The 59,383-nt window shown below is 37.9% G+C and overlaps 6 protein-coding genes, 1 long non-coding RNA gene and 2 other non-coding genes across 9 annotated transcripts; 2 read left to right on the plus strand and 7 right to left on the minus strand.

Moving 5' to 3' along the window:
- Nucleotides 1–220: 220 nt before the first annotated feature.
- Nucleotides 221–3,275, minus strand: LOC121256550 (ABC transporter G family member 1-like). The gene has a single exon (XM_041157393.1). The coding sequence runs from the start codon at nt 2,867–2,869 to the stop codon at nt 605–607; it is 2,265 nt and encodes a 754-aa protein (XP_041013327.1). The 5' UTR covers nt 2,870–3,275; the 3' UTR covers nt 221–604.
- Nucleotides 3,276–7,083: 3,808 nt separating this feature from the next.
- Nucleotides 7,084–12,124, minus strand: LOC121256540 (protein RDM16-like). The gene is given in 7 exon segments (XM_041157383.1): nt 7,084–8,107; nt 8,664–8,824; nt 8,910–9,104; nt 9,190–9,536; nt 9,539–9,653; nt 9,866–10,150; nt 11,294–12,124. Coding segments are annotated over 7 exon segments (2,715 nt in total). The 5' UTR covers nt 12,035–12,124; the 3' UTR covers nt 7,084–7,236.
- Nucleotides 10,985–11,441, plus strand: LOC121256568. The gene is made up of 2 exons (XR_005939024.1): nt 10,985–11,223; nt 11,262–11,441. It is a non-coding gene; the product is annotated as an uncharacterized LOC121256568 (long non-coding RNA).
- Nucleotides 12,125–13,927: 1,803 nt separating the features above from the next.
- Nucleotides 13,928–17,119, minus strand: LOC121256132 (receptor-like protein kinase HERK 1). The gene has a single exon (XM_041156786.1). It carries the CDS (start codon nt 16,639–16,641, stop codon nt 14,173–14,175), a length of 2,469 nt encoding a protein of 822 aa, XP_041012720.1. The 5' UTR covers nt 16,642–17,119; the 3' UTR covers nt 13,928–14,172.
- A 6,601-nt stretch (nt 17,120–23,720) lies between these two features.
- LOC121237241 (chalcone--flavonone isomerase) lies at nt 23,721–26,718 on the minus strand. The gene is made up of 5 exons (XM_041133881.1): nt 26,479–26,718; nt 26,231–26,389; nt 24,471–24,694; nt 23,860–24,254; nt 23,721–23,812 (listed from the first exon to the last, which is right to left on the minus strand). The coding sequence occupies exons 1-4, from the start codon at nt 26,582–26,584 to the stop codon at nt 23,940–23,942; spliced, it is 804 nt and encodes a 267-aa protein (XP_040989815.1). The 5' UTR covers nt 26,585–26,718; the 3' UTR covers nt 23,721–23,812; nt 23,860–23,939.
- A 6,999-nt stretch (nt 26,719–33,717) lies between these two features.
- On the plus strand, nt 33,718–35,178 carry LOC121250752 (probable membrane-associated kinase regulator 4). Its single transcript, XM_041149961.1, has one exon. The coding sequence runs from the start codon at nt 33,821–33,823 to the stop codon at nt 34,901–34,903; it is 1,083 nt and encodes a 360-aa protein (XP_041005895.1). The 5' UTR covers nt 33,718–33,820; the 3' UTR covers nt 34,904–35,178.
- Nucleotides 35,179–37,998: 2,820 nt separating this feature from the next.
- LOC121266563 (ankyrin repeat-containing protein ITN1-like) lies at nt 37,999–42,671 on the minus strand. Its single transcript, XM_041170434.1, has 4 exons — nt 41,787–42,671; nt 40,985–41,491; nt 39,753–40,162; nt 37,999–38,966 (listed from the first exon to the last, which is right to left on the minus strand). The coding sequence occupies exons 1-4, from the start codon at nt 41,806–41,808 to the stop codon at nt 38,136–38,138; spliced, it is 1,770 nt and encodes a 589-aa protein (XP_041026368.1). The 5' UTR covers nt 41,809–42,671; the 3' UTR covers nt 37,999–38,135.
- A 295-nt stretch (nt 42,672–42,966) lies between these two features.
- LOC121243685 lies at nt 42,967–43,086 on the minus strand. Its single transcript, XR_005936227.1, has one exon. It is a non-coding gene; the product is annotated as a U5 spliceosomal RNA (small nuclear RNA).
- Nucleotides 43,087–44,466: 1,380 nt separating this feature from the next.
- On the minus strand, nt 44,467–44,582 carry LOC121243674. The gene has a single exon (XR_005936225.1). It is a non-coding gene; the product is annotated as a U5 spliceosomal RNA (small nuclear RNA).
- Nucleotides 44,583–59,383: the final 14,801 nt, after the last annotated feature.

Below are 59,383 nucleotides of genomic sequence, written 5' to 3' on the forward strand. Positions count from 1 at the left end.
TTTGATGTGAAGGATAATTGGCACAAAATTGGACAAATCCACCAGAAGATTTCTTATAAATTCCGGTTTCAGATACTAATCCATGCATGCTGCAGAATGAATCTTCAGAATTAAGCAGATATATACCATGCATGCAATTTCATGCACGAGTAAGGATCGAGAATGATCGTAATCCCAGATCTGATTACATGCATCCGTGATCAGTAACGTACAAATTAAGAGATCGAAGATGATCAGGATATGTTAAATTATAATTTAAACTTAATACAAATTAAACGAACGAACGAGTTTGAATATGCATGAAAATAACATTGAAAAGATTGATATATGCAACAGTTCTGTATATACCAAGAACCGCGAAGCTCATGATGATCTAAAACATTAACGATCAAATTCATTCCAAAACATAATTAAGAAGCAGCTTACACAAAACAAATTAAAGAGTACCCATGCACTACTCCCTCCTGGCCTTTATCCCTCCGAAGAGATCCCCTGCAGGCTAGGCTAGGCCAACATGACCATGACATCTCCACCTCTGCTGCCCCGTGCATGCTTGTCATTCAGCACCAATCTATCCAGACCTATAGCCTTAAATATTGATGGATCACCTCCTCTTGTTCTTGCTACCCAGCAACAAACAGAAGTAAAACACTATCCTGAAAAAGAAACCCCAAGCCACCGTGATCCACAAACAGTTCCACTTGCTCAAGTCAGTGATTCCTTGCTGCCGCAATAAATCCGAGCCCGTGGTCAAGCACGTGGTGCTCGTTATCTGCACCCCCAGTGTGTCGCTCATGCTTTCCAAAAGCTTCAATTTCAGCGATGTGGGAACGGTACCGAGCGGCGTGTTATCAAAAATCTGAACTCCCTTTACGAAGCACCTGGTTGGATTACTGAACTCGTTTTGCAAAACGGCTTCGTAGGGATATTTCACGAGGGAGATGTAATGGAACCAGATCCAGTAGGACGGGATGCGGTCACGGTTTATGAAGAAGCCGCTGAAGAGAAGGAAGTATGCCAATATAGCTACGACTATGGTGTATCCAAGCATTACGTGAGGAACCACGCCGGAGAGAAACGTTACGAAGGAGTTTCCGGCCCAGAACGACGCCAAGATGATCAAGAAGTAGAACAAGAATCCGGAAAACCCTCCGTCTAGGCCGACCGCCCAAAATGTCGTTGCGGCGAACGCTAAGGAGAAAAAAATCAATGAAGGCAAAGACACGAGCGAATGAGAGAGAACGTAGGACGACCGCCGATATGCATTGTAAGCGGTTTCCCTCATGAAGATGTAACGCTCTTGGAGAAAGACCGGGAGGGCATCGGCGCAGGTGTAGTACGTGGTGGACATGGCAAACGCAAAGAACCCTAATCGTTCTTGAACGCCTTTGGGAGAGTTATCGAGCTGCCAGAACATGGTGGCCAAGATAAAGCCTGTCACCATGACCGCACCCAACCGAATCCCGAAAAGCTCTGGCATTCGGCGCGAGTTCTTCATAGACCGCTTCGCCAGCACGGCCATTTCTGTCCACATCGGGTTCGAGAATCTTGGGACCATTGACGACGGGCTCACGTCGTTGGGGGCGCCGGAGACTAGTTTCCCTCTGGAAATGCTGGCGCTGATGGCTTCTTTGAGTGACAAACACTGCCGGTCAGTCTCGGAGGAGGAATTCCGAGTGCTGCTGTCGTGCTTCTTCATGTTCTGCCACGACTTGTTGAACTCCACCAAGCTCTTCGTCCCACCGGGCGAACCCTCCAGCCCGCGGATTAGGTCAAGAGCGAACTCCGTTCGGTTTTCGCTGTCCGGGATGGGGTGCCCGAACTCCGCGAAGAATTGAGGAAGGTTCGTAGGTGAACCGCTGTAAACAGTTTGTCCGCGCGATAAGAAAATCAAGCGGTCCAGTAGCCCGAGAATTCGGTAACTCGGCTGGTGAACGGACATGATCACTATGCTTCCACTCTGAGCAATTCTCTGTAAAACCTTCACCACCATGAATGCACTCGTCGAGTCGAGCCCCGACGTCGGTTCGTCGAGGAACAAGATAATCGGGTCGTGAATGATGTCGATTCCGATCGAGACTCGCCGACGCTCGCCTCCGGAGACCCCGCGGTGGCCTTCGTCTCCAATAATAGTGTTGGCGGCGTTTCGGAGCCCTAATTGGTCGATTAGTGCTTGGACTCGCATCTTCTTCTTGGACTTGGAGAGCGTCCTCGGCAACCGGAACTCCGCCGAGAACATTAAGGTTTCTTCCACAGTTAGCATGGGAAACAACAGGTCGTCTTGCATTACGTAAGCCGAAATCACTTTCAGAAGCCTGGACTCAAAGGCCTCGCCGTTCAAAGTCACCGTTCCTTTCAGGCTTCCCTTCGCAATCCTATTCGCCAGCGCATCTATCAGTGTGGATTTTCCCGACCCGCTGGCGCCGAGCACCGCCATAATCTCCCCGTCGCGAGCTTCACCCGAAATGTCGTTCAGGAGAGTCTTTGTTCTCGTGAAAAGTCTCTCTCCGGAAACCGGATCCGCCTCTGTGGCGGCACCGAGCCTGTTTCGTCGCCTGGGAAAAAGAGCCCGAAAGGTCATCTTGCGGGTGACCTTGACGCTGTAGGTCAAACTGCTGAAAGAGAGGACGAAGGGCAAGGGCCGAGGCTCGAGGGTCGTGTCGGTGAGATCAAGAGCCTGGTGCACGGGGGTCTCGTTGCCGTCTCCGGTGGCTTCCTTCCTGGCATCCCCAACACGCTTCAGAAGCTGGCCTAGCGTGGGAGACGCGCTGGTGTTGGCGTGAGGGAGGTCATGGAGCTCCATCACGTGACTGACAGTAGGCAAAGTATGTCTAGCCGGCGAAAGATTTTCGGCAGCGATACGAAACATTGTTTTGTGAAGGAGTGGGGAGAGTATTTATTTATAGGGGATCGGAATTTCGGATAGATAAATAGGTAGAGACCAGGGAGAAGAGGGTGAGGTTAACGGCGTGTTTGGCGTGGGGTTTGGCTGGCACGTACAATTCACAAACAAGATGATGCGTAACGGCGCATACATGCATGTATCTATATTTAGAAGGTAAGGGAAGCCATGAGAGTTAACGAGCGTTAGGAAGAGCCTGATGTCCACGAGTGGTGGTAGTACTAGGGCTGATGTTGAGAGTAGTGGTGCCAGAGATATCAGGAAGCTTAAGGGGGTGGGGATCCGAAAACTTTCCTTTCCTTTCCTTTCTTTATTGCATGCGCGCAGTATTACTTAATGGTCGGGGGGTTGGGTTTTGTGTTTTTATAAGATGCATGCATGCATATATAAATATGGGGGATCATGTGGGTTTAAGACGACTGCAATCTACAGGTTTTTTTTTTTTATTTGACTTTTTTTTAGTAATATTGTCAATTATTTGACGGCTTTGATTGAGGGATGGGGAGGTGAGAGAAAGGTCACCTACATCGCCTAATCAGTTTGCCCGTACGTTTTCTTTCTTCTTAATTTTGACGAGAGCTAGGCTGATACTCTGACACGTGGCGTTGTGGTTTTTTAAGGTGGTCAAGGTTCGGGTTTTTAATTTGGTTGCTTGCATAAATAAATAAATAAATAGAAGGGGAGTATGGAGAAATTAGGTTGGGGGTTGATCTACTGTGGCAGTGTGGCGTTGATTAATGCGATTCGTGGGGAGCTTAATTCGTGGGTCTGTAGTAGTACTGCTACTGCAGCTCAACTGTTTGCAAGCCGATCCAGCTAAATTTGTACCAAGTGATCTGCTTAATTTCTGCATGGTTAATTTAGCTAAGTATTATGATAATTAATAAGGTTATTGATTATAGGATAATTTCGGAGTAAAGTTTGAGCTTATATTTTTTAATAAATAATCTATAATTTTTTTTTAAAATATTTTTTAATTATGAATACTAAGCACTTTAAAGCTGATCATGAACTTATAATTTTAATTAAGAAAAAATATATTTAAAAAAATTAGAGGACTCAAATTTAGTTAATGTACTTAAATCTGATCTCTGATCATGGAGAATAGGAAGAAGCTGCAAGTAGCTAGCTAGCTAGACGGCTGATCAAGCGCGCGGCTTCTCTCTCTCTCTCTCTAATTTCTCTCTCTATATAAATGATCATGTACGCATGTATATGTAGCAAGCCATGCACGTAGGTATGGCGCCTATTTACCAAACATACTATTAGTATTTGAGCAAAGTAAGGCAGCCGGCAGAACTTAATGTGTTAGGTTTATTAACAAATGTCGATACAAAAAATTAATTAACGACCCTTTTTTTATTTTTTTTGTAAATTGTGGGCCGTAATGATCATGTAATAATATAAAAAAGTATATATATATATCATGTATATATCTGATCTATTGATTGCATATATCGATCAATCATGGAGAATATTGTGTCGTTTGCTTCTATTTAATTGGGGGATAGATTGATCTGTCTGATTTTCCATTTTCAGACTTGCAACGTAAGTACTTTGCAAATGCTGTACGTATAATTTGTTGGTATCCGGTTATAAGAATTAATGGCTTTCGTAACTGCGAAGTAAACCAGCATGCAGGTGGCATGCCTTGTAAACAACATTTGATTAGAAAATTGTGATAGCCCGTACGTACAAAATTAAAGATTTTAAATCCATAAATTACCAAGAAATAATATTGGACGTTCTGGAAGCTAGCCAGCTGATTACATGAGGAACAAGAGGAGCAAATATATAATATTATTTGTATGTATGTATGTATATTATCGAATTTTATTGTTTTACAGACCAATATATACATAAATATGTGTATGTATGTATGTATGTATGTATGTATGTATGTGAGATCATTAGGTTTGTATAGTACTTATAATTTTTGCTTTTCAATTGTTTGGTGAACAAGAGGGTAAATTAAAGGGATATAGTTGGAATGGAAGGATGGTCCTGATCATGTCTTGCCAAAACATTATTTAATCTTCACTAATCAACATATATATATATATATATATAGAGAGAGAGAGAGAGAGAGAGAGAGAGAGAGAGAGCTATGTCCAGCAAGAAGATTTTCAAAACTTTGACAAGGGTTTTTTTATTAAAAAAATACAAATAATAAAGTTCCCAACTTGCCTTCCTGGCCAAAAGGGTGACTTAAAGATAGTAAATAAAAAGATGATCAGGAGTAAAACTAGAAGAAGAAAGCACATGATGATAGTTTTGGTACGTATAAGAAGAATGGTAGTTAGTGTAGATAGGCCACCCTCCCTTACCGAACTGCAAGCTAACTCATACCTATAAACGAGGCTGGCTGTGAAAGAGCCCCAACTCCCAAGTCAAAGCAGAAAATGGGCAACAACATGGGTACTGCATGAGCAACAGCATGGGGCATATGGCAGGCGCGGCCTTTTGACTCAATACTAACAAACGAACTCGTCACTGGTCAAAATTTATTATTCTACAACCTCTTTCAAAAAGGTAGCATTTTCGTCGTGACCAGTCATTGACGTCCCTACATTTCTTTAATTTGCGTAGGAATTGGTTATTAATTTTGAGGTGGGCGGGCATGATAAAGGATCCCATCTTCAGCCACATATATACGTTTGGTTACAGTACCAATCACAGCTAGAGTACGTACGTAGCTTCATTTTTTCTTTCGCTCTAGAAATGACCCATAAAAAATGAATTTAATTTGTTGAAAGTAATGAGTACTTAAGGCTGTGAGATTGAGGGAAGTTCATGCTCATGTCCCAGTGACCTGGGGTTCTTCAACGTTCTCTAGGTGCCCGCCCATCACAGCTTGTGACAATACTTCCTGCATGCGCGTCGAATGTGTGCCATTGTAGCGCTCTTGAATTGATGCGAGCGAACCCACTTGAGAAGTTGGGTTGAACAGAAATACTAACCAGAAAAACTATATATCCAGTGAATTTTCGTAAAATACATGGAGTGAAGCGTAAGATCAAGATTAGTGAGAATTCGATAAATTCAAATGATAGAGAAATAGATATACAAAAAGGATTGAACAAAATACAGCATTTAATACCATCCGAACGATATAATTAATACAATATATGTCGGCCAGGAGAGCCCAACTTGAGTACACGCGCTTTCGGCTTCTTGACAACGACAAGCCCATAAATATAACGCATGATTTTATGTAGCTGGGTTCAACCATTCAAAGCGAAAATATTTCTATGTTAGCTCTAAAGTTCAAACTTCCAACCATGCGGTCGAACCACCACCTCGCCTCTTTCAGTGACAAGTGCACAGACATTAATTTGGGCTAGCACTTGGACGTGCATGCCATGTGTGCTTCCACAACAAACACGACTTATTTTCTCGTCCTCTGTTATCCATTTCACAGAGAAACGGGACCCCCATCCTCTAGCTCACGTTTTTTTCCTCTCCTTAATTCTTTTTCATTTTCTGAGTACTTGCGACTATGCTACACTTATATATCTATTTATTCTTCATCAATATTGTAGGACCCAACTCTTTCATTATGTCTTGAGTTTAAATCCAAAAATTTGGAAACATTCAAGGAATCGTGATCCAAAATGGTACGTCTCACCGTATGGTACTCATAATCTGTACGTTCATGACTATTCGCTATACCAAACGAAGGCAATCAAATACAGCATGATTCTCGGTCCAACAACGTACGTACTTTGGAAGAGTGGCGAAAATTGTAACGAGTGATTCGACCAAACCATGAAGTTACTCATCCCCCAATTAAGAAAACAAATCGGATTCAACCTGTGCGAGGATTTAGAAGTAATCAAGCCTACATTATCCATCTAGAACAAGCTTTCAACACCTTTTTTTCCCCCCTAAAAGAGGCTGGCCCAGAGCCCAGTGTTATATAATGCATATTATAATAGAAGATAATAATTATTACTTCTATAGATCTCAAGGTTGAAGCCTTGTACCTAAACCCGAGCCCGAAATATGGATTCATCTGGCACATGTACAGGTCGAGACCCATATACAACGAAGTCGTCTTCTCCGCCGGCCTCTGTGATCTTAACCAAGGCATTCATCAGAGTCTTAATGGTCGGTACGACTACAGCAACTTGCATATAAAGTTCACCCAACTTGTGCAACTTCGTACTACACTCCAAGCGTATGAAAGGTCTAGATAAATGGGCATGTCAATTTCAAGAAATCTGCTGAGTAATACATCCAGTTGAAACACGCACCAAACAACTCTATACCTCACAACTTACTAAGATGTCCAAAGACAACGCAGCTCAAGCTGAACAATAACAATCCAATGCTTATGTTTGATCATCTGAAAAGTTAACCGCAAGATCCCAGTAATGAGCAACACCAGCATCTGCGAAAATCTTCCGGGCAGCAGCTTCAGTCATGCACTCGTGAACAGTGAACCTATTGAAGCTCGATTTTGCAACACTTCCTTGCCATACTAAGACACACTTGTTAGCAGGTTTATCATCACTTTCCTCTTCATCCTCATCTTCGTCTTTTACAGCAGCAGCCCAGTTTATGCGCTTAAGCATGAGCTTTCCATACCTCTTTATGGACTTGTTACCACCTTCAACAGCCACAACAGTAATGCCATCAGAAATCACAGCACATCCAGTCAGACGGTTTTCTTGGGCATTGACATCAACTTTGAAGCGGGTCTGCGGGTGTGACAGGTCATTGATCCGGTAAACCGATATGATGGTCTCCAGTGTACTTGGCTCGTCAAAAAGCTTCCGTTCTTTCTTTTCACGGCGCTCAGCAGGAGTGAGTTTGCGAGCAATATTCCTGTCAATATGAGCTTGCTCCCGTTCAGCAGCTGCACTCCTGATTTCCTTTTCAAGCCTTGTTGGATCTTGGGTTGCTTCGGAACCAAGAACTTTCATCAGGTTGCTCATTTTAACTTTAGGCTTTGGAGGCTCAATTAGGCCTTGTCTAATCATCTCCTGCTTATCTTTCTCTCTAGCCAGACGTCGCTGGGTCCGAAGTTTCTTCTGCTCCTTCTTGGTTAGCTTCAAGGGTTGAGGCGGTGGAGGAGCTGGCTCAGCAGGGGGCTCAATTGGACGAGGGTGTTCCACATAAAAAGTGATCTTCTCCATCTTTAGTTTATCTTCAGCCATGGTTATATCACCATAAGCACCAGAGTGCAAAACAGGCAGATCCCTGACAATCCCATTAAATGTAATAAGATAGAACATACAAGAGGAAAAAATGTGTCTAAGCTATAGTCTTAATACTGTACATATAAGATAGAAAGTAAAAATGGGAAATAAAGAAATAAATTGCTTCATCGGGTGCAGTAAGACAAATGGGGAGGAGAAATTTATCCCCAAGAGAGGACTGTGGCACTAACAAACTCCAATAATCAGTCATATTCCAACCTTCACTTGTTTCAAATATTCAGGAAACAGATAAATCAATCATGCTTTTTTGAGAATTTCGGGGTATCCACAGTGTCAAATAATCTTAGCAAGAATCTAGAAAAACTGCCTTCTGTGCAATTAAATAGAGTCCCTACCAGGAATCCCAACCCAGATGTGGTTTTCCAGTCCTTGGGGGAGGGAGAAAAACTGAATAGATTTGATATTACCAACATAGCACGTGTATTATACAACTTCCCCATGGGCATGCCAAGTAAACAAAGCAAACACCAATAAAATGCCTAAACAAAGGGAAATGATTCTACATACTGCCTAATAGAAACTCAAAATCCACTTACCACCACTCAATTTCAGGAATTGGGTCCTTAGGCTTTTCTTTGGTGATGACTCTCTCTGCTACCTCTATCAAATTTGGATTAATATCAGGTGCCGCCTTTGCCTTAGCCAACTGGGCCTGTTTTGCCTTCTGCTCTTTTGCTTGTGCTTCTCCAAATTTACTCTAAAACAACAAAAAGCCAACACCTATTAAAACAGGTCCTGAATTGGCAGAAGCAATCAAGAGAAAATAAGGCAAGTATAAATACCTTCAACTTAATATGCTCCGCCTCTTTCGACCACTTGCCTTCTTCAACAAACTGAAAAGCCATCCTCTTCGGCCTCAACAGCTTAGTCTTGTTGATACCCATCCTTCCATCAAAATGAGGATTTGATTCTGGATCAACATCCAATTCAGGTTTAAGAATCTGAAATGCGTCCTTCTTTTGTTTGTTAATATTGACCTGGAAAGTTTACAAGATAATATTAGAGCACTTTGAAAAATTTTACTCTTTGATACCTGTCCGAACAAATTAAAATATTACAAACCTTTAGAGTGCTGAGGTTGCTTGGTTTTGTCACATTCACCACATTTCCATGTTCATCTATCTCCCTACCAAGTGCATCGAGACGAAGAACAGGGGCCTTGGATGGCTTCTGCGGGACAGTAACATCTGTTGCAGACTGACCTGGAAACAAGTTTATAAGAGGAGCAAACTCTGGGTCCTGACGAAACCCCATCCTGGCAGCAAGTTCCTGTGCACGTTTCACAGCCTCAATGTTGGGTATAGTTGTCAGGCCTGCTGGTGCACTAGGACCGGTGGCAGGTGACATCACAGAAGCTGCAGTAGGTAAGCTTGATGAACTCGATGCTACCCCCATTGAAAGTGCTGTGGGGCCGTAGAAAGAATTGGCCCTTGTCCTGTTCCAGTAGTAATAGATGGTGCTTTCAGCCCCTCCTTCAATTCCAAGTGTGGGCTACCATCTGGAGTTGAACTAGCACCCTTGTTCAGCTACATGATCAATATAATAGTTAATGCATGCTGAAGAACACATATAAGCATGCCCCCCGACTCCCCCCACCCATTCCCCCCCCCCCCCCCCCCCCCCCCCAAAAAAAAAAAAAAAAAGAAAGAAAAGAAAAGCAGACAACTTTAATCACGAGAGAAATAGATAGCTAATAGATACATAAGATAGGGAAGTATCCTGGAGGTGAACAACTTACGAGAGGAATCTTCTTCAGCTTCTCAGACAATTCTTTTTGCATTTGTAAAGCTTTCTTTGCTTTAGCTAAAGCATCAAGAGATAGGCTCCCACTTTTTCCAGCAGCTGAAGATGTCCCATCTGTACTAGATTTTCCAGGAACCTCATGAGATCTGGTAATACTAACTCCCTTATTTTCATTTGTGGTATAAATTGAAGATACCTTTGTGGGAAACGGATGGCTAGGGGCAAAAGAGGTATCAGGCACACTCCTAGATTCCATGGTGAGTGATTCCAGAGCAGCACCCTGTGTGAAAAAAATAAACTTTTAAGTCAAAATACTAGCCCATAAGGAATGTGCTTTTCTGAATCTTGAGAAACAAGAATGGAAATTAGCAAGAAAAGCATAAGGGAATGTGCAGAAATGTCGTCAACCAATGGAAAGAATGCCAACAACAACAGCAGCAAAACATCAAGGACAGTAGTCATTCACAATTTTTTTTTTTTTTTATAAGAAGAGTTTATTAATCCACATAATTAGGCAAGGCCTAAGTACACAGGAAGTATGCAAGAGATGAACCTAATTACAAGCTAAGTGCGGTGAAAAACAGCATAAAATTCATCAAAGCTAATCCCATTCAATACAATAGCCGAAGCCCAAAGTAACAATGTATGAAAGAAAAAGTCTCTGACCCCTCCCATTGAGCGCTTCCTATCTTCAAAATAGCGATCATTCCTCTCATTCCAAGTACACCATATTAAATATAGAGGCACCACCTTCCAAACGGCCGTGATTTGACAATTGCTCCAAATTCCTCTCCAACATAACAATAGATCGACCACCCTCCTAGGCATTACCCATGTAATACAGGCCAGTTTGGATCCTAAATTCATCTCAACTCATCATTACAACTTTTTCAAATTCCAACACAAAATATAATAAACAATTTATAACTTTTTCAAATCTCAAAATAATAATAATATTAAAAACTAATATTCTAACGATATTTTATTTAACTTTCAACTTTCATCTCAACTCAACTCAACTCAGTTTAACATTGAAATCTAACGTTCACAAAAATGACCATAGTTTTCTGCCCATTATATTTTAATCGTTAAAAGAGCTATATTGATGAACACTACTTGGAAAACCCAGCATTTCATAATGATGATTAAAAATTTATTCAGTCCACCACACAAATCATGATCGGAATAGTAGAATTTGAAGATGTGAAACTTTCGAGCAAGAAACCCATAAATAAGTGTAGTCGTCCACAGAGAGATGACCACAACCTGGTCCCCGTTTACATTAAAAGAACTACTGATTGAATAAATACTTGAAGCGTAAATAAATTTGCCTATGCTACTCCCACTAACATTGTACAAAGAAGGGAAAAATGCTTCTTTTTTTTTTATAGGTACAAAGAAGAGAAAAATGTGAACAACTTACATTCCCCACTGGACCACTTGCATTCACCGTGGTGGTGCTCTGGTAGTTACCGAGATGCTCACCATCACTCACCTCTTCCTTGACCTGAACCTTAACCTCACACATATTCACCCGTTTCCCGTCTTCCAGACCCCCTTCATTATCTTCCTCCTCCTCCTCCTCTTTCTTTTTCACACTATCATCAAACCTCCTCCTCTCCTTTCTCTTCTCCTTCCTCTTTTCTCCACTTGCTTCCTTCCCATCCTCAAACCGCCTTCTCTCCAAAACCCTAGCCTTCTTCTCACTACCATCACTCCTTTCCTCGCTCCCTCTCTCCTTCCTCTTGTGCGATTGCGAGGAATGCCGCCTCTCCACCGAACCGTCTCTCTCGTGCGGTCTCTCGTAATGATCCTCATCATCTTCATCCAACGGGTCGCGTTTCGCTTCCCGATGCTTAGCCCGGTCTCTCTCTCTGCTCCCCTCCCTATCGCTCAACGGTTGATAAGACCTCTCGAGCCGATCTATGCTCCCATCTCTCTCCCTCTCGTCCTCGTTGGACCTATTGCGCTTGGAATCTCGATCTCTACCACCCTCGAGTTCTTCCCGGGAGCGAGCTCGCCGAGATCGGTGACGGTGGTGGTGATCGGAGGAGTCCCGGTGCTTTTCGTCCCTGGAGGATCGGTGCTTGTGGTCTCGACCTCGGTGGTCTCGATCCTCTCGGGTGCGCTTGCTTGGTCTCTCCCTCTCCGAGAGGCTGTCCATGCTAGGGTTTGGTTTCACAGATATCCGAGTTTCTCTCTCCCTCTCTGTGTCTTGTCTCCCACTCGATCGATCGGAAAGAATAAAGCCAAGAGATAACGGCTCAGATTTATCTTGGGGTTTCTTCGCGGCTTGCTTTTACTGAACCGGACAGACCGGTCTTATTAGGAGTGTTTGTTTTTATATATGAAATGAGATGAGATGAGATGAGATGAGATGAGTTGAGATTAAAGTTAAAAAGTTGAATAAAATATTATTAAAATATATTTTTTAATATTATTTTTGTTTTGAGATTTAAAAAAATTGAATTATTTATTTTATTTTGTATAAAAATTTGAAAAAATTATAATGATAAAATAAGGTGAAATGAGATGTTCCTGAAAACAAACGAGACCTTAATGGCTGTGAGTATGTGACATTATATTATTCTATCTAAATACTTTATTATTACTACACACTGATTTGCAAAATAACATAATTTTTTATAATTAATTTTAAGATCGAATTACTAATATTGTTATTATTATTGTTAAAAAATAATATTAATCATTCTTTTTTTTTACCATCTCATGATATGATATTAGATGATTATAAATTATTTATTATATTTTACTTATGAACATTTCATTTAATGACACATCATGAACGATGAGAGAATATGAGAAAATAGATAATAAATATATTTTTTCTATTATTTAAGCTTCATCTAGTTATTGAGATGAGATAAAAAAAAATCTATAAATAGTATTAAAATAATATGCAAATAGTAATAAAATAATTTAAGTTAAATAGTTATTTAGGAAGTGAGAGAAGAAAATTGAATACAAAAATTATAAAGTTACGAGAGAGTTAGAATATAATTTTTTTATATATTATTTTGTTTTGAGATTTTAAAAAATTAAATTGTTTTTTATATTTTGTTTAAAAGTTTAGAAAAAATATAATATTTAGATAAAAAGTTAAAATTTTAAAAATTTAAAATTAAAAAATATTTTTATTTGAATTATATTTAAACGTTGAGATGAGATAATAGTTTGAAAAGTTTGTACAATCTTTATATCGAGAAGATTCATTTTAAAATTAAGAGAATATATATTTATAATCGTGAATTATACAATTACCATGTAATCGTTTTGAAAAAAGTGAATAAAACATGAAATCTACATGAAAAAAATTAATTTTTTAATAGTAGACTTCACTCTTTTTCAAAGCGATTACGCGATATTTACGGACTTTACAATTATATATAGAATTACTCTAAAATCAATTAATAGTTCAGAATACAAACACAACTTCTCGCAGATTGAGATTTACATTGTAAAACGTAAGAATAAAAAATAAATAAGTGACTATTCGAGTATTTAAACATTTTACAGTATAACTATCCCTTTCATTTATTATTGAGCTTTCTCTCTTTGATTAGGTTTTCTAATAAATATTACTTGCATGATAATAACCATCAACCACGGCCTGATGAGCTAATTTTGTTCAAACGTTCCGGGCGATTTTTTTTTTTTTAATTGTTATTGTTTAAAGAGAAATGTTAAAAGGAAACTTTACACCACACATGTTATATTGATGTGATTTATCATTTTTACCCTTCTATTTAAACACACATATTTAAGCATTAAGATATAAGAATAAATATGATAAATCACATGTTGATTAGGTGAAAGTGTGTGGTATAAGACTTTCATATAAAATTTCTCTTATTCAAAAGTATTCACAAACAACATTACAGCAAATAGTGTTTCAAAGCAATGAGATGAGGGTCTCAAGGAGCATGGGCAAAAAACAAGGTTACTTCGTTATGGTGTGGGAGGATAGACAGCATGGGGGCAATGTATTGTGTATCTATAAGGGAGAAAGACCCTGTGCAGAAAGAGAGAAAAAAAATGATAATAGCAACAAAATCCTTGAATGAAGTAGCCACACCATAAAAAGGCAGATCATGCCATGCAAATGCCACATGTGTAGAATCTTAGGAAGGAATTTACAGATTTAATGAAACACAAAATCAAGCTAATTCATGACAAAGATGAAAAGACCTACTACGGGCACAACCACACTGTCGATATCCAGAACTCCTTTGCATTGACTGCTATCAAGTCTTTTGCTCTAGTGCATTGCTTTAACATTATCTATCTCATATCATCTTTCACCATTTGGGCAAACATAGTACTCATTGAGATACCAGCAAGGTCGCCTACGCTTCCCATACTGAACTGTGCAATAGATATATTGGTCTCCAAGTTATTGACATGATTAACTTGTGAAGATTGACCTTGGGGATCGGATTTTTCTTCGCTCCCTTGAAGTTGAAGTGCACACTCCAGATTCCATAACACATCTCCCATTGAAGGTCGATCCATACCACAGCCTGCTAAGCATTTATCAGCTATTTCTCCAAACTTCCTCAAGGAATCTGGCTTAATTTGGCCAGCAAGACAAGGGTCTACAATTTCCTCCAATTTCCCTCTCTTCTGTGAATTCATTGCCCATTCCACTAAACTTACCTTTTCCCTTGGAAGGGATGGATCAATAACCGGTCTCCCACAAAGGACTTCCAACATGACTACCCCGAAAGAGTAGACATCTGATTTTTCTGTTAGTTGCTGCCTTGTTAAATACTCTGGATCTAGATACCCAAAGCTTCCTTTCACTGCAGTACTAACATGTGTCTTATCAATCTCAGGACCTGTCTTTGAAAGCCCAAAATCAGCAACCTTGGCCATGAATTTTTCATCTAGTAGTATATTTGCAGACTTGACATCACGATGAATAATGGCTTTGGTAGAGCCAGTATGGAGATAGTGAAGTCCTCGTGCTGATCCGATGCATATCTCAAGCCTCTGTGGCCAACTTAAGCTGGGAAGATCAGAACCATACAGATGGTTCTTTAGGGTCCCATTTTCCATGTACTCATAAATTATGATCATCTCATTTTGTTCGTCACAGTAGCCAATCAGCGATACCAAATGGCGGTGACGGAACATTGATAGCATTTCAATTTCAGTCTGGAATTCTGCAAAACCCTGCTGTGAATACGAAACTCCCCTCTTCACTGCCACTTTGGTTTCATCTCTCAAAATCCCCTTGTAAACTTTCCCAAATCCACCAACACCAACAACTAAACTTTCACTGAAATAATCAGTAGCTTCTTGAATTGCAACAAAAGGGAAGCGATAACCAGTTTTTGAGCTAGAAGATATTGCAGCTCCGTTATTTGAGTATTTGGTCACCATTCCACCGGTGGCAAAATTTCCTTCCGCCTTTGAATGGTTGACATGTGCGTATTTTCTTCTTCTTCTTCTGCAGAGCACGAAGAGACTGATAGCGACAATAACAGCAGTGAATATCCCAACGGCCAAACCCACTATAACACCAACTTTCATCTTAGAACCTTTTTTCAGATCGGAATCCAAAACATCAAGGCTGCCCTTAGAATTGCTTATTTTCATGACCTCCAGGCCATTAAGAATGGCATTTGGCATAGGGTTACCAACGTTTGAAGGGCCAACACTTACATTTAACTTGGAGATATCACTTACTCTTGTGATGACATCCATAAAATAAGGGGCACCAATGATGTTTGATGTTAGATTGCTAAGATCAAGATTCCTAGAAACGAGCATGGAGTTTATATAGACATTAAAAAAGAGAATATTTGGAGAGATACTCACTATGTCACAGAAGTGAAACCGGACCAGATACTCAAACCCAGGGTCAACACTGAAACGCCATGTAACATTGGCATTTATATTAGGATCATCGCCAGAGTTCATCAACTTCGTGGCGGTCCCATAGACAATAGCGGGAGCGATATTTACCATTGCCCCGGCTATTGTTGAATTGACAGCTGTAATGTTAGACACAAACTCTGCAAGATTATTGTGTATCAGGTACATATCATCGGAGATCCAAAGACGCCACAGGGTATCATTTTGGGGAAAGACTGTTTCATCACCCATATTCACCCTCACAATTGTCTCTAACGCTTTATTTGACACACTTTGGTAACTGCCCGGTGGATCAATTGTGCGGGCACTCTCAGGGGTAAGCTCATCGGGGAGTGAAAGAACTTCCAAGGCATTTATGAAGGCGAAAGACTTGGAAGAAGGAGCAAAAGTGAGAACCAAATTGCTGGAAGTCACGTTCAAAGAGTATTCCTTAACCTGAGAACCGTTCCCTACATGGGATTCTTTGAAAAGAGTGATATTTTGAGCGGAAACAGAGAACTTCGCCGTGCTCAAGTCGTAGGATTCGAGAACAAAAGGGAAGAAATAGAGGCGAACCCAGTGCCTCCCAAGTTTCTTAATGGGAAACGTGTAAATTGAGGTTCCAGTGAGTATTCGTGCAGTTTCATACAAAGCTGAATCATTGGAAAGTGAAATAGGTTTCAGGGTTGTCTTAGCAAAAATCTCTTGTGGGGTAGAAAGAGCATTGGAATCAGAGGTATCAGCCACAAATACGCGATCGCCCACCGATGTATTGGTGGGGGATCCGCAGTCTATCATATAATGATATTGAGGAACAAATCCATAGGAACCACATATCAAACACAAAATAGATGAAACCCACATAAACAGTCGAATATTCCCAGAACTCATTATTGGTGACACTCAAATAAGAGGGAGAGACGGAGAGTGGAATTTGATAAAGCTCAGCTGAAAAACAGAAGGTTGATACAAATGTTAGAGATGATAGTAGGAACTTGTAAACAGATAGATGCCATCTATATCTTCACCACATGATGTATCAATATCCCAGATGCCAAAATAAAGAACATAAATGAATCAAACATAAGGGCCGCGTTTAAAGATCACCAAGGAATCAATGGAAAGGGAAAGCCATGTTCTTTATCACTAACCCAAGACCAAAGAATCTTCTCAAAAAAAGAAAACCCAACACGGTCACGAGCTCCTCATTCCTCGACTTGCCGCTTTCAAATTAAAGGGTTAAACTCGAAAGATAACACGGAGACCGCGTGTAGGAGAAAATAAAATTGATCGAGACAGATATCCATTTAACTAATGGGAAAGTTGGCAAAAGGCCCGAAACTTCAAATTCAAAGAACTGCACAGAAGAACACTAGGGTGCGTTTGGTTATTAAACTCATATCAATTCATCTTAATTTATCATTATAATTTTTTTAAATTCCAATACAAAATATAATAAATAATTTAATTTTTTCAAATTTTAAAATAATAATAATATTAAAAAATAATATTCTAACAATATTTTATCATCACAACTTAACTCAACTCAATTCACTTCAATATCCAAACACACTCTAAGTATTCGTTTGGTTAGGAAGATGAGTGGACGAGATATTATATTGAAAGTTAAATAAAAAATATTATTATGGTATAATTTTTAATATAATTTTTACTTTAAAATTTTAAAAATTATTTATTATATTTTATATAAAAATTTAAAAAAATTATAATAATTATATAACATAAAAGAATAATGATATGCACACAACATATTTTATAACATATTTTACAATATATATTATAAAATAAAAATATTTTAATAAAATAAAGTTAGTTTTATAAGATATTTTATAAAAATATTTTTTATTTTAAAATATTATCGTATAAAATATTATATATTTATTATTTTTTAAAATAAAATAAGATAATTAAATTTTATATTACTAAACCAGTCCTAACTCCTAAGAAGACAGCTGTACTTTGCGATGGCTTACCTTTGTGCGTGTGACGGCTAGAGTTGTTAAATGTTGTGTTCCAAGGGTTTTACTTCTTTATTTCCTTACAGATTTGTACTGTTTTGATTAATGAGAGAGAGAGAGAGAGAGAGAGACAGAGACGGAGAGAAGGTTCGTGTGATGTTCTCGGTAGTCAGAGATAATAGATTGTTGGATCAAATCAGGGGACAAGGCATGAGTATTTTGTCGTCGTCAGGTGGGAAAAACGCGTTTTCGACAACAACCGGGCATTAAATAATATTGACTACTTGTAGCCAATGTATTGGGCCACTATTGGACATTATCTCGGCCCATAGTGGCCCCATTAACCAAATCAGAAAATTTTCAATGTTTATACTGAAGCCTGAAGGACTTCAATCAATTAGCTTAAATAAATTTAAAATAAAACAAAATGTACAAATCATTTCTGACCGAAAAATAAAATAAAATCTTATGGACCGTAGGAAATGCAAACAAAGGTGATGGGTCAGTCAGTGCACAGCAGCACATGCAGTTATAACGCTTTTCTGTTACATTTTATTGATTCATTTGATTTTATTTTATTATTATAATTTTTTTAAATTTTAAAATAATAATAATATTAAAAAATAATATTTTATTTAACTTTTATCTTATCTCAACTCTCAATCCAAACGAAACCTAAATTGTAATATTTTTTTTCCAAATGAAAAAATGTTTTTTCATAATTTTATGTTTTATTGTTTTAAAATAAAATTAAAAATTATTTTGTTAATAAATTTCAAATATGGTTGTCAAAATGGGATAGTCCCTAAAACATTTTGGTATGCGGCTTATCGTCGAGTGAAAGTCTAATGCAATCTAACAAATAAAAGGGCTTTTGAAAGAATTTAAAATGAGATAAAAGGCTATTGAAACCAAATTTCAAGACATTGTACATTTGGGAATGAGAAATTGTTGGTAATTGAAAGGGAGAATGTTTTTATTTCAGGATTACATTAAGACTGTATTGGATGTTAAATTGAATTGAGTTAAATTGAATTAAGATAATAAATATTATTTTTTAATATTATTATTATTTTAAAATTTAAAAATGTTAAATTATTTATTATATTTTATATTAAAATTTAAAAAATTTATAATAATAAATTTAGATGAATTTAAGAATCAAATAAAGCCTAAAAATCGAAAGTTTAGATATTAGCATATTGATGAAAAGGTTGACATTAATATTTGGACCTAACCTTCACCCATCATCATTTTCCTTGAGTTAGGTTAACCCACCGACGGTTCACTTTTTCTGAAAACTGAGAAGTGTGCTGCCACTCTGCTTGACTTTCTTTTGGCACCCTCGTGCCGTTCAATCCATCGAAAGCTTTATGTTATAATTTTTTTTATATAAAAGAAGTAGATTTTATTAATAAAAAATAATTTTTTTTCATTTTTTTTAAATGAGGTTTATTTTTTGTAAAAATTTATATAAAATTATCTATTTAAAATTTATACAAATTATTTCTCTTTTTCTGTCTAACAATGGAAAATATTTTATTATGTGACAAGTCAAGACAAACTTCTCTGGCCCGTTTGACTGGCGACTTTTTTTTTAAGCATTTTTAAATGCTCAATTTTCTGTATTTTGTATTGAGTTTTGTAAAAATGATTACCAGGTGAATTGAAAAAATATAGATAAAAAAAAGAGTTGTCAATGTCTTTTGTATTCAATTTGTGGAAGTAATTAGGTAGAATTTAGAAGCTGTGTTGTTAAAATAAAGTTCTTCTTACATGTACTTAAAAGAAAATTTAGATTGTGTTTAAATATTGAATTGAGTTGAGTTGAGATGATAAAATTTTATTAGAATATTATTTTTTAATATTATTATTATTTTAAAATTTAAAAAAATATAATTATTTATTATATTTTGTATTAAATTTAAAAAAAATTATAATAATAAATTGAGATACGTTTAAAAATCATTCGAAGCCTTAAGTAAACGTACAGGTACAACACGTGAATACAATTGACAAATTAAATTGAAAAGTAAGAAATGGAAAGCAAACGAAAAGTAAAAATAACGGAAAATAAAAGAAATAGAAGAGTAAAAAGAGAAAAATGCTAAACATAACCACGGTTGGGGGAACTGTCGGGTAAACGTTGCCCATGTGGCATATAAGAAACACTGTCGTTTATATCACTATATATGCACCGAACTTTCTCTTCTTGCAGCCCACTCTGCGCTTAGACTCAACACCTCTTATTCATCTTCTTCTTCATTTTTGTCATCTTCCTCCCTTCGTCTTCCCACAGACCCACACAAAATTCTTTGTGTTGTTTCTTCAGCATCCTTCGAGCCTCTCTCCCAAAGTCCTTCATCTTTACATCTTCTTCTTCTTCTTCTAACTTGGATCCAGAGCTATGGAGCTAGAAAATCTCTGTTACTCACCCAAAAAATCTGCTCTTTTTTTTTTTTTTTAATTACAGAAGGAGATGGAAGTCAAATGCACGCATTGAGGTCACAGAAGCATAAACCCAATAATAGCCAGAATCCCTAGTCACCAAAATCCTCAAGAATATCCAACTAAAGAAGTTCTACGAAGTCAAAATCTGTTTGAAATGTCATGGACAAATTCGACCCCATCACAACAATATCCAGATGCCTAAATCAGTAATAAAAAAAAATAAAAAATAAAAACCCCTTAATTCCAAACACATTTAATTTAGCATGAGAATGGTTATTTATTAGAACTTACAGAGAAAATAAAGTTAATGCCAACGTCAAAAATAGAGAAAATAAAATCCAAAAGCTTTTTCATGGACACCCAAAAGTAGAAAAGCAGGTGATATGGAGATAAAATGGATGAATTTAGGATACGATATGGAGAGGAAGAGGGAGAAAAAAACAAAATGGAGAGGGAGAGGACGGAGATGGAAATGGAGGGAGGGAGGGAGGGAGGGAGAGGGCCAAATAGTTAGGAGGATGATGGACTTTTGAAAACATGAATCACCGAAACTCAAGATTGCTTTTGATTCACACGATGGCAAGCCACATGATGTTGAAGTGTCAGTCAATTGTACCATGGTTTCGCATGGGCGGTTGTACCTAGTAGGATTGGTAAAAAAAAAAATAACATACAAACAAAAACATGAAGTGTTTTGAAGAAAATGTCCTAACCCATCATCCCACCAAGCAAAGCCTCTTTAGATGAAGAAAATGGAGACAAACTTTTTGGTGAAATTCCAGATATCATAAAAAATATGATAAAAAAAAAATCAGCAAAATGAAATTTTAGATTTTTCTAATTTTCTAAATAATACTGAAACAGAATTATTAGATTTAAAACCTAAAATGAGACAAATAAATTATTCATAGACAGTAGTTTGCTGGAGATAAGTGCAGGGTTGGAGGCAATGAGTCTTGTTGATGCATGAAAAATCGTATAACAATCCAGAATGGGAGGAAGAGTCTTTCTCAGCCCATTGGGAGGATTTCGGCCTCAATTGGTGTTGTTTGGAGCCCCTGACAGTAGTCTGGTGCGGATACGGTGGTGTTGCATTCATCCATAGCGATGAATGGAAAACAAGTATAGAGAAAATAAAGAGAAATGAACACACAAATTTGTATCGTTTGGCATGTTATCTACATCCATGGGTGTTTGAAGAGGAAAAATCAACTATAATATATTTGTTTACAGTCTCTGATAACTTCTAATTTCTTACTATATAATAAGAACTATAGATCTATTTGTTGAAAAAGATGTTCTCTCTAGAGCTCTCCCTCCAAAAGTTAAAGAAGTCAAAGAAGAAACCTCATTTAAGTCATCTAGACATCCATTTTATCTTAAGAAAAAGCTCACAACCGGTCGGGTGAGTTCATCATTTTTACACCAGCCATTAAGGATTTGTCACGTAAGAGACTTAGCAAACTATACTTTACACCCACATTCACTAGATTACACTTTTGGATCTATTCTCTCTCCCTACCCCATTCCCGTTGCCTGCAAGCCCCTCTCTCTCTCTCTCTCTCTCTCTAAAATCCACTAAAAGCTCAACGTTTGCTTTCTCTTCGAGTTCAAGGCCCCGAATCCACTGTACCCTTGGAGGTGATTTCTCTCCCTTTGATTACCGCATGTTATTCTTTTGGTTTTCGAATAAATTTTTGGGATTAAAATTTTAGTTTTCTTCAGTATTTACTTTTCGTTTTTGGTAATACTGGAGTGTGCTACTCATCATGCAAAAATAGTTTCGTCGTTTCTCGTTCTTTCTTGGCAACCAAAATGTGGTTAATGTTCTTGTAACTTGTAATTCGTAGACCAAATCTTGTACATGGAACTTGATAGATATTAATTAAAATTGTAATGTCGGGTTGGCTATGGTTATTCTGAAAAGATTTGAACTTGTGTTTGCAAAGAAAATGAAACCGTGAAAGGGAAAACATGAAAGAGAAGAGGGATTGGAGAGAGAGAGAGCGAGAGGGAAAAGATATCGGAAATCAAATATAAAAATGTAATCTACTGTATGCGGGTATAAATTTGTGATTGCTGCAATACTTACGTGGTAGATCCTTATTGGCTGGTGTAAAAATGGTGAACTCACCCGACCGGCTGAGAGCTTCATTCTTTATCTTATTTTATTTCTGCATGCACACTATTAAGGGATGTCTACTTTGCATGTTTGACGTCTCCTTTTTCTATTTTCTCATGACACGCCATTTGTCTCCGACACCCCCCTTGACATACCTCCCTGCTTCCTACTTGTCTCCTAGTGGTGGCCTGGGCTGGTCTTGGACTCAGATATTTTACCCCTTGCAAGTCTGCTGTTTCTACCTTTCCTTGCTTTTCTATCATTACGTTTCTTTTTATTTTTTTACATTTATTTTCTTCACTTTTCTGTATCTTTAAATCTTGCCTTTCATTTCTTTCTTTTGTTAGCTATCACGTGTGGGGTTTTAATTATACCTTTTTGTACGTTTTCTTTGAGTACAAAAGTATTTCTCGTAAAAAAAAAATTCGGAGAAGTGTTCTTTAAGATTTATGTAAAGAAAAATGTATTTTTTAATAGAAATCTAGACAAAACACTTGAGTTGAAAGTGAAAAATATTTTTAAAAAATAAAGATTATTTTAGAATCAACATAATCCGATCTTCTAGCTATATATTCTTTGGGATTTTCCACACTTTTTTTTTTTCATTTTAATCTAAGCCATTGTTGAAAAAAAAAGAACGAAAAAAAAAAAAAAATCAACGACCGAGGTGATGTTAAGGTGAACTGGTTAAATTGTTCCCAAAGCCGAAAGTCGATGATGGGCACTTGAATTCATGTATAGTGTGTAGTCCAGGCCACACACCATATAAAGCTTAAAAAATGTGATATAAAGCTTATTTCACTAAGATTATGTATGGTATGTATTGGGATCTTGAATTCAGAATGCTCACCAGACTTCCAATTCACGTACAAAACACTCGGGTTATTGATACTGATAAAAAGTACAAATGCGCAAGATTAATACTAATGAATCATCATCTCCACTCTTTCACAGCTTTCGTTTCTACAGTAAATAAACCTTAACATCCTTCTCTCCAACTCCATTGTGTTATGAACCTGTTTGTGAATGTTGTTGTAATAAAGGAAGATGAAGGAATGTATGAAGATGGTTGTTGCAAGAAGAAGAACAGAGTGCACACTATCTGTTTGATGAAATGTAGAAGAGAAAAACCACAAGTGTATTGCTACGGGAATCTTCGAGGGTTCCAACCTCCGTACAGAGTTCTCAAGTTTCTACAAAATTTCAGATGGAATTTTACTATATACAAATAAGTTTGTATATTAATCTACATAAGAAAAATTATTATCTTCATATTTTAAATTTAAATTAGTACTATTTTTAATAAAATTTACTTTTTAACCAATCATATTGAAGGAGTGTGCATATTAGTATACAAAGTCGCTTAGGATTAGATTTTTTCTTCTCCACTTTGGACGTACATAAAAGGAATGCAGTCATAATAAACTCCTCTAATGATAATGCAACACGTGGAAAGTAAAATACAACATTTTAACCGAAGGAAATAAGCATAAAACGACTAGTGATTAATGGTAAAATGTCCCCAAACGACTGGTAGCTTCTGGCCTCCTTACTAATTTTCCAAGCGGTGCGTTTCGCATCAGGTTCCTAACACATTGATTCGTGTTCTTCAGTGACCTTTTCGGTCTCCAATTTTCTTATTTTTGGCCTTCAATCTCTGAGTTTTCAGCCTTCAATATCTTATTTTCGGTCTCCAGTTTCTGATTTTCAGCCTTCAGTTTCTGATTTTCGGTCTCCAGTTTCTGATTTTCAGCCTTCAATTTATGATTTTCGGCTTCTTTATCATTGCTCTCTTTCAACAACTCTGATACTCTTGTAGCCAAACTCTTCTTTGCGGCCGGAGAAACACCATGCTTGCCAATAATCGACTCCAGTACTGCCTCTGAAAGTAGCTTATTTTTTATCACTGCATTCCCAGATTCGGGAATGGACTCATCTTTGGAGAAGCTAATCTACACTCCACAAAAATGGGAAAAAAAATAAGAAGAATTTTAAATTTCAGAAATGCTTAAAATAGAATGATTAACATCTAGTTACCACCGCCGGCAATCGGCCAAAACCATCTGAGATTTCTAAGTGTCTTGTGAAATAAAGTTAACAAGAACTCCCCGCAGAAAGAACCAAAATGAAAGCTAAAAATTAAAACTTCCTGGTTGTGATTTACTGACCGTTAATGAGCCATTGGGGGATTGTGTGAAAAGTATAGAGGAGCCAGGTGGGAATTTCTCATCCTTGAAGACCTTAAGGAAGTCTTCAATGGCTTTGGCTTCTGCATCAGTGTAAATTCCGACAGATTTCCAATAGGCAACACAATTCTCCGAGACCTTCTCTGAGTACTGGTGACCTGTTAATGGCAAGATCATTGTCACCCGCATGAACTTCTCAAAGGGGCCTACATGTGAATGGTAAAAATGTCCTGATCAGTACAAAACTCTGGAAATTACAATAGTATTTCTCTCAGATTATCTCAAAGCCAGTAATTGACATCCCTGGAGTTACAGTACCATAATTTGAGCTTCACTTGATCAGACTAGAAAGATACGTTAGATATGTTTACAACCATTGAATCGTCAATGAATAAACCTTGAATTCGTGTTCCGACTTCCACATATCATGTAGACAGAATGAACCCACGTATTTAAAGGCCACTTCAAATGACCTAACATCCCAGCGAGGCCTGATCTCGATCCCCAGTTTTCTTTGAAAAAAACTCATACATGACAGAGGATTAATACAATGGAAACAACTTTCCGGGTTAACTCGCATGCATATACCGCCTGCTTAACATAAAATTCATTGGAACTCACACATGCCAGTCAGGACATCTATCATTTAGTAAACACACGATTTGTGTATTTCATGCATGCGTGAACCACGGTACTGATTAGTGAGACATACCTACGAGTAAGATTCACCCTACACATTAGTTTCGTGGATAACAAAACCCGCAATTGAATCGTGTCATTCACTTAGTGAGCCCATTGATGTTGTACTCTCGTAACAAGCACATTCGTCTGCTAAGTTGGGTAAAAATTGTGAAAAAATTTAAAAGGATCAAAATGTCAAACAAGCCCCGTTTGGATAAGTAGTTGGTCTTATTTCAACATCTAAACATTACTAAAAAATATATATATATATATATTTCAATTTTTCTTTCATATTTTTTTTATCTAATCATTACAATTTTTTTAAACTTTTATGTAAAACACAGATAAATAATTTAACTTCCTCAAGATCTAAAAATAAAAATTATATTTTAATAGTATTTTAACTTTATAATATTTTTATTTAATTTTTTTCTCTTCTTTTCCTAAATCCAATAAAAATCTCAACTCAAATTATTTTACTATTATTCACAAATTGTATTATTACTATTCATAAAATTTTCATTTTATCTAATTTACTAAGCTGATTTTGGTAAGCAGTCAGCTCTTTAACCTACTAAATAATGCCCGCGTAAGTTAAGCAGTCACCGATGTGTTGGATATTATGACGAAGCTAGTTTGTTAAGTGAGAGTTATCAATGGCGATGTGTATTTACCTGACAAGTAAATAGCTATGCCACTTACGGGCATTTTAGTAAATAGCTAGTTCGTAAATATGCCTACTTCAGTAAGCAGTCGGCAGTCAACGGTGAAATTAATGACAAACTGGCGCATATTTACTACTAATGCCCATATAAGAAGAGAGATTCTATTTCCAATTTCCATTTGAATACGGCATTTGGAAGCTGTTCATTAGATAGAAAAAATATATCGAATTTTTATTAAATAGAAAAAATATAAAATAAAGATATTATTATAATTTTAAGAAAATTTAAAAATAAAATAAACTAAGCTTTTGCATTTAGAAAATGTAAGTAACATTAACAACCCTGGACAAAATAGCGAAGATCCCGCGGGAATGAAAGCAGCGAGTGATCTGTTACCTGTAACGATGTCCCTGAAGAACTCGACGGATTCCGACAACTCATCCGCACTCTTTCCGCTCCACTTAATGGCGAGCGAAGGCACGGCGGTATCCTCTAAGTACACGCCAATGGCCGTGAACTTCACGAAGTTCCCTTGGATCTCCAATCCCCTCTCCCCTGCACACATTAGCGAGCACCGGGAATCAGAGAGAAAGAAAGACTAGCTTATAATGAAAACAAACTGCAGGTGCGCAGCGCGTACGAACCTGCGCCGCCCAGGAACAGGGTCTTGTCGGAGCCCGGAACCTTTGTCGTGGGCTGGAACGCCACGTTATCGACATGAACTACAGGCAGGGACGGTGCTGGAACCATTTTGACGAGGATATTAGCGGTAACTATGCGAGGAGGTGTCTGATAATTCTGGGTGCGGCACGCCCAGGCTTTATAGAGTGGTCACTTGTTTGGTTTGTAATTGTGACGTGGATCAACAGTGGCAATTAAGGGAAGGTAGAAGTTGAAGAGGTAGTTGGGTTCGCGTGCGTTGATTGGAAGGCCACGTGAACAGAGACCGTAAGACATGATACCCAATTTCTGGTTGATGTCAATGGTCATCCTCCATTAACCTTTCGGTCTTAGTCCTTCAAGCTTATAGAAAAAAAAATATATATATATATATATTGGATCCTACAAAATGATTTGTATATATAATAATATTAGGGCGGTGCGTAGTCTCTTTAAAAAGAAATAAAAAAATAAACTCACACAACAGCCTCTAGAAGGTACCCAATCCTGTAATTTATTTGATTATTGAATAATTTCCAACCTCTTTTGCCATAGACGGGAGGGAATTTAGGTGTTGTGTGTGTCGTTTAATTTACAAGTAGGATAACTACTTTTTCGTGAAGTTTTTATTAATTTTCGGCGATTTAAATGGCATTGTTGGATAGTAGTATATGAAGCTAATTACAAAGTAGAGTGTCCCCAAGAATATATTTTCCTCGAGTGATCGGGACTTCTTGGAGCATATATATATATATATATAGGCTTGACTTTTAGGATAGCTTAAACGACGGTCTTTGGTGCTTAATCTACGTGTCTCGAGAACCCAATGGGCTAAATAATTTTGTTGTCAGTTTGTTTGTGGTGGGTTTACTATTTTACTTAAGTAATGGCCTATCCTTAACATGGCCCATTTTTTGTCTAGATCTTGAAAAACCTCGGGTTTTCCTTAGCATGGCTTATTTTTGTCTTGATGAACCTTCAAGCCCAAGTGTACATTATGGGTTTTGTTAGAAAGTATTTTTTGGATGGACATACAATTATTTTTTATAATTCTTTACATAATTATGTTTTAAAATAAAAGTATTTTTATAATTTAATAATAAAAATATCATTATTTAAAAAAAAATAAATAATATTTACAGTCATGGAGTGCGCAAGCGTCACGCATTCCTTTTAAAAAAAGTAAATAAATATGAAACTCACATTAAAAAATTAATTTTTTTAATGGTGGATCCTACTCTTTTTCAAAAGGGGTACGCGACAATATTTTGAAACCTTACTAGTGATCGTTTTAGTCAAGACATTGAAACGAGATATTTCGGTACCGATACTGTTTTAGAATAGTCTATATATGAATAAATCATATATATAAATATATATAAAAATTATATTCCAAAATAAGTTTATATATGAATAAATTATATATAAATTATAAATAGTCTGGTCTAAATTAGGGGGTAAAAAATTGAGTTTGCAATTTGAAGAAATGAAAAAAAAAAAAAAAAAAGAAGAAAAAAGTAAAGGCCGACCGAAATATAGGTTGCTACAGGCCAAAATATCTGTTGGTATGGTTGTACGGGTTGAAACGGCTAAAATTCTAACCAGTACGAAACTATACTCTTCTTTGTACCGGCTACACCACAAAAATGAAATATTTCGATCATTGCGACTGGTATGGTATGGAATTCAAAATATTGGTACGCGATACTTACACAATCCATGACTGTATCTAACATTGATCTTTTAAAAAATATTCCAACTTTAAAATATAATCGTGCAAATAGTTTGTGTTTGTCGTTTTACATGTGAATAAACGTGCTAAATATCTTTTGTATCCTGTTAGGCATTTTCTTATGAGTAATGATATATATACAATACATTGCACAACAATATTCTAAAATGAGGATATTTTGTAAAATTATGTTACTTTCATAAGATGTTTTACAAAAATACCTCTCATTTAAAATATAGTTGTATAAAGTGTTGAAAAAAATGTTGTGTAAATAATTTTCCTTCTCTTATATATGAGATATTTTTTTTCCTTACTTTTGTCGTGCTTTTGCTGTTAAAAGAATTCAAACAATGAATTTTGAAGCCGGATGACCAAACTCTAGACATGCAGCTGAGTGCTAGAACTGAATTTTGGCCGAGTCTATAGAATTACTGAATGTCGATACCCTCATCAGTATTGTAAGGGTGTTTTCTCCACTTCACAAGGTCTACTGGGCCTCGGCCCAATACTCGGCCCAGAGGTCAACATGACCATACTCAGGGCAAGGTGTCAATCAGGAAATAGAGACAAATGATTGACAGGACCAATTGACCTGACATTGCTCGACTGCATTTTGAACCTGAGAATTTGTGTGGAACACAACGAGAAATACGGAAGACCCTTGATTCACTGGCACGAGAACATTAACGGCTCACAAGGGATGAAAGCAAGGTCTAGAAACCACACCGCATTAATGGCTCTACTACAGAGCTACACACCACATTGATGGTGACGTCGCAGAACCACACAGCATTAAAGGGCTCTGACAGAAGGATTAGTAAGAGGGGGATGAACTTCGTAGAGACAAGCACGATCTTGCACCTCCTCAAACTTATGATATAAATAGCAAGTTCCAGGTACAAGAAACTCTCTTTGATCTCTACACTCTTTCGTTCATTTACAAACTTTCAAGAATATTTACTAATTTTAACATCGGAGACTCTCCAACCCCAAGGCTGCCCCATCTTAGTTGCTTTATTTCTTATCTATTTGTAGGCCCGTTTCTAAATATCTGAATTGTCAGAACTTGATCTAAAAGTATGCGAAAAATGACGTTAACAAGTATAATATTTTTTCATGGAGCACCTGATAGCTTAGTGTTGAACTCTACCCTGCAACTATGTTTCTTGTACTGTTTTGTTGTTTTCCTTTTTTATTGTTTAGCATCTCGATCCAGGGATATGAGATGGAATATCCTCTCCAGTGTATGTACAGCTTGGGTTCTATACAGTACAAAGATAATTTAAATGGCTAAAAACCATTTTTTTAAAATTATGTTTCTTGTTAGAAAATGGTGTAGCAACCTCTATGAAAATTATGCTATTTTTATTTCTGTTTCGGGATAAAGCTATTGCTTAATCGGCTCTGATGGATAATTTGGTAAGATCTATGTTTAATAGGTGTTGGGAATAAAACCCAATATAATCCATCAAAGCCCACTCTAATACATCTCCTCTGTGTTTATGGAGTTCCATTTTTCTTTTTTTCATTCTTCTGTAAATTCTCAAACTTGTATTTTGACGAAGGAATGAATTAAAACAAATGAAGGAAACTTGTATGGCCTGTAAAACCTACATTTAAGGATGATTTCTGCTTGCAATATTAAGTGCAAGATTAATGGAAGTGGATCGGGTAATAGTTAATCAAAAAATACATATCTTATTATTATTATTCTGTAATGGAAAATACTAGTATGTCATCTGAGTTTATTCTCTCATTTTAACTTTTTATGTATTTAATTTTTTTTTTACTTAATAATTAAGAAAGTAACTTTTAGTATACTGATATATATTTTTTAAAATATTTAAATATGTTAAAAAATATGAGAAATAAAAAAAATAAAAATTTGTGCTAGGGGCCTAGTGGTCATTGCTGGCGGTAGCCTAGCATGACTATTTGCAATATCTTACTCCGTTCCCAAGGCTACCTACTTTTGAGGGAGGATGTGGCCACAATTGTCTCTTGTACAAGGTGGGGAAGTGACCATCTAGTGTTGAAGTGGGCATGTCGTGTTTTCTCACTTAGAAATGAAGGAAACAAGATGCAAAATGTGGGGTTTAAACTTTTAAGGTCTTTGTTAATGTTGATTTATCGAAAAGGTTTCCGGATATAGAAGTTGGGATTTGTTTTATCCTTGAAGAGCATCATGATTGTACAGGGCCTTCCATGCTTTCAGCACAAGGGTACATAAGCTAGTGGGCTGGGACCCCTTACCCATAATCCCTTCAAAAGGCAGTTTACAAATTGACTACTAAAAGACATTGCTTGGAACTGTTTATATGCTGTTGCTATTTTCTTCTTTCCTTGTTGCTGGTTGGATACCCGGCAATGGAGCCCTTATATTTGATCCAGAGAGGCTCTACTGGCTTGCTCTATCATCCAGCTTTCCTGGGTGGTGGGTCTTTCTGATGGATACATGTATGGCTGTCCTTTGTTTGTACTTTTCTCTGTAATTATCCCTGCAGAAATGCTCATCCAACATCCGATTGATCCATCTGTTGCAATGTAAAAGTTACTTTTGAAACAGGAAGATCTAGATTTTTTAGTGGGATTTCTAAGAATTTCAATCATTCTTTTTTAATTGAATGGTTCATTTTTCTTACCTCTGAACTCGATGTAACCGTTAAATATTATTGCCAACTGAACACCGCACTGGTCAACATGTTGCATGGATACAGCATAGGGCAAACAGCTTGCACATAAACCATAGACACCACGATGCCGTTGAGCACAACTGAAAAGAATGTACAAGACTTCTTCAGTGAAATGATTACATTTGCTGTGTTTTCTATAGGAACAATACAGCTATAACGAACTGTCTCGATCTTGAGAATGGAATGTTCCATATAGCATTGTTGGTGGTTGAAAATATAAATATATACCTATATAAGAAGAGGATACTAAAATGTGAGGAGTGTGTTAAAAGAAGCAAGGAAAAAAAAAAAAAGTCTCGAGCTACGCAGGCATTCCATCCAGAATTTCCCTTCTCTCCACCATGTATTGTCGGATCATTTGCTGGTCCTTTCTTAGGGAAACAAATCTCTCTCTCTCTCTCTCTCTGCTATGATTGTGTTTGTGTCAGCTTTGAGCAAGATCAGAAAAAATATAGCATTGAAACCAATGTTTTGAATACCGTACCGGACACCGTACCGGTCAAGGCACTGGAACGAAATATTTCGGTACCGGTACCGTTTCGGAGTAGCGTTTCGGGATAACATTTCGGGATAGTCGATCTATAAATAAATTATATATATAAATATATATATAAATTATATTCTAAAATAATAGTCTATATATAAATAAATTATATACAAATACATATATATATAAATTATAAATAGTCTAGTCTGAATTGAGGGTTAAAAAATAAGTTTGTAGTTTGAAAAAACGAAAAAAAAAAAAAAAAACACAGGCCGAAATATCGGCCGGTACCGGCCGAAATATAGGCCGGTACAGGCCGAAATTTAGGCCGGTATGACCGGTACCGGCCGGTACGGCCGGTATTTTGGCCGGTACGGAACAGGTATAGTACCTGTACCGGCCGGACGGCCGAAACGAAAAATTTCGGCCGTACCGGCCGGTACGGTACGAAATTTAAAACTGTGATTGAAACTATGAAAATCTAAGAAGATGAACAAAAGAAAAACTAATTGGGAAGATGCAGTATAGAGACCGAGAAAGTTGCTCGAGCAGATGCATTTATGAAGAACATAATTGTGAAGAAATTTTCTGATAGGTAAAAAAAAAAAAAAAAATAGAGTTACAAAAAGTAAAAACAACCCAGGAATCCAGTAAAGTGATAAAAGCTGGTGAAGTGTAAAGTGATTTCTTTTGTTACAAATTGTTTTTCAATTGAATGGAGGACTTTTTTCAAGCCATATTTAAAGAGTTATGGTGCACGGAGATAGAGATGAAACAAATACTATATGTTGATAGTGCAGAAAGCCATGCTTTAAGCTACAAGCTGCTGGAAATTTGAATGTGGCTGATAAGGGGGCTTGGGGACTTCTACATAAAAGCCAGAAAGATATATTAATTTTCAGTTACACCTTCTTGATCTATGATTGTTTATCTCACTAATTAAATTTGAATCAGGTATATTCTCTTAGACTTTGAATTCTTAAACCACACTCCAATATATAATTCTGTGGAGGCTTTTATCTCTTGCCTCACACAATGCACCCCATTACCCATCTCAAATATTTCCTGCGCTGCTTCCTTCTATCTCTACCTTTTCGATGAATTATGAACGTGGGATTGAAACAGAGAGATGCTCAAAAGTAAGCACAAAAAAATATTACCAAATAGCTACAATATAAAGTTACAAACAGAAAGGGAAGAGGAGGAAAAAAGATCCAAAACAGAGGGAAAATGAAATCTGCCCATTGGGTGCAGTCATCTAATCAAAATTCTTTTTGAGGAGCTTAATCTCAACCCATATAAGGAAAGCTAAATGGCACCAGTAATGGATTTGCTCTATTGAAAAGGGAAAGTCAAGTATAGTTGAAGAGCATGAAATGACCTTTAAAAAGCTACAATCTAAAAAAAAAATGAAAACAAAATATTTGGGAAATCCTTTAGGTACAAGGCATGTAGTCTGCAATCTCATTTGAATCCTTCAGGTTGATATCGCATATTGGAACATCATTTCAACTCAAAAGCTTAAGCCTGTAGTTTCAGATATATTTATGCCATATCTATCAAGCCTTCGTGAATGCTATCCTATGTAAGATTTAATCCACTTATGCCCAAATGATTATATACCTTGATAAAATCATCAAATCAGAAAAATAAGTTCATGAGAATAAATTATGGAGGAGCAAAATAGCACTAGATTCAATTTACTTCCATCTAAACAATAAATGTAGCTAAGCATGCCAATCCAAGTACCACAGTGCTAAGTGAATCCTTCAATGATCAGTTCCATTTTTCTGAATAGTTGATAAACGTATCATATCAATGGGGCCTGATTCTTTGCTCACGGGCGTGGTCTTCTGACCGTGAAGTTACCTCTTTTTGCAGTTGAGGGTGTTGAATATTTGCATATGGCCCCAACAAATAATCAAGTCCTGATGATGCCAACTATATATGTGCTTTCAAAGAGACCCGATTCATGAGAGAGAGAGAGAGAGAGAGAGAGTATAATACTGCAAAATTCACTGTCAAAAACCATACCCTACTAGTTCTGATTTCACTCCTTCAAATAAAACTTGAGCTAGAAAGAGACGGGACTCCTACCATTTATTAATTATAAGTCTAGATGAAGAAAAGTAATGAGTCACAAGAAAAGAAATGTTTAGAGATGGGTCAGTGCTTAAACTTTAGAAAAACCCCATAATGTGTTTGCATTTTATATTTGGAAGCATTGAAAGATTTATAAAAAAATCCTGACAATTTCCTACAGTTCATTTCTCTCCCCACTCATCCACGCTTTTAAAGGGTGGACTACCCCTCATCCCCCCCTCACATTGCTCAGCTCCCCCATAAGGTGATTCATAGAGAGAGAGAGAGAGATAGACAGAGAGAGAGGTCCCTCTTAAAAATACAGAGTTGTAATGGCCGTAAACCTCCAATCATGTGATCATGCAGATGATGACTACATCGACATGGAAGTCAGTTCATACTCCAACTTCCTTTGTCATTCTGTAGGCTCCCCTCCGCACACCAGAGAGTTCGAGTTCCAAATGTCTTCCAGCTCTCAAGAAAGAGAGCCTACAACTTCCCCAGCTGACGAGCTTTTCTATAAGGGAAAGCTTCTTCCTCTTCACCTCCCCCCACGTTTGCAAATGGTAGAAAAACTCCTGCAAAACTCCAGCCCTGCTTATGATACAAGAAAAGATATATTTGAAGAATTCTATAGCACCCCATTAACCACTACCGCCCCAACACCGACTTCTAGCACCCCATTTGAATCTTGCAACATCTCTCCCTCGGAATCTTGCCGGGTTAGTAGAGAGCTGAACCTAGATGAGTATATCTCCGAGTATTCAACTGAACTCAGTGGCTTTTATAGCGAAACCCAAAGAAAGTCTTGGACCAAAAAGCTCAAGCAGTCTTCACTTGGTTTAAAGTTGAAGGCTTCCAGAGCTTACCTCAAGTCTTTGTTCAGTAAATCTGGTTGCTCACATGAGTCCTGTACAGCGGCTACAAAGAATGCAGATGAAGGATCGGTTTCAAAAGCCAAGGAATGTATGAATACGTACATGAAAGAGTCTAAGAAAATCCCGTTTGGGCAAATTCAGAAGGACAAATGCTCAACGTCAACGAGTATCATGAAGAGCATTGACGAAGACAAGACTACCGAGAATGGCTTTGGCCACCATAGGAGATCATTCTCGGTGATTATCAAACGCCATTCAGCAAAGAAGTATTCACCCCCCTCATCCTCATCCAGCTCTTCTTCATCTTCAAACTCAAACGATTCAAAGGGATTCCATGAGTTGCAATTTCTCAAGAGACGCGGCAGCGCAAGTTCAGATATCGAGGTATCAATTCAAGGAGCAATTGCTCATTGCAAACAGTCTCAGCAGCTCTTCCACTCCAGAAAGACTGCAAGTGAAGTTGGGTTTTACTCATTGTCAACTTCCAGGATTGCAGTTCGTGAAGATCAAGAAGGGCCAGACCTTTGCAGAGGTTGAGAGAGAGAGAGAGAGAGAGAGAGAGAGAGAGAAAAGGCAAAGTAGGATGTTTAGTTTTTATGATCATGTGTTCTTTTCTGTTTTTCCTCTTCTCCCTTTCATAATTTTGGTAATACCCATGAATTGGTTCAAGGCTAGAACTGTGTATGGCGTTTTAGAATATTCAGAGCAGAGCATCATGTGGAAGTTTGTGAAAATACACGATAGAAGTTCTTTTTCTCAAACTTAGTTAAGACGAATAAAAGATGAACAGAGTCTCCTCATGTAGATTAAAACCCTGGATGGAATTTAACAATCTAAGTTGATTATATTTGTTGCTGCAATGATAATTCTTGATTTCACATGTGTCCTTTAGCATTAGTCATCATTTTAAAAGACATGAAATCATAACGGATAGGTCTATTCATAAGCCACTTTGGAGATTTCATAGAAACAAAATCTTCTATTGCGCACAAAGTGTTTCACTCGTTGATTTTTGAAATGGTTTCACCTAGGTAACATTTTTGCAATCTTTTAAGACATTATCATCACCGAGACTTTTCATATTCATCCTTGGGATATACAAAACAAATGAGCTTTGAGTATCATCATTTATTTCAATTAATTGAATTCTTTTACTCGTCATCTATACACCACATATTTAGCAAGAGAAAAAAAATGTGATGTATGGTATACAACGATGATGAATAAGATTTTTTAAAACAAATTATAACAAATCAAGCATCCTTGCGATACTTGCTCCTCCTAAATGATTTTAAGTAGAGTTTAGATAGTGAGGTAAGATGAGATAATTTTAAATAAAAATTAAAAATTAAATAAAATTTTGTTAAAATTTTTTTTAATATTATTATTATTTTAATATTTAAAAATTTTAAATTATTTATTATATTTTATATAAAAATTTATAAAAATTATAATGATAAAATGAAGTAATACGTATTAAAATAGTTTTGATATCCAAAGGAGCAGACAGGCGACAGTGCATCACTTTATGTTTCAGGTGTACTGCACTAATAGCAGGATTTTATATCCTTGTTTCTTCTGACATGGGAGCTATCTCAAGTGTAGGCTTTATTGATCACCTGGCTAATATCTTATTAGGAAGTGGATCAGATTTTAAATCATTTATTATATTTTATTTATTAATTTATTATTTAATATCATAAAATGACGAAATCACGAGAGAAGTTGAGAGGATAAATAAATTTTTTTTTTAATTTTTATGGGTAGAAAGAAATTAGTATCTTTTCAAATTCTTTAAGTACGGTAAAGCAAACAATCATTTTCCACAACTGACTCGTTTACTGTCATTATTAAGTGAAATATTGGAAAAGAACAACAGAACAAAAATCCTAGGTAAAAATCCATGGTGCTATAAAAGCAGTCCTGAGAGAATTCAAGATTTCTCAACATAATTGTCAAGGACTCTTCCTCATTTCACCGTTGCTTTCAAATGGTAGGCAGAAAGAAAAAGGTTTACGTTGCTTACTGGTAAATATCACCAACCATCTCTTCCATTAGCTGGCATCTTTCAAAGATGAGTATCATCATGATGTTCTAACCAATTATCAATTGACCCAAACAATCATGACTCTAATCCTAGATGCCCATCTGTCCAGTGTCCACCTCTCAAAAGCAACTAAGAGACCCCTCCCTGCCTTCATTAAATATGCTGTGGATGATTCATGATAACATAGAAAATATTCATTTGAAAAGTTTTATAAAACTGCTCAAATGTTGTCAGAGTGTTAGGATCATTTACCTAAATAGCAACGCCAACGAATCTAAGCAAAGGAAAGACAGTAAACAAAAATAATGTAAGAGGAAATCTTCAGGTGCAGACAAACAGCTTTTCAAGACATGGATGGCTCTTTTCCCTTTCTTTCCATTTACCTAGTGGGGTGTACTGAACCTTAAACTAAGTAAACATGTCAGCCAGAATTTTGACAGGGTTAAGATTTTAAGGCCTAAGGAAAGCAACATAAAGGCCAACTTGATGTTGTTGAGCACTATCTGCGAGAAGAAGGAAGGAAAAGGCAGGCCTCACATACCTACTGGCATACCTAATCACCTCCGCATGTCCTTTGTTACTTGATTTTTTAAAATAACCCCAAAAAAATTTAACCCAAAAGCTTATGGTATAACTATCCTAAGCATCTGCATCCCATAGTAATGATATAGCTACTAAAGTTTTATTACATGGGTTTTACTTTTAACCGATATATATATAAAAAAAAAAAAGGTTTTAATCGATATTTATTATATTGGTGATGTGTCACCAATCACATGGAGTTTACCATGCCGTTTATTTATTGCTTAGACGGAAATGTCAAGAAGATGAAAGAAAATGCAGGAAATTAGAGAGAAAAAAAAAAAGGTCTGAGAGTGAGAGAGAGAGAGAGAGAGAGAGAGAACTAAAATTGCAAGCATTAGTTATCTGAATCCCTCGCTACAGAGCTAGTTTTCCTATTTAATATAAGCAAAAATGGACTTAGCTAATTCCTAGCAGCCTGCTAAAATACGGCCGAAAGAAAATAACTGTTAGTAGTATTATAATCAGACATTGCATCTCATGAATGATTATCGCACTATTAAGGCAGGAGTAGTAGGCCTGATTTAGATTTGAAGATAAGTTGAGATAATTTGTAAATAGTAGAATAAAATATTATTATAATATTATTTTTTAATATTATTATTATTTTATAATTTTAAAAAAATAAATTATTTATTATATTTTATATAAAAATTTAAAAAAATTATAATAATGAGATGAGTTTTATACACTTTCATACCATAAAGTATTTTCTTATACTTTGAGGAATTCCTTAGGAAAGACCTAGATGGCCTGCAAAACAGAATCACAATCTTCACAAATCGCAACCCCAGCCCAAAAAACCAAACTACGAAACTACCCAAAACCCAAAGCCCAAAAACATTGATCTTCTCGTCTTTCAATGTGTCTACCTCTTACCTTCTGGCAGGCACTCTTGACAGTTGATATGGGGGTTCAGGGCCTCAGGCATTGGTTTACTATAGTTACCGAGTTGGAGTTTTGGACCAAAAAATAAAGTCCAAGACAGAGGTGCAAAGAAATATAACTTTGAGAAGTAATGATTCTTATAGAAGTTGAATGCTATTTTAAAATGCATTCCCAAGCAAGTTTGTACTCGAATAGTAATGCATTTTTCATACTACAATCCTACAAGCTTCCAAAGATTGCAAGTTGCCCACATCAGAGAGCATAAATCCTATCGACTTCTGAGTTTGAGAAGTCAGAGTGATGCCACGAGTTGGATAAACTCCTTCTCGAATGCTTCTCCCTCTTCCTCATTGAACGACTCCTCTTGGACCTCACCACGTAATAAGTCATGGTGCCGAGAACTCCCGCCATTATTACTCCCCCCACGGCTGTGACCAAAATCGCAGCCCATTTGTGCCTCTTGCCAACCACTATATAAGAGGATGCCATAAAAGCCACCGAAGTGCACACAGAAGCCAACCACATGAGCTTGTTAATTACCTCCACCACTCGTTTTTCTGCTTTTGTCTCTCCTCTAACCAATGTAATTTGAACAACTACAACAGCCAATGATGTAAAAAGGGCAATGGCATTAAAGATGAAGAAAATTTTGAAAGATGCACTCTTGACCACCACAGCCATCCCAGAATCAGCATCCCCACCAGGCACAGTAAAAATAGCTGCAAAGGCAACTGTAGCAAATAGCACAGCCACCACAGTCACTGAGTTGGTGGCATTGTTGATCCCTTCTCGGTGAAGTTTCCGGAGCTCTTTAGAAATATTATGAACATTTTTGTTAGTTTTCCTAGTTTGTTCAAGCTGGATATGAACATCTTTCTTAATTTGAGTCACAGTGTTCCTCAACTCATCCCTTGGTTGGTTCAGTTCATTAGCTCTGAGAGCACCACATTGAGAAAGGTAGTCCTTTATATCTGAGGATTCTTCAGAAAGGGGAAGCCCTTCTGCTATGTCAAGAGCCGTTTTGTGGTCTCTGGTCAGTGCATTAACATTGGTATCACGAAGAGATAACAACTCCTTCACTATCTGCAAGAAGAAAACAGAATGTCAATTCTAGGACCATCTTTTCCTGCGAAATCTGGGTATGCTTGAACTTTGTAAGAAGCATACAGAAGTAAGACGTAATTTTAGTCTAATGTATAGCCAATCAGTGTTATTATGAGGAAAACATTAAGAATGCATAATAATGAATCCAAATTTGGAGAAAGATAAGCATGAGATGGATATAGAAGCAACTAAAGATGCTAGTCTTCCCACGGTCAGTGCTAGTTGTCATCTTTCAGAATACAACCAATGTTTGAGATGAACAATGAAAGAAATGATGACATTGCAAGATGTGTACTTCATTTACACTGGCTGTCAAATAAGAAGCAGATATTCATCACTAAGACGAGTAAACTGCAAAGTCAGAAAAAGAAGAGCCTAGCTAGACGCATTCAGGGATCAAGTGACAGGCATTTGGATAATGAACACACTCAAAGGAAGCAGAGAGCAAGCATGCTACTGAAAAATTAGTACCGGAGAGAGAGAAACAGAGAGTAGCATGATTGGAAACAAAAAAGGTGAAAGACTCAGTAAGCCAATTTGATGTGTTCAATGAGGCAGATGAAGAAAGTTCTGCGTAAGGAAGCACAACCCTCCTCCCTCCGCCAAAAAAAAAAAAAAAAAGGAACCGTAAAACTTTATTTTTAGGCTGGTATGCTATATCAATATGAATAAAGCCATCATCTATAATTTAAAAGGTCCAACTATTACCCTTCTATAGGATACAGATTTAAACAGCGAAGTGCAGGAAACACCAAAATATAATACCTCTACTCGCTTTTTCCTCGTGCCTACATGTAATGCCGTATTACCAAATTTATCTGGAAGCATAACAATAGCAGCATCAGCCTCAAGTAGCAATTTCACCACGTCACAACTCTGGCCTTTTACGGCCATATGCAATGCAGTCTGCCCTTTTTTGTCAGTCCTTCGTGCCAGCTGTGGATCTTTGATCAGCAATGCTTTTACAATGTCAACATGGCCCTGTCGGGCAGCCAAATGCAATGCATTTTTCCCATTGGATCTAGACAGATCCAATAAGCTACAATCCTTTGACAGCAGTTGATCGACTACTTCCGTATGGCCTCTTGTAGCTGCAGATATAAGAGGCGTTGCATTTGATGGGCCGATTGTTTTGCTGAGCCCAGGGTCATGATCTAGAAGCACCTGAACAACAGCTGGAACAGAAGAACCACCATGAGTGTACTATCTTTGTATAGAAAGCAGAAACTTACCAACTGGTAGCGTATATCTTTCATGGGCAATCAGTATATCATTCAATCATTATTGCAGTGCTCATATATTTTATGAATCCAAGCAGATTAGATGGGAACTTTCATCTTGAAGTTTGAAAAAGTGATCAGGGACAAAAGCAATAGAATTAAAATTTGGAAACCAGTAGTTTAGGGGCCAGAAGGAACTGAAAAGGCCCCTTTAACTCAGCATTCCTTATTGATAAATGATAATCTCTTCTCAAATTGAATATAGATTGCAAATCCAGAACCAAAAGCCATAGATGACAACTTCAGTGACTGTTAACTTGTGTGGTGACGTGTCAACTAGGATATTTCTATCACATAAAGTTGGATTTATTTGAAATATGTGATTTATAGATTCTCAATTTTGCTATCATCTGTCCAGATACATGTATCTAAAGAATGGCGACTGCAAAGAAACACCATTTTTCGGGTAAAGAACTCTGTAGACATCTAACAGAGCTTTTCATTTCTTTTGTTTTTTTCTAAAAAATCTAACAGAGCTCAACTGTCAATACCCTGCATAATTTTGTTGTCCTATTTAGCATTCTGTGTAATGATATGTTGAAAGGAACAATAGAAATTACCTAAGCATCTACTGTTCTACATCTTTAGCAATCCAAAACCTACATGAACTTAATTTTCATCCTCTTACAATCTCTATCATATTCAAACTAAAATGGCCATACTCAAATTCTTAAAGCACAAAACGAAGACAATAATATAACGCTACTGATCCATTACCGTGGTGCCCTTGACTTGCAGCTACATGCAACGGATCAAACCCAGATCTGTTTTTCTTTGTGACAGTATCTTGACTCGAATATTTCAACAATTCCTTCACAATATCAAGGTAGCCCTTCTCGGACGCTGTATACAGAGCCGTCTCTCCCAACTCGTTGACCTCATTCACAATTGCAGCCCGCACCTCTGCAACCTCAGCATCAAAATCTGCGCCGCTCAGAGTTCCCATCATCTGCGAATTGATATCATCGAGTATCTGCTTCATGGCCGCCAGATCACCACGCTGCGCCGCCAAGTGCAGCTCAGTGTCGTTGTGCCGCCCCGTCACCTGCTTCACGTACTTTTTCTTCCCCGCCTGATCAATCCGCTTTCCGGAATTGGACAGGACTAACGCCGGAGCCGCAGCCGCAGCCGTGGAAGAAGGAGATGGCGATGGTGACGGCTCGCCGAGAGGGTTTTGACTTGGTGATAAGGTCATCAGTCTCTTCTCCAAGTCCCTCTCGCCTCCTATTCAATTAAATCAAAGTTAATCACTCATAGATGACAAACCAAAAATACCTTACTAATTTCTCTAGCTCCGTTTGTTTTGTATTCGAGAAAATAAAGAACTTAGTTTCCACAAATATTAAGTTTTATTGTGTTGAATTTACTTAATTTATGAACTAACTAGTCATTGTGGAATTCGTTCTGAGATCACAAGTGGTAACCATTGATAGGAAGATTCAAATCGAGCAAGTCTCATATGCAAAAGTAAAAATAATCGGTCCAGCGTGATAGCTGAAGAAAAGGGGAGAGAGAGTACCTTCTTCGATCAGGGATGCCATTGTTGACCTGGGAGAGAAAGTGGAAAATCTAGGCGTTCATGCAGAGAGATGTCGAGAGGAAAAATATCAATGAGTTATTGTATTGAGAGGAGATGACCAAAAAACGGGACAAAAAAGAAGAAAAGGAAAGTGCAGAGAAGGAGAGAATGCGCTGTGGGAAGAGAACCAAAAAAAATAAACACTTTTGTTTTTCCAGCATTCAACGTCGACCGGAAAACTGGTCCCACGTCCATCACACAACCATCCAATCCCCGCGGCTACCGAGAATCTACTTACTACTTTAATAATTCCTCAGTTTTACCAAGCGTGCTCTCTGACTTTTTGGGAAAAACAGGGTTTTTCCTGACATCGTTTTATTGGAAACTTTATGGATAATTTAGCGAGACATACAGCACGCTTCCATGTGCAGTTGACTCCATGTCTCCAACATGAGAAATGAACAGTATATGAAAGAGCATGGGAATGGTGTTTTTCCTGGTTCAAGTCTTCACAAAGATAGCTTCGGCGATATATTACTTCGCCGACATACCTAATGCTAGCAAAGAGGACCTAAATTGGAGAATCCTACCCACATCCGACTGGTGAACCTCCAAGATTGTGATATTTTTCTCTATAAAAAGCATTAATATTAGTGGAGCAGTTTTCCAATGTCAAAAACCTCCGGTGCTGGTATCGGCAACTACCCACAAACAGCATCAAAGTTTGCCGGAGACGTCCGACAAGAAAAAAACAAAAAAAATAAAAGGCCGATGCTTAAATTAATACTTTGTTAATAATAGGGAGTTACATATGTCAGATCCTTTTTATCTGGGTGATACTCGCCTATTATAGGCACTTTCTGCAATTTTTTTTCTCCTTTTGCGGAGGCTTCATCCCATGTTTTTTCCAACTACTTCTTCCCCACTTCCTTTGTTTATGGAATATGGGTGATCCTGCCCGTTGTATTAGTTGGGTCATGGAGAAAAACTACACATGTATCTTTGAATTCTGAGTAATGACACCTAAGCTTTTTGCATTTTTTTTTTTATATAATTATTTTTTAATATTTTAAGGTTATTATTAAGTAAATATATAATTTCAGTTGCCAGAAAATTAAAAAGAAAATAATGCTTAAGCGGGCATGAGTTAGACAATGAACTTCAACTTAGAATTGGTAGGAGCATCCATGGAGGAACGCCCCTTCAAAAATTGGCGTATGCCGCTAAAAGCAGCGGCGAGCACACGGTATTCTTTAGTAAAAGGCGAAAGAATAGTTCGCTCTGTGCTCACCGCACGGCTCCGTGATTACATGACGCTTCGTGTGCTTTGTTTTATAGCAACTCGACTCTCAGGAGCTTTTATTCTTCTTCCCTGTGGGACTCTTTTACTTTTTTTCCCTTTTCGACTGACTCCATTAACTTCTCCCATTTCCCGGCTGTTCTACTATTTCATGCTCTTCTCCTTCTTTGGCGTCAAACCATCCTATACTCTCTTTCACTGCACACAGCGGAGAATTTAGAAATGTGTGACTTATGTACGTGTGATGTGTGGGCACTCTTTGGCTCTCCTCGCTATTTTCTCCTCAGTTGAATAAATCCAATCCTAATCCTACTCTCATTCAGATAGGAGTTTCTTCTCCGTGACTTGTTTTTTTTTGTTTTTTTTCAAACGGGGTTTAATATTGCGGGTTTTCTCAGGCAGATTCTATATATTCTGGAGGTTCTTTGTAATCTTTTGAATTGACATAGTGATCAGTGAGTTTGTCTTTGCGCTAGCTTTAGGAGATGCAATTTATCAAATCTTCTCAATTAGACCTGCGTATTGCAATCTCGGCTCTCAACATGGGCTAATGCAAGTGGTCTGGGCTAGATTAAACTGGATCATGATTGTGAAGGGAGTAATTCCTTTGGGCCATATCAGGAGAAAGGCCCAAAGACAAAACCCAAATGGAAGGCCTGGGTGAGGCTAAATGGGCTAGGAAGGATTGGGTCGGATCCGTGGCTTGGACCCGGGCTGGGCCATGCACACGTCAGGAGTCCAACTAGGAGACATGAGAAATATTTAAGGAAGAAGGGATGTCGCATTCAATGCAACTCAGGAATATCTGGGACAATTCGAGACAATTTACACTATACATTAATGAAACAGAAGACACTTAAAAGTTCATCACATTCAATGCATGGAAATAAAACTTATAAAAGAAGGCACGCTGCATTAATGAGATGAGGGAAACTCAGAAGATAAAAGTATGTAGCATTCAATGCAGCATGAGCTCGGAACGCTCACGTCAAGCCTAAATGCCTTATAGCTCGGCGAGTAGGCAACATGAACACCCAATCTCCTATAGAGCAGCAATCCACTACCATGGAGACCAGGTCAGCAAGTATAAATAAACGCTTCTTGCAATCGACAAGGAGGTTAACTTCTACACTCATCTTTACAATTACTTTATCTTCATTTCCTACATTAAAACTAATTTAAATATCCGAGGTACAACGAATCCCGAAGTCCCCTTCTCCACCATGCAGGTGATAGGTGATAGTCTGAGCACTATCTGTGTAGAGTTTTGCCCAGGCTCGTAAAACACAACATCGACAATGATGATGAGCCTTCAGCTACTTAAATACAAAGAAGAATTACTATGTTACAAAAGAAGGAAATCTGAACTAGAATTGGTGGGGAAATCCAGAGAAAATCCCCTTAAAAAATTGATGTATGCCGTTGTAAACGGCGAGCACACGGTATTCTTTAGTAAAAGGCGAAAGAATAGTTCGCTTTGTGCTCACCGCACGGCTCCACGGCTTTGAGATGAGTTTGAATGCTTCACTATGTAGCAGAAGGATTGGCTGGTTCTTATTTACTTTTCTCCATGTGGGACTAAAGGCTCAATTTTCTTCTTTCATACTGAGCAACTCCCTTGTTGGTAAGCTGTGCAACCAAATCCCTCCCCCGTCTACCTCTCAATTATGATAAAAACATTAATATTTAATTATTTGATAATTAATTTTTTGGATCCAGAAAATTAACATGCAATTAGATGATTTAACTCGTTTATTAACAGTATCTAAATGATTTATATTAATAAATTCATGGATTATTTCAATAGTTGAGAATGGGCGTAAGTATTACACGGATTAAACATTCTGTCGATCCAAAACTCTACTCTTATCCATCGATTTCTTTACTTCATTTCTGTTTCTATTTCTTCCATAAAAGTCGTCAACAATCCATAGATGATAATGAAAGATGGATGGAAAACTGCCGGTCTGGTTCCCAATGGTCGTGATTTTGGTACGTAGCCTTCACGTCTTCAACAACCGAGTACCAACTCATGGGCCATGGGCGTGTGAAAGGGGGAAGGTCGACTGGACTGCAAAGTTGAATTTTGGCTCCCAATTCTAGATGGGCTTTTATTTTTTTCAAACCGCCACAGACAAAAGGATGCATGTGTCAATGTGAACACGTCAAGATGACAAAAGCATTTTGAAGTCTTTGCAACGAACACCTACAAAAAGTAGAGTTTTAGGTTGCGTTTATTTCTGAGATAAAATGAGTTCAAATTTAAATTAAAAGTTACAAAAAATTTGTTATAATATATTTTTTTAATAATTAAAGATGTTTACCTTTTAATTATTTTTTAAGAAAATGCTTGTCCTCTCGAATTTCATTTGGAATTTAAATTCATCTCAAATTATCATTATAATTTTTTTAAATTTCAATATAAAATATAATAAATAATTTAATTTTTTAAATTTTAAAATGATAATATTATTAAAATGATAATATTATTAACAACTCAACTTTGACCAGTTACTATCACGTTCTTGGAGTTTGGATAGTGAGATAGACTATAAGGCTAAGTTTTGATAGACAAACCTTCTTATCTTAATTCATCTCATCATTCTAATTTTTTCAAATTTTCATACAAAAATATAATAAATAATTTAACTTTTTCAAATCTCAAAATAAAAATAATATTAAAAAATATATTCTAACAATATTTTATTTAATTATTATTCAAACATTTCATCTGAATTGTCTATCCAAACCCAACCTTTATTAAGGGTTATTTTGGATAGTGAGATAAAATGAGATGATTTTAGATAAAAGTTTAAAGTTAAATAAAATATTTTTAAAATATTATTTTTTAATATTATTATTATTTTAAAATTTGAAAAAGTTAAATTAAAATTTAAAAAATTTATTTTATTTTATATAAAAAATTTAAAAAATTATAATTATAAAATGAGATTAGAGGAGACAATCTCTGAATCCCAATTGTCTAAAGATTTATTGAGTTTTTTAACAAAGACTGAAGATTAAAGTTATGTCAAATTCGATTTGAGAGAGAGCGCCCCACTTATTCAGTTCTCAATTGATAAGATAGCTATCAATGTTACGTCTAAATAGGAAACTCTGACTGTCCCCCCTCCCGGCTCCTACCCTTCCTTGCGTCCATAAAATAAATTAAATAAACTAATAAAATTAATAATTTTTCATTTATCTTTTATAATATTAGTTTTATTTTATAAGAAAAGTAGTTAGAAAAGTCATTTTCATGGGAGAAAATAGGAAAAAAAAAAATCTTAATACAACACATACTAATATCATTTTCCATTAACGAATAGGTGGTCAGTAGGAGGAACTACAGTTCGTTCGACAACTATCATGTGGGACAAAGTTTCTTTAATATTAATAGATATCTTTCATCCACCTATTTATTTTCCAACCACTTATTTATGGATAATATTATATACAGTCGTGGAGTGTATAAATATCGTACAATTATTTTAAAAAATAATAAAATTTATTATTAAAAAATTATTATTTTGTATCTATTCATTTTTTTCAAAATGATTGTATATAACTTACACACCCACGACTGTAACTATCATTTTTTCTTATTTATATCCTAGTGAATGTGCTATGTACCCATGCATATAGCAACTGATTAGAAGAATAAAAAAGGCGTATGTGAAATCAATTTTGGTTAGTGAAGGTGGTTTGCAGAACTGAAGAATGCTTTTTACCACATTCTGGTCCTAATCCACAATTTAGTAGTCCTCGTCATTGTCCATTTCGAGATTAATGCACAGATACAGAGAGATACAGATGAAGAATCGATGAGCCTACTTTAACTAAAGATCGATCGCTCTGTTTCGCTTTGAAAGCCGAAAAGGACGAGGACGTGACACAAATTAAAGAAGCAGCATGCCAATGTTGAATTTTCGGAACATCGATCGGTAACTGGGACGTCCCCACAGAATTCACCCGCCGCTGACGGCATTGGGCGGTTGGCACACTGCACACTTTGACTCGTTAATTTGTTTTTAAAATTCTTTTTTTTTTTCATTTTATTTTATTTAATTATTATAATTTGTTAAAATTTTTATATTAAATAAAATAAATAATTTAACTTTCTCAAACAAATAAAATAAAATAATATTAAAAAATATATTCTAATAATATTTTATTAAATTTTTAACTTTTATCTCAAATTTCATCTCATTTCATTTACAAAAACAAATGAGGCAACGAGAGAATATGATTCAATCGGTACTCACGGCACACGTTTCCACGAATTAATTTAAGTGTACAACTTACTTCAATTTACAACAAAACTAAACTATCTCATCTCATCTTATCTCATATAGTCATTATAATTTTTCTAAACTTCCAGACAAAATATAATAAACAATTTTAACTTTTCAAATTCTAAAACAAAAATAATATTAAAAAGTTATATTATAATAAAATTTTATTCAATTTTCAACAAAACATCTCATCTGAACTGCGTTGTAAGGAAATTTTCCCTCGCCCATGAAATTTTCTAGGCCCAGCATTGGGAAAACTCACTAGAAGATAAAGTTTTAGAAAAAACGAGGGACAAGAAGGGAATAGAGGCATAGGGGTGTCAGAAGGCATGAGAAAACAATGTCAAGAGAAGAAAATGAGGGATTTGACATAAAACAAGTAAAAATAAAGTGTCATGAGAGAAAATGATGGAAATGATTTAAAGCAAATGGAGGTAAGAGATAAAAGGTAAGGAGAACCTATGGATTTGGGACACTTTTTTCTTTAGGGCGACTTCGACTTCTTCAGATTTCGAGACTTCTTCTTCATCCAGAGAGCTCTAAAGAGAATTTCTCCTCCAGCAAATAGCTCTACAGTTTCTATTGTACAATAAGAAATGAGAGGCTATGTGAATCTGTAAACAAACTTATTATATTAGAATCTCTCATCTCTAAACTCCAGTAGATGTAAGCCTAGTGTAAATTATATAAATCTGTATATTTATTTTTCATATTTAAATACTGTTTATCGTTATGACGTACAAATCGATACTGTATAGTCATACAGGACCTCTGACGGGGACTTACAGAGTATCAATCGAGGCCCAACTTGGAAGATCCAAGTTGCTGAAATTTGATTACTAAATACGACGTTAACATGCGTAACCAAACGAGTGTTGCTTTCAACGTGGGACACTGCAACGCACAATCTTTTATTTCTCCTGGAACCCAGTACTGCTCAACTCAGTCGCCTATTTTCAGTTGACTTCTGCATCCTGAAGATCTATGCCTCACCCTGCCCCGATTCCTTTCCAGTAGCTTCGCGTTCCATATTTCAAGTGATATGCTAAAGGTTAAATATGTTGTGAAAAACGATGACAATAAAGTGAATATAGACACGAGAAAAACAAGCAATCACACACGACACAGTATTTACGTGGTTCGGCAAATTGCCTACGTCCACGGGAGTTGCAGAGGATTTGTATTACTTGAGGAATTACAATACAATGGTGTAGAACGGCTACTGTTCACTGTCATACTGTACAAGTCAAACAACAAAACTATATATATGTTGTACGGCGGAAACGCTAAAACAGCAGAATTAATTAGGGGTGTGCAAAATTTCGAGAATTCCGACTCCGTCCGACCTCCGCTCCGACGCCGACTCCGATGGAGTCAGAGTTGTCGGAATTCGGAACTACTCCGACTAGTGATTCGGAAGCGGAGTCGGAGTCGGAGCTCCATGTAGCTCCGACTCCGACTCCGAATTTTTTTTTTAAACCCAGCTGTAAAACGACGTCGTTTTACAACTGGGTTTAAAAAAAAATTATTGAACGACACCGTTCCACTTAATATGGAACGACGTCGTTTCATATGGCTTCCTAAGGAAGCCTTCTCCTCCCCTTCTTCTTCCTTCTCCAGTTCTTCTTCTTCTTCCTTCTCCCTTCTCTCTCGCGTCTCCCGTCCCAGACTCCCAGTGACTGAACCATCCCTTCTCTCTCGCGTCTTCAGTCCTAGTGCCAGCGTGCCGCCGTTCGTCGTTGCTCCTCCGTGCCGCCGTTCCTCGTTGCTCCTCTACTTAGCTTCCACCTACGGTGAGCCCTAAATTTATGAGCCCTAAATTTAATTCAAGCACGTCTCTTATGAATTGGAGCCTGCAGTTGTGATTCTTGTGAATTGGTTGTATTGAATATTCAATATAGTCCCAACACGGCGCTCAAAATCCTGAATTTTACATTGTATTGCAGACTTGCGCTCGAGCGAGGTGTCGAGCGTAAGTCGAGCGCACGTTGTATTGAACATTGGCTCGAGCGCCATGTCGAGCGCACGTCGGGCGAACCTCTCTGGATGGATTCTGCTCGAGCGCCATGTCGAGCGCACGTCGAGCGAACCTCTCTGGATGGATTTTGCTCGAGCGCCATGTCGAGCGCATTTCGAGCGAAACTCTCTGGATGGGTTTTGCTCGAGTGTCACGTCGAGCGCACGTCGAGCGAACCTCTCTGGATGGATTCTGCTCGAGCACCATGTCGAGCGCACGTCGAGCGAACCTCTCTGGATGGATTCTGCTCGAGCGCCATGTCGAGCGCATTTCGAGCGAACCTCTCTGGATGGGTTTTGCTCGAGTGTCACGTCGAGCGCACGTCGAGCGAACCTCTCTGGATGGATTCTGCTCGAGCGCTATGTCGAGCGCACGTCGAGCGAACCTCTCTGGATGGATTCTGCTCGAGCGCCATGTCGAGCGCATTTCGAGCGAACCTCTCTGGATGGGTTTTGCTCGAGTGTCACGTCGAGCGCACGTCGAGCGAACCTCTCTGGATGGTTTCCGCTCGAGCGCACGTCGAGCGCACGTCGAGCGAATCTCTCTAGATGGGTTCCGCTGAGTCGAGCGCAAGTCAACCGAACCTCGATGTAATAATACATCGATACAATAATATATTATGATACAATAATACATGTCCTATTGTATAATACAATAGCCTAGTTTATTTTTAAACTAATTTTTTGCTTCTAATTTAATTTTTTCAGCTTCATTGATTGTGATATGGATCCTAGACATAGTGGAGATGATCGTCCACAAAGGAATGTGGCGGATGCCAATGCTACAACTCCTACACCGGTGGGTACTTCCACCCCTAGAGCCACATCTAGGGCAGCTACATCTAGAGCAGCTACATCTTGTGCGAGTAGTCGACTCCCACTCCCAGTTGATATAGAGGATGAGGATATGTTCAACGAAGAGGAGGAGATGCCCATCGAGCAAGATCAACCACCACAACCTTCTAGTCGTGGACATGGGAGCATTTCACCAAAATTCCTGGTGAAATTGCGAACCCAGTAGCAAGATGTCATTACTGTGGATCATTTTGTGGATGCCATTCGAAGAAGCAAGGTACCAGTGTGTTAATAGCACATCTAAATGGTTGTTAACGATATAAGATAGCGAAGGGATTGCAAGCCATTGATCAGACCAACCTCAGTTACCAAACTTCTACAGCCACTGATGGTACATAGACTAAGAAATTGGTCATCCCTCAATACAGTGAGAAGATGTTGAGGGACATGCTTGCAGAGATGATAATTACTGATGAGATGCCATTTACCACAGTCGAGAAAAGAGGCTTTCGAAAGTTTCTAAATTTTGTTGAGCCACGATTTCCCATTCCATCACGGTATACAGTGATGCGAGATTGTATGAAGAGGCATGCGAAGGACAAGGAGGAGATGAGGAAGATGTTTATTACCACTGGCCAGAAAGTGTCTTTTACGACTGACACATGGACTTCCATACAGAACGTCTGCTACATGTGTATCACAGCACACTACATTGACAGTGAGTGGATTTTGCATAAAAAAATTATTGGTTTTAAAGAAATTGTGGATCATAAAGGTGCATCCATTGGGGCGAAGATGGATGATTGTTTAAAGGACTGGGGAATTCGAAAAGTGCTGTGTATTACAGTTGACAATGCCAGTGCGAATGAAACAGCAATTGATTGGTTTAAGCGGAACACGACGGTGAGAGATGATGTCATTCGGGCCCACGAGTTTATTCACGTTCGATGTTGTGCTCATATCATTAACCTCATAGTTGTTGAGGGATTAAAATAGGTTCATGATTCCATAACCCGAGTCCGCAACATTGTACGATATGTGAGGGGTTCCCCTCAAAGGCTTGCCAAGTTTAAGGCAATAGCAGAAGATCTGAAGATTGAATGTTCTAGTATGTTGTGCTTGGACGTTCCGACTCGATGGAATTCTACATACATGATGTTGGATGTGGCACAGAAGTACCAAAAAGCATTCGAGCGGATGGAGGTCGAGGATGGGGGTCTGAGGTATGCTTTGTTGGAGCCAGCAGGACAGGGGCTCGGTGCGCCGGACGCACATGATTGGACCAGTGTGAGTTATTTTGTTGAATTTTTAAGAACTTTTTATGAGATAACCATGCGGCTATCTGGATCCAAATATACGACTGCGAACTCATTTTTCAACGAGCTCTCGGAGCTTCACTTCCAGTTGGAAAATAATTGTACTGACTCTGCTGGATTGTTATCTGCTATGGCTACGAGGATGAAGATCAAATATGATAAATATTGGGGGAATATTGAGAAGATAAATAGATTGCTATTTGTGGCTGTGATCCTTGACCCCCGAGTTAAGTTGGCCGTTCTAGAATTTTGGGTAAATTCCGTCCTCGGGGCAGTGAAGGCTGCAGAGTTTATTAAATTGCTAAAAAGTGATGTTGATGACTTATATCATCACTACAGTACTAGTGCTCAGCCTTCATCCGCAGTTGGTAGCTCCTCACATTCGAGGCCGACAGGATTGACAGTTTCCTCAGGTGATACTGACCCATCTGTAGGGGTTAGAGGCAATCGTATTATACAGCAGTATCATCAACTCATGTCAACAAGGAATATTATGCATTGTATATCTGAGGTTGAACGATATTTTATGGAAGCTGTCGAGGCACCTAGTGATGTATTTCAGTTATTAACTTGGTGGAAAGTTAATTCCACCAAGTATCCAGTCCTTTCCCGTGTGGCCCGAGATGTGCTAGCCATTCCTGTCACTACAGTTGCCTCAGAGTCGGCATTTAGCACTGGAGGTCGCGTGTTGGATGCTTATCGGAGTTCATTGTCACCGTCAACCGTGGAGGCCCTCGTTTGCACATAGAATTGGATAAGTGAAACGCCTATTGGACTAGATACCGTTGGCGTTGATGCCGAGAGCTATAGGCTTGAATCGGGTAAGTTTATATGCTTTTAAATGATGATTTAATTATTTTTAATGTTTCTAACTTCTAATTTTTATGATTTTATAGATCTAATTGTGAACTCTAACATAATTACCGATGATTGAGAGTCTGGAACGGACGCTACTTGAGAGTTGGGATGGAGTTGGGAGAACCTCCTTTCTTGGTAAGAATAAAATTATTCTTTTACCGTATTCAATTTTTTATTATCAATTTTTTTTCATCTATTGATTGCTACTTTCTATCTTCATTTCAGGCATGACCAATGGAACAAAAAGTATTTGACTGAAATCCGTGTTTAATCGAATTGTAGTTATATTTCAAATTATAGTCATATTGTTATTACGTTATAAATGAGACTGTTATAACTTATGGCTACATCATACATGTTATTTACTTTTTAAACTATTTATATAGTTATATTTATGTAGTTATATCCCGAGCAAAGACGTGAGATAAGTATTCTTTATTCTATAATTTCTATTAATACTTATTCATCCTCTCTCAAACGTTTAGAATTTATTATCCAACTGAAATTAATCTAATTATAGAAATTCGTACCATCATTCTTTTTTATAAAATTTTAAATTTATGTAATTTTCAATTCATGAGTCATGAGCACTTTTAATGCTAAATTTCAGGCGGACATAAAACAAATTAAAGATATAATCAAAATTCAGTAACAAAATCAGAACGAATATTTAAATTATTGAGAACTCTTGAATAAACCAAATATTTGTAGATCGTTTCACTTTTAAAAAAAATATATATGTTGCTCACTATCTGAAACGAAATTGAACAATAAAATTTAAATAATAATAAAAAAAAGAACAACATTTTGTTCGGAGTTCGAAAATTTTATTCGGAGTCGGAGCTCCGACATCCGTTCGGAGTTCCGATCGGAGTTCGGGGCTCCGACCTCCGTTCGGAGTTCCGATCGGAGTTCGGGGCTCCGACCTCCGATCGGAGTTCCGATCGGAGTTCAGAGCTCCGACCTCCGATTGGAATCGGACTCCAACTACGTTCGGAGTCGGAGTCGGAGGGAAAATTCGACTCCGACTTTTTTCGGAGTCGGAGGTCGGAAATGACAACTCCGACTCCATCGGAGTCGGAGCCCACCCCTAGAATTAATGATGTTCGCTCGAGCGGCGTGTCGAGCGAACCTGTTTCCCGCAATCGCTCGAGCCGTGAGTCGAGCGGCTCCTTAAGCGAAGCTCTCTGACTTCCCTCCGCTCGAGCTGTGAGTCGAGCGGTCATCGAGCGAACCTCTCTGACTAGCTTCGCTCGAGCAGTCTGTCGAGCTCTCTTCGAGCGAAGCTCTCTGACTTGTATTCGCCCGAGCGGCTAGACGCTTCGCTCGAGCGGCGTGAACCAGACTCCAAATACTCAACAATTCTCCCACTTGGAGACTGGTACACTCACATTGTCGCCCCTGCCTCAAACATGATATCCTCCACCTCTGCAACTCACAGCTCCTGTCTTCATGCTAGATGACCAACTGAAGTTGCGCACAACTTCAGTTTCTCAAGTGTAACACCCTTTGTCAACATATCAGCAGGGTTCTTACTTCCACAAATTTTCTCAAGTAGCAACTGTCCATCATCCAACAAAGATCGTATAAAGTGATACCTGATCTGAATGTGTTTAGTCCTGGAATGAAATGCTGGGTTCTTGGCAAGGAATATGGCACTCTGACTGTCACTGTAGAGAGTGCTATTCTCATTCTTTTTACCCAATTCCTCCAAGAAGCCCTGTATCCAAACCATCTCTTTTGCAGCTTCTGAAACTGCAATATATTCAGCTTCTGTAGTAGATAAAGAAACTGTTTTCTGTAGATTAGAACCCCATGAAACTGCAGTACCACCCAGAGTGTAAACAAACCCTGTGGTACTTTTTCTGCTATCAAAATCTCCAGCTAAATCAGCATCAACATAGCCTTGCACCTCTAAGCCCTCTCCTGAGAAACACAAGCACGTTTCTGAGGAGCCTTTTAAGTACCTCAAAATCCACTTCACTGCTTCCCAATGTTGTTTTCCAGGATTACTCATGTATCTACTCACAACTCTCACTGCATGGGCAATATCTGGTCTAGTGCAAACCATAGCATACATAAGTGACCCAATAGCTGAGGCATAAGGAACCTTACTCATATAGTCTTGTTCCTCTTCTGACTTTGGTGCCTGATCCTTGTTGAGTCTGAAATGACTCCCTAAGGGTGTGCCAACTGGCTTGGCCTTGTCCATACTAAACCGGTTGAGTACCTTTTTCACATACTCAGCCTGTGAGAGTCTCAAAGTGCCTCTGACTCTGTCTTTAACAATTCTCATGCCAAGGATTTGCTTTGCAGCTCCCAAATCCTTCATTGCAAAATGCTCTGACATCTGCTTCTTCAGACTGTTGATCTCATCAATACTAGCCCCTGCAATGAGCATGTCATCCACATATAGCAGCAAAATAATGTAAGAATTGTCAAACTGTCTGACATAGCAACAATGATCTGCCTGATATCTGCTGTACCCTGCACTACACATGAAACCATCAAATTTCTTGTACCACTGTCTGGGAGCTTGTTTCAGGCCATACAAGCTTTTCTTTAATCTACAAACTGAACCTTCCTTTCCCTATACCACAAACCCCTCAGGTTGGTGCATGTAGATGTCTTCTTCAAGATCTCCATGAAGAAAAGCTGTCTTCACATCTAACTACTCAAGAAATAGATCTTCAGCAGCAACCATAGCCAAAACTAGCCTGATGGTTGTGATTTTTACCACAGGAGAAAAGATCTCAGAATAGTCAATGCCCTGTTTCTGTTGAAAGCCTTTTACAACAAGTCTGGCCTTGTACCTCTTACTGCCATCATGCTCAGTTTTTACCCGGTACACCCACTTGTTGTGTAATGCCTTCTTCCCTGATAGAAGTTTTGTCAACTCCCATGTCTGATTCCCTAACAAGGAATCCATCTCATCCTTCATGGCCAACTCCCACTTGCTAGAATTTTCATCTTGCAAGGTTTCTTGGTAACTCTGTGGTTCTCCACCATCTGTCAACAAAATGTAATTCAAAAAAGGTGAAAAACGCTGTGGAGGACGAATAGTCCTACCTGACTTGCGAACTGCAGCTATTGGAGTGGACGGCTCTGGATCTGACTGCGGAATAATGGGAATGGGTGTGCTGGACCCACTCTCCCCGTCACTCACATCTCTGCACTGCACTGTGACCTCTGGTAGATCATCCAAACTCACAAACTCAAACTCCTGAGGAGCTGCTTCAGCAACTGTACTAGACTTGTCTTTGTACACAATCTTCTCATTGAAGATCATATTTCTGCTTCTTATAATCTTCCGACCCTGATCATCCCAGAAATGATAGCCAAATGCCTCGTCTCCATAGCCAATGAAATAACATTTCCTTGACTTGGCCTCAAGCTTATTACGAGCATCAGAATCAATAAGAACATAAGAAAGACAGCCAAATATTTTAAGATGAGAAAATTTGACCTCTTTCCCACTCCAAGTCTCCTCAGGCAATCCACAATCCAAAGAAACTGATGGCCCTCTGTTTATCAAGTATACTGCAGTGCTAACTGCATCTGCCCAGAAAGTAGGTGGTAGCCCAGCGTGCAGCCTCATGCTTCTAGCACGCTCATTTATGGCTCTGTTCATACGTTCAGCAACTCCATTTTGCTGTGGTGTCCCAGGAATGGTCTTCTCCATTCTGATACCCTGAGTTGCACAGTACTCCTTGAACCCACCATCAATATACTCACCACCATTATCAGACCTCAAGCATTTCAACTTCAAATCTGTTTCAGTCTCAACCATGGCTTTCCAATTTTTGAACACATTAAATACATCAGATTTATGTTTCAAAAAATAGACTCATACCTTCCTGCTGTGATCATCAATAAATGTAACATAGTAGCGAGAACCTCCAAGGGATGCCACTGGGGAAGGTCCCCACACATCAGTGTGCACAAGATCCAGTCTCTCTGACTTCAGTGTTCTACCACTCCTCAAGAAACTGACCTTCTTCTGTTTCCCCATAATACAGCTCTCACACATACTGAGATCAACTGACTTCAGTTCTGGTAGCTTGCCTCTAGACAGAAGTTCTTTCATGCCCTTCTGACTCATATGGCCAAGCCTGCAATGCCACAAGTCTGCTGTGCTCTCTGCAACGGTAGTGGCAATAGTGTTATTCAAACCAGTAGTCATATAGAGTGTACCAGTTTTCTTACCCCGAGCCAGTACCAATGCCCCTTTGGTGACCTTCCAGGTGCTATCTGAGAACACCACTGAGTGACCACAATCATCAAGTTGCCCGACAGAGATGAGGTTCTTCTTTAACTCAGGAATGTGTCTGACATTTTGCAAGGTCCATTTGTTCTTGTTAGGGAGTGCAATGTCGATGTCTCCCATTCCAATTACGTTCAAAGCTTCTCCATCAGCCAAATACACCTTTCCAAAGTCACCTGCAACATAGTTTTGCATTATCTTCCGATGGAAAGATGTATGGAAGGATGCCCCTGAATCAAGTATCCAGTCATCAACTCGACTATGAACTGCAAGCAATAGTGCATCCTGTAATTCTTCAGTTACCACATTAGTACTATCATTCTCTGTCTTCTTGGGATTTCTGCAATTCTTCTTTATGTGGCCAGCTTTACCACAATTCCAACAAATTGCCTGCTGACCAGTTCTTGACTTGCTCTTGCCCCTATTCTTTGATTTTGATCTACCTCTGTTTGAGTTCCTGTCTTGTGCTCTCCCCCGAGAGTCGACATTCAGAGCTGAACTCGAACCTGAGGTCTCGCCTTAATCTCTCCTACGCACCTCCTCAGCCAAAATCAAGTCACGGATGTCATCATATTTCAACTTTGACTTACCAGCAGAATTACTAACAGCCATCCTCATGGCTTCCCAACTGTTTGGCAGTGATGCCAATAGTATCAGTGCACATATCTCATCATCAAATTCAATTTTAACAGACGACAATTGATTTGTGATAGTATTGAAATCATTCAGATGTTGTGCAACAAACGTACCATCCGACATCTTTAAGTTAAATAACTTTTTCATCAGATGTACCTTATTATTTGCTGACGGCTTTTCATACATACCTGATAAAGCCGCTATGAGATCCGCAGTCGTCTTCTCCTTGATGACGTTGTGTGCAACGGATCTCGACAGGGTTAGACTAATAACCCCAGGACCTGTCGATCCAACAGAGTCCAATCAGCAACTGACATGCTATCCGGCTTCTTCCTCAACAATGGAAGATGGAGTTTCTTCCCATAGAGGTAATCCTCTATCTGCATCCTCCAATACCCATAATCGGTGCCATCAAACTTCTCGATCCCCGATACTTTCACTTCTTCTCCAGCCATCGTATTTCTCAGACCCTAACCTTGGCTCTTGATACTAATTGTTGTGAAAAACGATGACAATAAAGTGAATATAGACACGAGAAAAATAAGCAATCATACACGACACAGTATTTACGTGGTTCGGCAAATTGCCTACGTCCACGGGAGTTGCAGAGGATTTGTATTACTTGAGGAATCACAATACAATGGTGTAGAACGGCTACTGTTCACTGTCATACTGTACAAGTCAAACAACAACACTATATATATGTTGTACGGCGGAAACCCTAAAACAGCAGAATTAATGATGTTCGCTCGAGCGGCGTGTCGAGCCCTCGTCGAGCGAACCTTTTTCCCGCAATCGCTCGAGCCGTGAGTCGAGCGGCTCCTTAAGCGAAGCTCTCTGACTTCCCTCCGCTCGAGCCGTGAGTCGAGCGGTCATCGAGCGAACCTCTCTGACTAGCTTCGCTCGAGCAGTCTGTCGAGCTCTCTTCGAGCGAAGCTCTCTGACTTGTATTCGCTCGAGCGGCTAGACGCTTCGCTCGAGCGGCGTGAACCAGACTCCAAATACTCAACAAAATATTCTTGTGTTCGATTTAAACATGGAAGGCATAGCTTTATTAAATGAGGTGCATGGGTTTTTCTCCAAATTTAACGATAATTATCGTTTCCTATTGAAATATGAAATGTAATATCCTTAATTATCAATTCAATTAAAGCTAAAATGAGTGCTCATTGAAGATATTCGTGTATGTGTCAATCAAAGATTGATGGCATGGGATCGCTAGGAAACGATGATAATAAGCTAGCTAGTACGTACTTCACCAGAATGATTTCCTTCTGGCCTGTATGGATCAGCCATGCGTGGTTAAATCCTCTTTGTAGAGATTAGATCGGCCCAAAGGATGGTTTGTAAATCAAAGTAATCTCAAGGGCAAAAATAAGTCACTGTTGATAATTTGATACACGTATTTTTGCCCCATATATGTGCTTTTATTCCGTGGGATAAGTTCCCGTGTGTTATTTTCCTTAGATTTTAACTCCACCCGACAATGTCAAATTAACGCCGAGAGAAATACTTTGATCATGAAAATATTTCATAAAAATATAAAAATTATAAATTGACATAATTTGATATTGTACATTATATAATAAAATTATTTTTATTATAAAATTATAAGTCTAACGACTGATATGAAATCACGTTAATCTACCAATTTATTTTTATAAAATTCCTCTAAAGTTCTCAATAATCAATATAGAAGAATAGTATTAACAATGCGACTGCAAGTCGATCTGCAAGGACGTCAGATTTTAGCCTGTGGCCGTTTATTTGGGAAAAAAAAAAGTCATGCATGTCAGGCGGATTTTAGAGCCCAGCCTGTAATATTCATGTAAAAAATGTCTTGTTATTATATATTCGAATATTTAATGATATATAAAAAACTGACAAGAAATAAATGGGATTGCTTTAAATATATATTTATTAAATATGAGTTATGTGAAATTGTTATTTGGCCTAATTAAAATTTAAACAGATGATCAAAAAAGATAGATTGTAATATTTATATTTGTCTTAACAGAGTAATGCTAGAGAGAAGTCATTGTAGTAGTGCACACTTTGCACTCACTGCATGGCTACTTCTAGTTGATTGTTCTCAACACTCACTTGGAAAGATGTGT

Source organism: Juglans microcarpa x Juglans regia, chromosome 1D (assembly GCF_004785595.1).
Source record: "Juglans microcarpa x Juglans regia isolate MS1-56 chromosome 1D, Jm3101_v1.0, whole genome shotgun sequence".
NCBI lineage: Eukaryota > Viridiplantae > Streptophyta > Magnoliopsida > Fagales > Juglandaceae > Juglans > Juglans microcarpa x Juglans regia.

Bases quoted from the DNA above. Each gene is read 5' to 3' on its own strand.
- LOC121237241 (XM_041133881.1), bottom strand. From the start codon at position 26,584: ATGGTTCCAGCACCGTCCCTGCCTGTAGTTCATGTCGATAACGTGGCG. The intron at 26,390-26,478 runs GTTCGTACGCGC...TAATGTGTGCAG, and splicing joins CCTGTTCCTGGGCGGCGCAG to GGGAGAGGGGATTGGAGATC. The intron at 24,695-26,230 runs GTAACAGATCAC...ATTCACATGTAG, and splicing joins CTTCAGGGACATCGTTACAG to GCCCCTTTGAGAAGTTCATG.
- LOC121256132 (XM_041156786.1), bottom strand. From the start codon at position 16,641: ATGAGTTCTGGGAATATTCGACTGTTTATGTGGGTTTCATCTATTTTG.
- LOC121256550 (XM_041157393.1), bottom strand. From the start codon at position 2,869: ATGTTTCGTATCGCTGCCGAAAATCTTTCGCCGGCTAGACATACTTTG.
- LOC121266563 (XM_041170434.1), bottom strand. From the start codon at position 41,808: ATGGCATCCCTGATCGAAGAAG. The intron at 41,492-41,786 runs GTACTCTCTCTC...TTAATTGAATAG, and splicing joins GGCATCCCTGATCGAAGAAG to GAGGCGAGAGGGACTTGGAG. The intron at 38,967-39,752 runs GTATTATATTTT...TTCTTCTTGCAG, and splicing joins CGAGGAAAAAGCGAGTAGAG to ATAGTGAAGGAGTTGTTATC.
- LOC121250752 (XM_041149961.1), top strand. From the start codon at position 33,821: ATGGCCGTAAACCTCCAATCATGTGATCATGCAGATGATGACTACATC.